This window comes from Oreochromis aureus, linkage group 23 (genome assembly GCF_013358895.1).
Source record: "Oreochromis aureus strain Israel breed Guangdong linkage group 23, ZZ_aureus, whole genome shotgun sequence".
Classification (NCBI taxonomy): Eukaryota; Metazoa; Chordata; class Actinopteri; order Cichliformes; family Cichlidae; genus Oreochromis; species Oreochromis aureus.
In genome coordinates, this window is record NC_052963.1 from 27,274,846 (window position 1) to 27,346,934 (window position 72,089).

The following is a 72,089-nucleotide window of genomic DNA, read 5'->3' on the forward strand; positions in this document are numbered from 1 at the left end:
TGCCTCGCTTTCGCCCACTTTTGTCTCTGCGCTGCGTTACTCTGCCTCGCCTCTCCTTCACTGAACACAACTGCCCCTCCCCCATCGCTTCACCTGCAGGCAACGACAAGATGGACACGGCAGCTATCAAAGAGGAGCTGGTCGGTAAAAAGAAAACATTTGGAGATCACTATTTTAGTGCTGCAGCGTTACTGTCATTAAAATGACGTTAACGCCATAACTGTATTAACGCGGCAAATCTCCGTTAACGAGTTACCGCGGATCACCCCGTGTGTCGGGCTGCACGGCATCAACGCGTTAGCGTTGCGGTTAGTGTTAGCGGTTAGCTCCTTAACGTGTTGACGCCGTGCAGCTAGCACTACTAGTATTTGCACCATTTACAACACCGCCATAAAGTGCAAAATGAAGAGTGTGTGAAACTGCGTGCTGTATCCCAGACCGCATTTTATATTAAGATTTAAAAATCTAGTTGGTATTGGTATGGCGAATAACCTTCAGTAATAGTAATAAATCACACAGCAACAGTACATTCATGTAGTTGTAACAAGTATATATTAAGTAATCCAAAGTATTCAGAATACGTTACACTCATTGAGTAATGTAACAGGATACGTTACAAAATTTTGGCGCATGTATTCTGTAATCTGTAGTGGAATACATTTTAAAAGTAACCTTCCCAACACTGGACACAACCGTCACCTCTGTAATGTCCAGGAAAGCTGTCCCATTAAAAAAACAACAACAAAGAAAAAAAAAACAGCTTGTGTGCATAGTAGCAGTTCCTTTATTTTGGTGGTTTTGGCACCACTGTAACATGCCTGTGTCACAAATGCAACTTGACATTCACCCACTTGCTCAGAGTCTGTTGTTACAGGGAAGTGGAAGTTTACTTACAGTGCATTTACGCAATTATGTTCTGTCCCGACAGCTTTTTAACATGACAGCATGATTAGCACGATCTCAGTTGCTGTGCCCCCTGAACCCACTGCAGCTTCTCATTGGTCACCCCACCCGACAGTTTACCACTTGGACTTTACATGATATATTAGCTAGGTCTGTAATGTATTCATTTCTGAGTGTTATTTCTCTCTATTTGCTCTTTTCATGGTTGAGCTTCATGTTCATGCAGGTCTTGAACACCAAGAACATCCAAGCTCTGCATACTTGTGTCTGTGTTCACAGATTTCTTTCATACTCTGAATCTTTATATAACATTACAAATATAGATAATGGAGTCATCAACAAAGTCTTTCACAGAGTAGAAAACCTTTTTTAAAAAACAAACAAACAAATAAAATATCTAATTTTGGTTAATGTTACTGTGAGAGACTGGTGCTCTGTCCAGGGTGTACACCTCCTATAATCCTATGACAGGTGTTATGGACTCTAGCACACCCTGAGTTGGATAAGTAGAGGAAAACAGATGGATGTGTCATTAATTTTGACAGCTTTTCCAGATTTTTGCTGCCCCTCTCCCAACATTTTTGTCATGTACTGTGTGTGGAAGGCAGGATCGGACCCAGAAAGGATTTAAACATAAAAAAAACCTCAGCTTTATTGCTGGCACACTGGAAAACCACAGAACTATGAACAGAACCCAGCCGGCTATGTTAGGGATCTGGGTCTGAAGGACCCAGGATCCAAGAGCAGTTGGTGATTTATATTATAATATATCATATTATATGTGTTTTTGCTGCACTGTGCTGCTGTTCCTGTTGTCCATGCTTGTGTATATAGGCAGGTGTGTGTGTGGGTGCGGCTGTGACAGGCACCTTCAGGCGTGGTGGGTGTGCCCCTGCCAGGTGACTGGCCACACCTGAAGATCATCAGACACACCTGGAGCTGATCAAGCCTCGTCGGGGAGCTACTTAACAGTGTGGCTGAGCGCTCCTCGACGCTGGATCGTTGCGTGAGACTTCCCGTCAGTTCTCCAGCTAGTCAGTTTGTGAGTGTGAACTTGCTACAGTGAAGTCAGTTGTACTAACGGCTGCCACTGTTATTTCCCAGCAGGAGTACGGAAGCGCAAGGGCATAGGAAGACACAGACACTAAATACAAGAGGGAAACACGGCAAAGAGGAAACACCTGGGAAACACGGCTGGCGCTAATTACACTGACAAAACATGGAAGAGCAAAACAGAACATGACCCACACCGACGAGAGACTATCAAAGTAAAACAGGAAGAACACAGAGGACTAGAGGAACAGACAGATGTACATGAAGACAAGGCTGACCTAAAAAGGGGAGGAATCACAGACTATAAATACAGAATAAATTCAGGAGTATAATCATACTGGGCTAAGAAATAGAAAAAACAGAGAGAACCTGATAAACAAACAAGACTCGAAGAACCAAAAGACAAGAGACTCGTATTACTGGGTCAAAATGACCCAGAACTGAAAATTTTTTAAAATCTGTTACTGTGTCACATTTAACCTCCCAGGACGCGGCGTCCACATATGTGCACATCACATTTTGGATTGTTTAGACCAAAATACTAAATTTTGCTCTACAAGGGCCTGATATCCACTTACGAGGACGTTATATTGTCACTGTTCTATTGAAATTTAAACCGAATGTCCTCATATGTGGATCTCATTTTTCTCAGAAACAAAAATTAGGTTAAAAAGAATCAGGTAATTCTTTGTTTTTACATTCATCAGGTCCCAATCAGCCCAAATAGCAAGGAGAAATTAAAAATGCATCCCATGAAAGAGTTCAGGTCTTAGGAGGTTAAATTAAAGACTTTCAAAAATCAATTTTCTCACAGTCAATATTTGATATGTTGTCTTTTTCGTAGTTTCAGTTCTGTTTGGGATTTAACTGTAAATCACTCCATTCTGCTTCTTTTCAGACTTTAATCATCATGTCAGCTTTTTTCTTTTGGAAATGGGACTGTGTTTAAAATTTGTGTGTTCAGATCTGCATAAACAACTAAATAGCTCAAATATAGTAACTAAAACTGATAAAGAATACAGACAGGGAGGATTCAAATAAATATGAAATGTTGGACTGAGTTTTTTTTTTTTTTACAGGTTTTCACAGAAGCTTTGACTTGAGGCTTATCTACCTTAAATCCTAAACCACCTTAAAGCAGGATAAACCTGGTTTAACCTTAAAGGTCACATTAATTTGAATCTGACTCAAATGATCTTACAGGATTTTCTTGATGTCCTGTCGTCCAAGAAACTAACACTTGACATGAAGAAAGAAATCCTCCCACGAGCAGAGGAGCAGCAAGTCCTCAGTCATCAGACTGACCTCTGTCTACAAAATCTGAATCCAGCAGCTATCATCCACCTGTCCAGGTGTGTCCATCAGCTTTGAGGCAATGTGAAGGGAGGAAGCTGAACTTGAGAGTAAACACTCTCAGCAGCAGCAGATCGATGGGGGAGCTGGATCTCCTCATACTGAAACACAACAGCAGCACTGAGTACAGGACAAAGTAGCACTGAAGGAGAACAATGAGCAGGAGCTGCAGGGTCACCTGTACACTTTGACTTACCTGTGGAGTCTCCAGCCCCTCACTGGTCCCAGCTGGAGGGAGGTTTGCCTGATACTTGCTGATTCTCCTCTTCAGAGACAGCGACACACAACTCAGACCTGCCAACAGACCATCAGGAGAGTCACTTCACCTTCACACTCACATCAGCACTCATCACATACAACACATTTCTCCACTGCAGAGAAACCTTTCAACATCTGACACAACACCTGGACAGCAGAAGCACAGCTGAAATATTTGGCAGAACACAAAGAGAGGAAGTAGAGTTTTTAAACTGTGACTGCTGCAGGTCTGAACTAAACTCTGATCAGAAACAAGTATGAGCTCTAATTAATTCAATTCAATTCAATTCAATTTTATTTATATACCACCAAATCACAACAGAAGTCGCCTCAAGGTGCTTTATATTGTACAGTAGATCGCACAATAATACATACAGAGAAAAACCCAACAATCATATGACCCCCTATGAGCAAGCACTTTGGCGACAGTGGGAAGGAAAAACTCCCTTTTAACAGGAAGAAACCTCCGGCAGAACCAGGCTCAGGGAGGGGCGGCCATCTGCTGCGACCGGTTGGGGTGAGAGAAGCAACACTGAACTCTTTCCACACAAACAACAACAGCTGCAACACAGCTTTGAAGGTGAAACTCTAAAAGGACCTGAGCTTATATCTCACACTCCAAATAAAAGACAAGAACTACATGCAAAAGTGAAACTTGAGATTTGTACAGTTTAAATTTTAAATTTGAATATGAACATCTGATGTTCCGATTGTTTATTTTGGTAAGAATGATTAAACCCCATTTAGTTTTATTTTATTTAATGTCCTGCTTGAATATTCAGAATGAGTTTAGGCAAGTGAATTCTGCTAGCCACGATAAGCTAAAATTTAATAAACAATATTAAAAAATTAAACAATATTTTTCTTCAAATAAGTCATACATTTCTTTATATTTGAAACATCTATTCACTGTCTGTGTTTTAGCTAGCAGTAACATCACTTATTTGGTCTTACACATTTGTTAGTCTTGCTAGCTGCACTGTTTGGGTGCGGTTCAAGTCTCAACATGTTTTAACATAATTATTCTGTCCATGATTAATACTGAAGGTTTATTTTGTGTGTACTTTGAGTTTTACCGTAAAAAACCTTTGAAAAGCCAAAAGCTGGAGGTCGTGTATGTAGTGACAAATGTTGCATTCGGTGTCGAAATTGTGTCGGAAAAATGTTATGATCACGTGAAGGTGAAAATTTTAGTGGGACTTGCTTATACAGCGGCCGACCTGCATGTTCCGATAGGAAGGCGCTAGACTGCATGAACGTGTGCTACAACTAATGTGCTGCTGTGGCGACCAGACTTGACTTTGTAGAAGGAACTGCTGCTATTTGCACGAGTCTGGGTTTTTTTTTAATGGGACAGCTGTCCTGGACATTACAGAGGTGGGTCGTGTGGGTAATCATTTTAGTGGGTAGCACAAAGCTGATTTAATGTGGTGCAACTCCACTGTGCTAATCACTCTGAGCTGCTGCTGCTGCAGCCAGTCTTTGTCATGTTTAGTGCTGTGGCAGGATGAAGGACCCAAATGCAGGACTCGTAAATGGAAAAGTAAGACAGGGAAGTATAGGCCTCTCTGCTTAGGCAAGTGCCCCGCCGGATTAAGTGGTGGAGGATGGATAAATGTCAAATGTGTGTTTGTTTTAACCTCCTTTATCTCATTTGTATGTATAAGTAAAACAATCACCTGCAATAGAAATAATATAAAAATGATTTGAAATATGAAAAATAGTTCTTGTGGTATTTTTTTAAATTACTGAACATAAAACAGCTTTTGACTGGGGTATTAAATACATGATGAAGTGATAAAAATGCATTCTTTAGTTATACATTACCAAGCAGTAAGACAAACATCTTAAATATTGCATGGGGGGGGTTGTTTCATCAGCATATAGGCAACAAAATCCTTCTAGTGTTGCACATCATGTGGAGATGCAGAGACTGCAAAAGAGTCAGAAGCTCTGAAAGCTCAAGCACTACAAACTTAATCACAGGCATTACAGACGAGGCCAGTCATATCCACGCACTGATTTTAACTTGTATATATAGATTCAAGACTTGGAATGCCTTACTGAACCATTTATCAAGAAATCATCCAGTCCAGCAAACAGTTACCAAAGACTTCACATGAGAGTTTACAAGAACTGCATAAATCATAAATATAGAAAACATTCTGACACTTGCAATGCATTTAAGCTCAAGATAACTGAGAAAAATCAATTAGACTGTGTTGACCAGTTGCGTGCTGGTGTTTGATTAGGAGAGTGCAGTAGAGGCTGATCCATATCCTTAATGTAAAAGGAGTGATTCTGAAAACATAGAAAAGGATATCGAACTCAAACTTGCATCAGTTGTTCTTAGGTTGAAAGCAGTTTTCACGTGTCAAATGTAGCTATGAACGAACTATTGCATGAGTTAAACTATTTAATCGGTTCTTTGTCCCTGCCAAATACATTCAGAACTATAACCACAATACTACATGATCAACTTTGCCAGTTTGACCAGTCAGTTGTTGAAAAACCTGCCAGGGAAACAAGAGAAAATGAGCTTTTGTGTAAAGAGCAGAGCATTTCATTAATACTGTATACTGATGATTTTAAAATATGCAAGCTTCTGGGTAAAGGATCTAAGAGGAAACATAACATTTGTGGTTTATACTGGATTATGGGTAATTTGCCACCAGGGTGTAAATCTACCCTGTTTTCCATTTACCTGGCTGCTTTAATCAAAAGCAATGATTTGAAGTGCTATGGTTATGAGAAAGTTTTAGAACCTTTACTTAATTTACTTCTAATTTTGAAACCAGAGGGGTTCTTTGTGTCAAAGTTGGGTAGAGCTGTAAAAGCCACAGTTCAGTGTGTGGTTGCAGACAGCCTTGCTGCCCACAGTATTTGTAGCTTTGTAGAAAACTTCCCAGGGTCATACATATACAGAATTTCAAACTACAGAGGTTAGCAGTGATGTATTTAACCTCAGAACTCAAAGCATCCATGCAGATCATTTAAAAATTCTTGAGGAAAGTAAATTTTTACATTAATTCCATCTTTCCTTACAATTAATGTTGTTTGGCTGTTAATCTTGTTAGTTTGGTCTTGAAGATGTCAAAAATAGTGACTAGTGCTATTACATTATGTCTAAAAACATGTTCTGAGTAAATGTAACGATTTAGAGTGTGGATTTTATTTTTTAAGAGGAGTTGTGTTAAGTACTTGTGAATAGTCAAAATCTGACTCTAATTCAACGTTAGATCTCTGACAGGGAGACGAGCTAATCTAATGGCTACTCAGAAGGCAGCTGTGACAAAATTACATTTCTCATAGTGTAAAACAAGATGGACCCCAAACATCCAGTCTGCATAACAATCTGGGATGCAACTAGGTTTTGCATTCTTTGTGTTTAAGAAAAAGTCGTATGTCATTATGCCATAAGCATGAAAAAAATGTTTTCTTTTTTGTCATATCAGGAATACTTCCTGATTCTACACTCTAGCAGGTTGCTGACAGAAACTAAGTATTTATGAGTACTGTTGTGGAAACTGTTGTGGAAATTTTAACAATATACCTTCAGCCCCATCCTTTAAACCTTCTCCCTCACAGAGAGAATTATGACCTTGTTTTCTGCTTGGCCGTCACCCAAGGACACAAATACAAGAAGATACATCCCTGATAAGGAGTCTCACTATCTATTTAACGTCTCCCATGAACTAACAATGGCCTCACTGTGTGTGCATATATATGTGATAGAGCATAAGGCCCATTTGTAGTGCGCATGCATACAACTAAGTGAGAAAGTGATATTACTATTACTAAAATTATATGGTTAAAATATGCGATTAAAAAGAATAAAGAAAGAAAAAAGAAAAAAAATATGTGATTAATACATCAGAAAAGAAATCTGCCAGGACAATACTCACAACCCCACTCAGGCAGAAATGTCCCCTGTGAAGTGTCAGAAGAATGCCTGATGCATAATTATTTGTGCAAAACTGCTCAAGAATTTATGACATTTTTACAATAAAATTTAAAATGTTTCATTTGTCCAATGGAGATTTCTTTTTTAGCCAACTTGAATTTCTGCTTACCATGAAAGTATTTTACTTGTATTTGAAAAACTAAAATAAAATGCTAAACACACATTTGAGATGATTTACATTCAAATGGGTTATTTTAGTATAGTTAGTAAGTTCATAAAGTTTTTATTTTTTAGTAAGTATAATCTGAGTGATAATGTACATTTGGATAATTCGTTGTTTTGATTTGGAACAACTTAAAAGTTTGACTTTTAAAATTGAGTCAGAGAGATTTGAATTCTTTATTTGAAAGAAGCTGAACGATTTGAGTAAGATTGACTTAAATTTGTCAAGTCAAACAAACTTAATAAATTAACTTGGATAAACCTAATTTAATTATTTGTTACCAACTGAAGCATTAGATAATTAGTTGGATCAATTATTCTCTTCTTTCAGTGTACTAATTTTCAGAGCTGCATTTGTGAAATATTTATATCATCTTTTTTGCTAATTTATTTTTAATATGATACATATTGTAGACACCTGCATGCAGACACCACTGACTGTGAGTGATGAGAAAAATAATCTAGCTTAAAGTTTTGCAGATTTTTGACTTTACCTCAGAAATAGTTTTGTAACTATTCTGAAACCAATCCAATTTTTTTATAGAGCACTTTACAGCATAGAATCAACTAAAAACAACTAAAATAAAACTAAAAACTAAAAATAAAAACCAACATCTCACATGGTGTCAAAGGCCAGGGTAAAGAGGTGGGTTTTCAAGAGTGACTTAAAAACAGGTAAGGAACTGGCCTGTCTAATCTCTAAAGGAAGCTCGTTCCACAGTTTTGGAGCTGCTACAGCAAAAGCACGATCTCCTCTAAGTTTACGCCCAGTCCTGGGTACATTCAGGAGCAGCTGATCAGCTGACCTGAGAGAGCGGGTGGGTGTATAAGGCTGTAGCAGCTCAGAGAGATAAGATGGGGCGAGGCCACGGAGAGCTTTAAAAGCAAATAAAAGAATTTCAAAATGAATCCTAAAAGAAACGGGCAGCTAGTGAAGTGAAGCTAAAATAGGGGAAATGTGCTAAAACTTTTGAGTGCCAGTTAAAAGACGAGCTGCAGCATTTTGCACCCTCTGTAGATGAGATATATATGATGCGCTGACCCCAATGTAAAGTGCATTACAGTAATCCAGCCGAATGCTAACAAAGGCGTGGATCACTGTCACAAAGTGCTGCCGTGAAAGAATTGGCTCTATTTTTGCCAGCTGCCTGACCTGAAAGAAGCCAGATTTTACCACTGCCTTAGTTTGATTATCAAACTTCAGCTCACAGTCCACTTTGACCCCCAGGTTTGTGACAGTTGGCTTAAAATACTGGGCCAAGGAATTTAAATACACATTGGAGGTCTCAGTGGGGCAACCAAAAACCATCACCTGGGTCTTTTTATTATTGAATTTTAAAAAGTTAACAGACATCCAAGCCTTAATGTCATCGAGACACTGAAGTAATGGCTGTGTGAGGTATGTGCCATAGATCTGACAGTCATCAGCATGATAGTGGAATGCAATGCCGTGTTTTCTCAGTACAGAAACGTGATCTGATGGTTACATCTATGCACCTCTAAATGCACCACGATGCTACAAACTGTGGAGGTGTGCTGATATTAATAAAACAGCAAACCACAATGTGAAAAAAGGACAGACTCACAGATTACCACAAAAACAAGTGCAGCATTCAAGCTCAGAGAGATAGAGACGACATGACCACTCTGCTGGTTTTCGCTCTTATGTTCAGCTTTTGGATCTGAAAGAAGAAAATGGACACAGGTTGAGAAATAGGTTAAAGAGTGTTTAAAGAAACATGTCTTACATGTTTGAGGACTTTGGGGCTGATTAGTTGAAGAAGTTTGTGATCTACATTTCAAGAAAAGTTTGAGAATGAAGTTGTGAACTGGCCCAGCCGTCAACACTTTTTAACAAACTGTTTTCTTTGAAGCGTCAAAGTTACTGTAAGAAGCTGCCTTCAGTTTCAGCCTCTCAGACTTTTGAAGTCTGTTTATTTTCAAAGCTTTGGACCCTTGTGAGAGTGAAAATAGTTTTAGTTACAGCTGATTTACATAAATAAGAAATAAAACCATGTTCACTTGATAAAGGTTTTAAGTTTCCTGTGAAACAGCAGAGTTGGACTCAGAAAGCAACACTTAAAACTCAAAACAGCTGGAGACTTACAAAGTAAATATAACAAAGGCTAGGGACTTACTACCATTGCATATGGCAATGTCCTTTAATTACTAGATTTTGGAAAAATATTGCTATAGAGCTTCGGTCAATCTTTCACCAGACGATCCCACTGAACCCTGTGCTGTTCGTTCTGGGTCTATCTATAGCAGGGCTTTCTCTGTCTTTGTACAAATGCTTTTGTTATGTAAACTTTTACATTTATACATTTTTTACATGTGTACGGTTTCAATGGATTCAGAGACAGCCTCCCACTGTTACACAATGGTACAGAGAAACATTCAAGGTGTTGCCAGTGGAGCCATTATAAAGGTCAATTGTAATGCATTCTGTAGGATAAGGCGGCCTTTGCTTGATCACCTACCTCGTGACCTTGCTGTGTTAATACATAAAGGGAGATCACATTTTGTTTTTAAACATAATAATTAATGTCTGTATTCCTTTTTTTCTTTTTTCCTTCCCTTGACTTTAAATGTGGAACACTCTACATATTTTGACCCAGACATGTACATTTGTAACTCATGTACCTGTATGTTTTTTTTCTTTCTCTTCTTCTTGTTTGTATTTGGCTGTGCTGATTTGTTGCTGTTTGTGTTCCAAAAAAATCAATAAATTGTTGCTATAAAAAAATATAACAAAGGCAAGGAACGAATAAAGTGACGCACAGAATCTAACTAGGAACATACAAGGAGGACACTTTTTTAAGAAACTACATGATGTTTTCAGTTTGAGACTCAAGACTTTTATGTTGTAAGCTGTTATTTTTAACTGTATCAAATACAGCATGACCATGACAGGAACACCCTGCCAATAACGGGTCACTGGTGGAAGAAAAGATGTTGCAGATAACTATTCATATCCAGAAACACGACAATGAGGTGGAACCAGTGGCTATATATTGTAATGTGTCCATTCAGAACAGGGAAGTATTTGGTGTAGTCTTTGGTTTCCACCAATGTGCTAAAACTGGAGGCTGCCTTTAACCACGAGGTCACTGCCTGATGTGAACACCTCTAATAGCAGGACTCTGAGACCACATCCTCCACCACAGACATTGAGCTGTTTTTAATACAATGATCCTGATCTGCACCAACATTTAATGACTTCTTGCTTTGACTGAAAACATAACTTTGATGAAGCTGAACTTGTGAGATTTAGCTTTGGACGCATTCATACGTACACGTTAGTACAAGCTTTTTTCCCAGAGTGTGCTTGGGACCTCCAAACAAACAAGACTGAGTGGAAAAATAACATGCAGCACCCCGAGACCTCACTGAGGATTCACAGATAAAATAACTAAGAACATTTTAACCGGTCATTTATTTAAGGTGGTATGCTGGCTGCGAGGGGGTCATGTTTCTGTAGTTTTCAGCATTAAAGTAAAAAACTTTGTACTTACCTGAGACGAGGTGGAAAGTCTCCACAAAATGAATATTGCCATCTCTCCTGATGCCACAGAAGTAAAGCCTGCAGTCCTCTGCTGTAAAGTTCTTAATCACAAGTTTGTTTCCCAGGACTGAAAATTTGGTTTCAAAACCAGGAGAGCAGTAGGTAGAGCCTGCTGAAGAAAAACTGCGGCCGATACATGCTCTGAACTGACTGTAGATCTCCATGTACCAGTGTGTGTCTGATGTCTGATTGGAGCAGGTTAGATTGACATTGGTCCCCAGCTCTCCTCTGACCTCGGTCACATTCTCGGCCTCTGCACAGAGCAGAACCACCAACAGGATCATCCACAGGAGAACCATGATCAGCGTCAGCATCCACAGTCATGAGAAAGCAGCTCAGCTCTGATGGACTCTGACACAGAAGTGCTCTACACTTCCTACTTCAGGTGCTGTTGTATTGTCTGCTCACAAACCGCAAATACCAAGTAACTCTACAGGAAGTGAAACCTATTCACCTTCAGCCAGAAGTCTGCATCAGAAATTAGATACAGTAACCCTAAAAGCAGGAAGGTTGACCTTTACACCTGAGACGACAGTGATGTCTTTAAAGTACAGAGGAGCAGAGAATGTCCTGACTAATGATCATGTAGTACTAGTAGTAAATGTTTCAGTAGAAATAAAAAACAGGATTCAAATAGTTTAAATAAATCAAAAGCATAACCAAAGATCACTGTTACTTTACAGTTTTTCTCAAATGCTAAAACACAAAAGCCAATCCTCTAAACCAAATGACCAGTTGTCTAAACACATTTACTAAATCTAGCCATCATTTACCAATATCATAAACACATGTGACATGAAGACACAATTCACAGAACACAATCCTCCGTCGTCACAAATCTAACCACATCTTTCCTTGCTAAGACACAAGTTGCAAAAGAACTCTGCTCATATTCTCAAATGAACCACCTGTCCTCAGACATCCTGGTGAACTTCTATCGCTGCACCATCGAGAGCATCCTGACCAACTGTATAACAGTCTGGTACGGGAACTGCTCCGCCTCAGACCGGAAGGCGTTGCAGAGGGTCGTGAAAACTGCCCAGCGCATCGCCGGAGCACCACTTCCTGCCATAAAGGACATCTACAGGAAGCGGTGTCTGAAAAGGGCTGGGAAAATCATCAGAGACCCCAGTCACCCATCACATGGACTCTTCACCCTCCTGCCCTCTGGGAGGCGCTACAGGAGCTTCCGGACTAAGACCACCAGGTACCGGAACAGCTTCTTCCCCACAGCTGTCAGACTCCTGAACTCTGCCTCCTGACATCTGACCCACGTTAAACTCATGGACTGAACATACACACACCCACAACCACTAGCACTTTATCACTATCACAATTATCCTAACTGCACTACTGTATAGTTCTGTGTGAATATCATTCTGTACATATGATAATTTTTCAATCCTACAACTGTTTATAACTTGCATAGTTCACATTCTGTATAACTGTATATCTCAGATTTCTGTATAGTTTTTATTTCATATTTATATCCTGTTCATAGCCTGTACATAGCTTGTACTCACTACAGCCTGTACATACTTATAGAATATTCATAACATACTTCACACTGTGTACATTATAACATACCATAATAGACCCATTTCTGTAATATACTTACATGTCTATATTATTGCTAATATATATTGTAATATACCTACATCACGGCTAAAGCACTTCTGGATGGATGCAAACTGCATTTCGTTGCCCTGTACCTGTGACATGTGCAATGACAATAAAGTTGAATTCTATTCTATTCTATTCTATTCTATTCTATTCTATTCTAAATGAAAGCTCATGTGATGCAAAATGCTTGCCACAGTCAGCAATATTTGAACACAATGAACATACCTGGCATCATTCATTACACACAACGACTCAAAATTGAAGACACTTGTTGCTAATGCTGTGAACACATGTATAAAAGCAAGTTCAAAGTGCAGATTCCAAACAAACACAATAGATGAAGGCAGAGTCAGGGGAAGAGGAATTCGATGCAGAGGAGGGAGAAGAGCTGGCCCTGGAAGAAGAGAAGCAGGCCAACGAGGAAGAGGAGTTCAAATCAGTTGTGACTGTATTGTAACACATGTCAATTGACAACACATGTTTCTTTCTTTAGAGTTGAAAGAATGCCACATAGAGGTGGGATGGTTGCCATATTTACAGCTGCACAAGAAACCCTCATTGTGGATATGGTTCGTGGGAACAACCTCATCAGACTCCGGGAGATCAGAGACAAAGTAAATGCCGATAACGTCAACTTTGAGAGCAGTGACGATGTCAGCTTGGCCACAATAGACCGAGTTCTCCGGCGCCAAAAGACGCAGATGAAACAGGTCTATAGGGTTCCCTTTGATCGCAACTCTGCGCGACACAAAGACCTACGTTACGAGTATGTGCAAGTAAGTATACATCCATGTTCACAGTACAGTTAGTGGACATACTGTGTTGCTCAGTGGCCTACATTACTTCTGGACAATACTGTGCTACCTGATTGACTGTTGTTCTGAACACCTGTGCACTTTCACATTTTCACAGAGGATATTACAGTTGGACGCGATGGCCAGACCTCATGAGTACCTCTTCCTGGATGAGGCTTCAACCTGCAGAAACGAAGGCAAAGAGGCCGTAACATCATTGGCCAAAGAGCCATCACTGAGGTCCCTGGCCAACGGGGGGGTAATATTACCCTTTGTGTGGCCATGGGTTCGGAGGGGCTTGTCCACCAGCATGCTGTCCTTGGGTCTTACAACACCCAACGTCTCCTCACCTTCCTAGAGGAGCTAAAAGACATCCTCCTGGACCACCAACAACACCATCCTGGGCCTGCACATCACATTTATGTGATCATTTGGGAATATGTCCGCTTCCACAGAACAAACCAAATCAGAGAGTGGTTCACCACCAGCAGTGACCACTTTTTAAATGTCTGTCTGCCACCCTACTCCCCTTTCCTGAACCCTATAGAGGAGTTCTTCTCATCATGGAGATGGAAGGTTTATGACAGACAACCATACACAAGAGAGAACCTCCTAAGGGCAATGGAGCTGGCCTGTGTTGACATCCCAGCGGAGGCCTTCCAAGGGTGTATTCGCCATTCCGGGGCGTTTTTCCCGCAGTGCCTGGCAAGAGACAATATAGCCTGCGATGTGGATGAGGTGATGTGGCCCGATGCAGCTCAGCGACACGATGCTGCACAGTGATTTGGTGTGTGTGTGGTGTGAATAACGTAAATAAAAAAACTTCACACCCTGATCATGTTTTCAAGAGTACTGTTGTGTGCAATAGATTCTGCTTTTGCATTGAGTTGTGTTACAGTAGTGTACGTACATGCAGGATTTTCTATAGATTTATACTCTTCATATGAAACTCATAAATCTAAATGCCTAATCCTCTGCAGAGATCTACGACGATCCGTTACTGTATAGTTTCTAAAAATATGAATTGGCAGTTATGAAAAAAAGAACCTTCTCACAAATTGAGCATTGTGTTTTCAATTGTTTTGCTGTAGTGTGTAATGATGTGTATAGTGTTTACATTTTTGAAAGCTCCGAGCTGCTCTTTCGGTGTGAAAGTTTGAGTTTTGCAGTGGGAAGGTGTGGTTGTGTTTATGTAGCTTTAGAAAAGGGTGTTGTGTTTAGACATTGGGGAACATGGTGGGAACGTTTGTGAAATGTGTTTTAGCATTTGAGAAAACTGAAATATGTCTGAGCTGAAAAAGTGGCTCCATCTTGTGTCTCTAACCAGTTACTGCAGAGAAAAAAACTTCAACTTGACTAGAATGCGTACTCTTATACTACAAATACTTCTTATTCTCTCTCTAACAGCGGTGAAGCTTCAACTACAGTATGTGGCAGTAGCCTGTGTACTACTACATGACTGCAACATGCACTACTCCCTCTGACAGTACTGCTTTTATTACAACTGTTTCTCCTTCATTTACACTACAACTATCATCTATATTTAGTTTATACTTCTGTTTCCTTTTACGTTATTTTCTACTGTACTTTCTAGTTTTCTATTTTTCTACTGTAAAACCATGGGTAATAACTTTTGTTATGACCAGAAATACTACCCCATTACTGCCCCTATTGTCAGCACTGATACTGCAAACCTAGCCCTGAAACTGGGTCAGACTGTCTGTCCCTGACTTCAGCCTGGAGAGGGTTTCAGTTCTGACACTGTTAGTGAATCTCTCTGTCACCTGATCCGATGGTGTTTAATTGCTGGTTTGTGCTGCGACTCTCACTCTGATCATTATTTCAAATATTTGATAGTTCTCATGTTTTATGCTCAGTAACTTTGCTTTCTGTTCTTCAGTCGCCTGCCCACTGCCTGTGTGAAACACCTGAATCACTTTTACATGTATGATTTTATACCTGCAATTAGAGATGGCACGATACCACTTTTTTATGTCCGATACCGATATCATAAATTTGGATATCTGCTGATACCAATAAAAATCCGATATAGCGTATTTTATAATCAATAAAATGTTTTTTTTTAATTATCTTGCTGCATTTTGTATAAGTTCATACTCAAGTAAAAAAACAAAAAAACATTAAAGCTATTCTGTTATACTTGTATGCAAAAAATACACTGCACACCAAATATTTCATAGTTCAGCAACACTGATCAATCTAATAAACGTAAACCTGCACCATCCTCCCTGTTCTGGTTTTTTTAAAGAGTACTTAGCAGAAATATTAAACAACCTAACTAATAGGGCTGCCAACTCCTACCAAAAAAAAAAAAAGGACCACCCCCCACCCTCCGACTCATGATGCTTAATCGACGTAATCAACTTTAATTTATTGCACGTGCAAAAAAAATGCACAGAAATCAAGTATTTTTCTAAAGTAATTAAGTAGATTCAACATCTTTCTTCAACAGAATTGCAGACTGTGCAGATGATACATCCCCAAAGGAAAAAGTACTGTAGCTTACTATATTATATTACTATATGTATATATTAGACTTTATAGTTACTATATTACAATAATGGACTTTCATACATTTTACATCAGATGAAAACTTTGGGTGTAAGATTCAGATAATTATTTATTAAAAGCTAGACAAGGACAGGAGTAGCAAGACAAACTAGAGAGACAGTGGGCAGAGGGACCAGACATGGACACAAGACAGACTAGGGAGACGAGGAGCAAAACACAGAGATGAACATGTGAACAGAGACAGAGACAGACACGGCATGACCGAGAGACTGAAAAAATAAGAGAAAACACAGAGATAAGGAGACGAGGGGACGAGGACAGAATGGACATGCAGGGACATTAACAACATATATAGAGCTAAAAATGCAAATGATAAAAAGTCAGTAGAAAATACAAAACTAAAGACCAGCAAATACAGAACTAGAATATGAAAATCTCCTAAATCCAAAAGAACGAGTCACAAAACCAAAATCAACTTTAAAACTGGATCCAAAATATTACGAAATATCTCTGATATATAAATATTGTGACATATTACAGAAAAATAAAATATATATAAATAAAGTTGGAATTGAGGTTACAGCTTCAGGACCATGGAAAGTGCATGCAGTTTTCGCCATGATCTGATGAGCTCAAACACATTTTTAGTGTTGGACCTGCACTAATTCAGCTGCCTGCACTTTAACAATGTTTTATTTTTTAAACAAACACAGCAAAGTGTTTCTGTTAACACCATCAGGCATTTTTTGCCTTGCAGCCCACAAAACTAACCACACTTGCAGTCTTATTTGGAGACTGCTTTTTTGTCCTTTTTAGTAAATATAGTCATATTTACATAAAGAAGAAACAAAGGAAAATAAACCTGACAGTTACAGCATTGCTAACATGTGTGAGAGTAGAAAAATTTAACAACCTCTGAATTTCCTAAACCAAAAATGAATGAATCAAACTGAAAATGTGCACAAACATGAATTACATGTACTTTAAAGGGTAGTAGATGAGTGTGGGAATACGAGGTTTTGCTTCACCTGCAGAAAAAATAAAGACTTCCCTGAAACTGACATCTTCTGGAGGACAACGTGTGTTTCTAAACCCGTAGATGTTCAGGATTCCTCTGCAGTGTGCACTAGCATGTCCCACATTATTCAAGACTCTGGCTTTGACCTGTCTGCTGATAGTAACTCAGCATACAAGTGTCTCTGTTCTCCTCTTTGCCCCACATTTCATGCTGGTGTTGTGGGTCTGTCCACTGTGGGGAACCCACACAGGCCCCACGGAGACATGTTTGCTGTGAAGCCAGAGATCCAAGAAGACACAACATTCATGACTTCCAAAGAATCTCACATTGTGATTGGTCGTAGCACTCAGGAATAGCTCAGTAGGTAGAGTGGTCGCCCCATGATCGGAAGGTCGGGGGTTTGAATCCACTGAACAGTTACCCTGAGGTACCCCTGAGCAAGGTACCGTCCCTCCACACTGCTCCCTGGTGTGCCTGCTTAGTGGCTGACCCTTGCTTCACTGAGTGAATGGGTCAAATGCAGAGAGAGTAATTTCCCCACGGGGATCAATGAAGTATACATCATTATTATTATTATTATTATTATTATTATTATTATTATCATTCGACAGGTTTGCACTTCCACTCATCTTAACAAACTCCGGCTGCTTTGTCAGTGTTTCTGTCTCTCTGTTTGTTCTTTGAACTTTCTCATGAAATCATGAACATAGATGATGTAGTTCACTTTTTTATTATTTTTATTTCTTAAATTGTTAAAACTATTTGTTGTTGATGGGCAGTACTGTGCCGAGGCTTCAAAGCTCATAACAAGAAATCCAGAAAGTCTTTTATAAAGTGACGTCATTGATGACACTGAAGCCTCGCTGGTTCAGAAAGTGGTTCGAGTGTCGATGTGATTTATGTCCACATACAAATCACAATGTATGCCCACATAATTTACATGTTTGTGTTGGAGACATCACATGAAAGTTTTTTCTCCAAAGCTAAAGAGCTCATTACTAAAAATCTAACTGACCAAGTCCAAAATATTTTTAGAAAATGTGAATGAAGTCACCATCAGCTGAATATTCATAAGCACAATCATCGTCCCATCACTGGAAAGCAGTGCAACACTTAATGTCTCATGTCCTGTTTATTTAAACACTGACTGAAATAATATTGATGAGGTTTTTTCCACATTGATGGACTTTTATTATCCTTATAAAAAACAGATGAAATGAATTAACTACACAAAGTCATATTAAGGTGTTTTTATTTCTTTGATTATCTCCATGCTGACACTGTTGGAACACAGCCATAAGGCCATAACAAATAGTTGAAATGAGGGAGCTGTGTGCACATGAAACCTCGAGAAAGGAACTTTTTTTTAACCCCTTGGAAGGAAAGTTTCAAGGCTTCACTACTATTTATCCTTGCAGACTTTCACAGAGCATTAAATCCCTCTCTCTCTCGGAGAGAGATGATGTCACCTATTTTCTTGTAATTTCTCACGTGAACATGTTGTTTTTTACTAGTTTCAGTTCTGTTTAAGCTCTGAATGTAAATCAGTGTATTCTGTTTTTTCACACACACATTGTCACACAGTAACAAAACCACAACATGACACATTACACTGTCTCATTATTTATTTAACAAAAGCTAAACCAACTGTTAAGCCCAGCCTTACTGTTTCCATAGGAATAAACAGGATTTGTAGCAGCCAGGTACACATCAGTAACTGATCGTCAGTGAGTATGAGCAGCTCTATAAAAGCAGCGTTGTTGGCAGGTTGCAGGTCTGGAGCGTTCAGGTGTTTGTTAACACAACGCAATGATCTTCTAAATTCACTCCAATGTCAGACGGTCTTGAATTGAAAAAAAAAAAAAGAAAGAAAAACTACATCTCACACTCTACTTGATCTATTTATGACTTTTTAAATTTAATTTTTAGTCTCTGGTAGTTTTAAAATTTATATTGTTTTTATTTTTTTTAAATCTCAAAATTTTCAGACTTTGCCTTTTTTTGTCCAACATGTTTCATTGTAACGTTCACGCTGTGTTCACTATAATGTGATGAATCAAAGTGAAGTGTACACATATTTACAGGTTTTTACAGCAGGTTTTGGTTCTGGTTTAACCATCTGAAGTTCTGAACCACTTTAAAAAAGGTTTGGCAAAAAGTTGTGAAATGTGAATCCAGCAGGTATCATCCACCTGTCCAGGTGTGTTTGTCAGCTTTGAGGCAATGTGAAGCAAGGCAGGTGAAGTTTGTAGTAAATGCCCTCTGAAGGAGGAGCAGCAGATCGAGGCGGGGGCTGGATCTCCTTCTGAAACACAACAGCAGCACTGAGTACAGACAAAGTAGCACTGAAGGAGAACAATGAGCATGAGCTGCAGGGTCACCTGTACACTTTAGGGCCTTTCCCACTACTACCTACTCGGGTTTGCTTCACTAGGCACATCATTTTCCCTTAGGTGGTAGTACCTGATACTAGGTACTAAAAAAAGTAGCTGGTTCCATGTCCTTGTTTTAGAACCTACTCAGCCAGAGTTTCAAGCAATCTGAGGCAAAATGCAACATCAATAGACTCCATGCCACGATTGGCTATTTAGTGGTGTCATTTAATCAGTCATGAGAGTGACTTCTTCAAAAAAAAAACCAGCATTTTTGTGTTACTATCGCATACAAATGATGTCACAGGATTTGCTACTCAATTGTACTTGAAAATGACCCAAACTGGGTCGAGTTGTGTAGATACTAGTAGAAAAGTGTTGTCTGAGTTACCTGTGGAGTCTCCAGCCTCTCACTGGTCCCAGCTGGAGGGAGGTTTGCCTGATACTTGCTGATTCTCCTCTTCAGAGACAGCGATACACAACTCAGACCTGCCAACAGACCATCAGGGGAATCACATCACCTTCACACTTACATCAGCACTCATCAAATACAACACATTTCAGGAAGCCCAGTCAGCTGCTCCTCCCCAACAATGTGACACCTAATGAGTGCATAACGGTTCCTTCCTCCCACTCCTTCCAGCAGAGCTTTGTATCATTCACAGTTCAAACTAATCTTTATCTCATGCTTACGGTGGCCCTGAAGTGCAAATCACAACAACAAATTGCTACGCACTCTGAAAATGTTTATGTTTTTCCTACCAAAATGCTGACTTTAACTAATTTAAGTACATGCAAATTTTCCCTATAATTGTGTTACACAAGTGCAATGTAAAACATTTCATGTAATGGAAACTGGTAAAACTGATATACATTAAGTTTTTACAAAGCTTTTTTCATTAAAGTCAACCATTTGAATAAATAAACCTTTGATTTGACATATGTGACTTAAACTTATTGCTTCATGTTTACTGAAGGTGAAAAATCATTTTTCTGAGTTCAGCTTCTTAGTTCAGGTTTTGTCATGATCCTGGGTGTGACCCAGTGTTTTGTGTTTGATTTCTATTTGGTGATTATTGTTATTGTTTTAGTTCTTTTGAGGTTATATTTTGTTGGTCTGGCTTCTAGTTTCAGTTTCTTTACATCCTCTGTGTTTCACATCTGGTTAGTTGTTGTCTCTGTGCTTCATGTTACTTCTGTTTCCAGGTCTGTTAAGTTTCCACATCTTAGTGTCTAGTCTGCGTCTTTGTGAACTGTCTCATGCTTCCTGTTTTACTTTGGTAGTTCTTGTCTTATGTAAACGTTTTTAGCTTTGCTTCCCTTGGTCTCGTCATGTTTGATTACTCCTAGCTGTGCTCTCCTCCTGTGTCTCATTCCCTCGTTATCCCTCTGCGTATTTGTCACTGCTGCATTGCGCCCTCACTGTGCTGTGTTGGGTTTTTCTCCCCCTCTCTGCCGTGCTCCCTGTTATCTTTGTTTCTAGCTTTACAGTGTTTAGTTGTTAATTTCCAGTTTCCGTGTTCTAGTTTGCGTTTGATTTTTTTTTCCGCTATAGAACAATAAAGCTGCCTCTTTAAGTTTTCATTCTGTGACACACATCTGAACCTTGATAGTTTTAGCTCCGCCCCCTTTAAGAGGACCCTAAAAATTGCACCTGCTGAGGGTCAACACCCATGCTGTCTGTGTTTGGACATGCTGTACTTTCAGTTCACACTGATCATTTTACAAAGGTTTACATCATTAATTTAAATTTTCACCTTTATTGTGAACATCTGGTCTTCATGCAGCAAAAGCAGAATTTAAGCCCCTTTTAATGGACTTATCTCAACAAAAACTAACTAAAGAACAAATTAAAATCCTTGAAGTAATCTTGAGAGCTGCATTTGTACAACACAGATTTTATTCTGTAAAATGTTATAAAATTTAGTTAAGGTGTTTGCATCCAACCATGTTTTACTGAAATGAAAAAATAACAAACATATAAATAAAAACAGCTTCATTAATGAACAGGAGGTTTGATTGCTGTTCTGTAACATGATCTAATGGTTGCACACTGGAGACATGGTGGTATTAGCAGCAGAGCAGAGACACCACAAAGCTTTAGACAAAGTAACAGACTCACAGATCACCACAAGAATGAGTGCCGCGTTCAGGCTCAGAGAGCTCAGGATGACAAGCTCACTCTGCTGGTTGCTGTCAGTGAGTGCAACAGGTTTTTGAGTTACATCTGGAAAGAAAAGGGAGACATTGATGAACAAGTGTGTGAAACATGTCTGAGGACTTTTCAGCTGATTACTTTAAGAAGTTTGTGATCTAAATTTTAAGAAAAGTTTGCGAATGTTGTGAACTGGCCCAGCTGTGAATACTTTTTAACCTTTTTTTAACCTTTTTACCTTTATAACCTACACTTTAACCTTTGAATTTACCACCCCTCTGTGAGAAAAATGCATTGGTGGTCGCTTTAATCACTTGTCTCAATACTGACATCAGACAAAGCTCACAACCCGCCCACTTCACTTCACTAAAGGTTAGCTTATCTGTTGCTGCTACAAGATGGTGTATTTTGCTGACATTCGTTGGCCTCTGGTCACCACATCACTGCTGGTTTCCTACTGTATCATTTTGAGGCATTAGACAGCTACTTGATAGAAATGCACTGCAATCAAATTCTAGGTTCAGATCCATCTAATCAAGCTGGAGAAAATTCAGACGCTGTCATTCAGAAAAGATCGTTTTCATTGGAGTTTTATTGTAACCACTTAGGATTTACTAGCACACCACTGTACTGTTTAGGGTGAGCGTCGTGGTCATGACCACCAAGGTTCAACATATTCAGAAACTCATCATGATTCAGAAGATCTTACAATACCAACACATTGAGGGTTACATATGGGCTGTGTTTTATACAGTTTTCTTTTTTAAACAAGGTGGATGTTCATTGTCCCATTAGCCCACTCCTGACTGTGTTACTTATAGAGTTACTTCAAGTTCAGCTAAGTTCATTAATACCCACGTAGTCTGAGGCTGTTTGGATCTTTATTTTGTTATGATGCTCTTCAGATTAGTCTAGTCTTTTTTTACAACTTAAATAGCAAATGTACTGCATTTCTCTGTCAGAGTCACATCAGAGGTGTAAAAAGAAGAAAACCACAAGGTCACTGCCAGACCTATATACCTTTGACAGATTTAACTGACAGTAGAGCATTTTGACACCACATCCTCTAACAAAGTCAGTGCAAAAATGTTAACTACTCAGTTACCTGAAATGAGATGGAAAGTTTCCACAAACTGATTGCTGCCTCCTCTCTTGATGCCACAGAAGTAAAGCCTGCAGTCCTCTGCTGTGAAGTTTTTAATCACGAGTTTGTTTCCCAGGATTGAAAATTTGGTTTCAAAACCAGGAGAGTAGAGGGTAGAGCCTGCTGAAGAAAAACTGCGGCCGATACATGCTCTGAACTGACTGTGGATCTCCATGTACCAGTATGTGTCTGCTGTCTGATTGGAGCAGGTTAGAGTGACATTGGTCCCCAGCTCTCCTCTGACCTCGGTCACGTTCTCGGCCTCTGCACAGAGCAGAACCACCAACAGGATCATCCACAGGAGAACCATGATCAGCTTCAGCATCCACAACAAGACGGAGCCGTCTGAAAGCAGCTCAGCTCTGATGGACTCTGACACAGAAGTGCTCTACACTTCCTACTTCGGGCACTGATTATGTCGTGTGCAACACCTTCAGACAAACCACAAATACCAAGTAACTCTACAGGAAGTGAAACTCCTTCACCTCTAGCCTAACGTCTTCAGCACAGCGCTGGCATTGCCTTTACTGTAGGATTAATTCAGCAACAACAACACTTTGTACAATCACCATTTCAGGTACTAAATTGATCTGGCCTAAATATACAGTTACAATGTGCATATATATTTGGAGTGTGGTGGGTGGGGTGCAGCTTAGAGAGGTAGCTGTGTGTTATGAAGAGATAAAGAGTCTGATGAATCCGGCTGCCCTGACCTCTAAAGGTAGTACTAGTAATATATGTTTTAGCAGAAGTAACAGCAGAAGCTACATCGATGTAAACTCTGAAACACTGAACAGCAGAGCTGATGGTCATCATTAGTTGAATATGTTGAGGAGCTGATCAAGTGGCTCCATCTTGTGTCGTCAAGCTGTTATAGCAGAAAAACGCAAATATTTAAATATTTAGAACTATCATAGTACTCATATTAAAAATCCAGCTCTATTCTATAATAGTGCAGATACAACAAACTTCTACTACAGTTCAAAAGTCTCCAAAAGTTTGAAAAACTGACATCTTTATGTATAACAAGGCTCAGCTGATTGATTTCTGGGAACTGGAACTTAATGATCATGAGCTTGATTATATGGACACAAATATTCCACGCACATATATTACATGTAGGTGCAAGACCATTTAAGCCTATACTGGATTCTCTAATGCACAGAGAGCCACTGCAAAGCGGTCAGCACTGGCGTAATGCAATCTCTCATTTTTGTACCACTCAGTAATCTGGCTGCATTATTTGACTAACTCCAGTCTACATGTGCAGTGTTTTCGGGGCAGCACAGTGGTTAGCACTTTTACGTCACAGGAAGAAGGTCCTGAGTTCAATTCCACCATCACACCAACATCTTTCTGTTTGGCGTTTGCATGTTTTCCCTGCATCTGCGTGTGTTCTCCCCGGGTACTCCAGCGTCCTCCTGCAGTCCAAAGACATGCAGTTAGTGGGGTTAGGTCAATTAAATCTAAATTGCCCACAGGTGTGAATGTGAGTACAAATGATTGTCTTTCTCTATGTATTAGCCCTGCGACAGACTGGTGCACCCTGCCTATCGACAGCTGGGATAGGCTCCAGCCTCCTGTGACCCTGAAAAGGATAAGTGGAAGAGAATGGATGGATGGTGTAGTCTCTTCCAGATTGGATGTTTAAAGATTGGATCTTGCAGCAGTTCTGAGCTGCAAGATACTCTTGGCCACAGGATTGTTGTGCTTTAACAGAGGGAGTTTAAAAAAAATCAAGTTATATTTCAACCTAAGAATGGAAGGTGAAAAATGTGACGTTTGTTTTGGACTCTTGTAGCTGGAAAAACTGTGGGACACACACATGGTGCACACACTGAGCCTTCTTAAGAAACAGTGATTTCCAAGATTCAAAGCTAAATACAGCTCTTCATTATCTGCATAATAATGAAAAATGATGTTTATAATTAATTTGACTTAGAGGGAGGAAAGAAAACAACAACAACAAACTACCGGCTCCAACATAGACCTCTGTGGGACCCCAAATGTCATCACTGCTGATGCAGAGGAGTGTCTTCCAGTGTTAACTGAGAATGTCTGAATTTAAGAAAATATTTAGACCAGTTAAGAGCCAAACTCTGGACTGTGTTCCAAGTGCTCAATGAGTAAGTCATGATGTCAAAAGCAGCACTCAAGTGCACCACAACTAAGATGGAACCATCAGAATTGGCATGAAGTAGAATATCATTTGTCACTTTCAAATGAGGAGACTCGATACTGTGGCAGGTGCTGAAGTCTGATTAAAAGGCCTCAGATATTGTTCTTGTCCAGAAAGAATGAGAGTTAAATTAAAAACAAACTATTCTAGAACCAGAGCCAAAAATGGCAGTTTGATAATTATTCAGGATATTCACATCCACATTTTGCTTCTTTAAGAATGACTGGACTACTGCATGCTTAAAACACAGAGGAACTATACATAACTACAACCATTTTTAATAGTGAGAACATTCCATCATATTATGTCAAATGTTTCCTTAATAAACCAAGATGGAAGAACATATAGAAGTGGAACATGTCATATGAGAAAGTCATTCTGAGAACTAGAAAAGGAAATAGGTTTGAAATCCTCAAAAGTGGCAATAACTGGATGATGAACAATGGGATTATCTCCCAAAGTTCCAAAATCATACATTAATTATTTTCAACACTAAGAAGTAAATCCTGAAATTCCTCCACAGTTTTCTAAAGATCCTTCATTGAATCAGTTGTTAGTTTACCAATGCATTTATTTTAATTACTACACACACTGCTACCATCCATATTGTTGAGATTACAGTTTTTCTGAATTGCTAAAACACTAAATCCCATTGTAAAAACTAAACTGTCAACTATGAAAACGCTTTCATTAAATCAATCTCACAGTTGCCAAACTCTTAAACACCATTCATCTGGTTAGGACACCATTTGCAAATCTGAATCTCCCATTTACCAAAACTCTAAACACGTTCTCAAACACAAAACACATTTAGCAGTGTGGTGCACTTGTACCCAGACCGGTGCACACAGGCCACAGAAGTTAAACACAACTAACACACTGTTTTCACCATGAACACACTACCACTCAAAATTGAAAACACACGTTTCAACCTCTTCTTCTGCTTTTTGCGAGATTGAATACAGCTTCATCCACAAAGATGTATTCATGCGGCCTAACCACTGAGTCAAGCTCAAAGATTCTCTGTACACAACAAACTAATTTTAGTTCTGTAAACGAAATAGTATGATGTATACATGTGCTATGTATACAAGTATACTTATACAGTTTTTTCTGATGGCTTAAGCACATATTTTGTAACTATTGGCTATTTTTGCAAAACTCTGCACACAAATAAGAAAACCCTTCACCAAATCAGCAAAACATTGTAGTTTTCTTGCAAAAGCTAATAAACCTTGCTTAACTCTCCACACCTTTGTAAAAATGGTATTTTCGTATCAAACAGTTAACACAAGCCATCATATTAATAAGCACACAATGCACCAACTACACACTGATGGTATGAATAAAAAACACATCTGGCTTTTGCTTTCTCTGTGCACAAGGTAGGCTATGTCAGTTTGAGGTCATACTTTTGTCATAGATCCGTAAACATAGAGGGATCCAAACTTCAAGTACTGGTGTTTATTCACACACATCAAAACAAACACAAGTGTTTATTTCCAAGTCAAAACAAAATATTCATTTCACTGAGGAAAAAAAAAAGAAATCAGTCTACATCGTGTCGTCTCTCTGGGTCCGGCCACAAAATTTTGTCTACATCACATGAAATGTCCTCTAGTCCAAGGCACCGGGGAAAATATCTTCTGGAATGGCGTATCCAGGCCTGACATGATGCCTGGTCAAATATCCCCACATGCCTCCTCCATTGCCTGTAAAAGGGCTATGCATGGATGGGGATGACGGTCATAGATCTTCCAGTGCCAGGCAGAGAAGAACTCTTCAATTGGATTCAAGAATGGAGAGTATGGGGGAGGTTGAGTACAGTGAAGAGTGGGTGATCTGTAAACCAGTTGTGGACCAAAGCAGCCCTATGGAAACTACCATTGTCCCATATGACAATGTATCTGGTCTGCTCTGGTCTCTGAATATTAGTGAGCATGTCGTGTAAGGTGTCCAGGAATGTAATAATGTGTGCAGTGTTATATGGGCCCAGGGCTGCATGATGGTGAACAACACCATTTTGACTTATAGCTGCACACATAGTTATGTTACCACCACGTTGTCCTGGGACATTGATTATGGCACGGTGTCCAATAATGTTCCTGCTGCGTCTCCTTGTCTTAGTGAGGTAAAAACCAGCCTCATCCACAAAAAACTGCTCATGACCCATGGCATCTGCCTCTAGCTCCATCACTCTCTAGTCAAGACAAAACAAATTCAGCACAACAGGCACATGCACAGCACTACAGTATGCACTTCCAGATTAAGGTTTTTCTCAAAACATTAAACACAAGTTTAGGCCACTGAGAATTTGGTTTAGAGAAGGGAGTTTAGTGTTTTAGTGTTTCAGAAAAACTGTAATCATGAAACCTTAAACCTGCATTCTTTCTAATATCCAGCAGGGGGAGACTTGTAGATATAAAACAATATCTGAATGGACAAGAGTTTGTGAGAAAATAAGTCTACTGATCACCCGATATCTGATCAATAAACAGTTTCCTAATGAGTTTATGGTCACAGCCATTAATTTTAAACCATACTGAATAAAATATGACGTGGTAAATTATGCTCCAACAATTAGAAACAATTAGAAATCAAGGGAAGATTTAATCCGGGTTAAAACAGTGATTTACAAAAGTCAGGGGGTGATGCAATAAAAGCTACATCCATCTTTTAGCATTAACAATGGTTTAGCTTTAGCATTGTTAGTTATATGAACAGTTGTGGTATGCAGGTATTGGTAGCAGTAGTTGGAACTAATCGGAATACAGTACTAAAAAAACTAGCATTACTTTTAATGGCATTTCACCAAATATAGCAAACATATATCAAATGTGTACTGTAGACAGTTGTAACTTGTGTCAGTAGTTCAAGCTGGATTAGATCAGCATTCACACTAATGTCAGTGTTAGCAGCTACAGCAGTGGTTTGTTTACCTGAACGCTCTGCAGAGTCTCTGCATTCTAGTTTGTTACAGGTTGATGTTCATCCGCCTGGTCTCTCTGAGACTTCCTCTTCAACCACAGAAATGCAACCACCACAACTGCCGAAAGAGCAACTAGGTCAGTTCATCTTCACCAAATTTAATGACTTCTTCCTGTTTTTTGTTCCTGCACTTGTCCAACATGTTTCATAAAATTCAACTTGGTTGATTCTGACTGATCTACTTGCAGAGGAATCAGCTCAATGCTACAAATATGAATCAGTGCTAAATGTGGTTGTTTTGTGCATCATTACCTTTTAACTCTCTTAATGTTAATCCTGTAAATAAAAGACTCTCCCAGTAATGAGGAAGGCTGAGCAGTATATGATGACGAGCTGATGATCTGGTGTGTAGCTGTTCTGCTGCTGATGGTCTGACTCAGTGGAAGGAGAGATAAGTGGAAAAAATGTAATAAGAAACACAAAAAGCAACAAGAAATTTACAAGTGACCTGTTTGTATTCACACTTTTAAAAATGATGCTGCTAGCATCATGATGAAGAATCTGCTGAGTTTTTTGTAACAAGAAAAAGTGATGAAATTAAAAATAAGATAATGACTTTGTGGCGGGGCATGGACGGTGGTGCGGCTGCAGCGAGGTGGTCTCACCTGAGCAGCATCAACGATCATCCTGCACCTGCTTTAAAGGGCTGAACTAGGTCCCGCCTTAGTTGTTGTTGTTGGGGAAGTGTGCAGCTGTGAGCTGGAAAACTGCAGCTGGTTGTGTGTAAGGGACAGGAACTGAGAGTAATAAAAGAACGCTGAAAAGCATAGAAATGTGATCGCCTCTGCCATGTGGTTATTACAAACCAGGTTTTTTTTCCTTTTTAAGGATTCAAGGATTCAAGGAGCTTTATTTGTCATTCGCATCACATGTTAACATGAGGTGGAACGAAATTATGTACACACGGTCCCGGAGTGAAAAGAAACAAAAATAATGAAGAAACAGAATTTTTTTTTAAGTTATAAATAAATAGTTACGTTTTTTTGTTTTTTTAAGAAACAGAAATGACAAGTAATAAGACAATACAATAAATAATACTATAAGTAGAGTGCAACAACCCGAGTACCAGTATGGAGTATGGGTATAGAGTGTGGGTATAAATATAGGTGTAAATAAATACTTTAGCAGGAAAGGACATGATGACCAGCATTCATAAAGTGACGGTGTCAGTAAGTGTCAGTAGTGATTAAGGTGCTACAATAACAGTTCTTGTCCATTTATGCACTGAGAAGTCTCACAGCTTCTGGAATGAAGCTGTTTCTCAGTCTGGTGGTTTTGCGTTTAATGCTTCTCAGCCTCCTGCCTGAGGGGAGCGGGACAAAGAGTGTGTGTGCTGGGTGAGTGGGGTCCTTCATGATACAGGTGGGCTTCTTCCTGCATCTGGAGGTATATATGTCTGTGACGGTTGGGAGGCTGCCTCCGACAACTCTCTGTGCAGCCTTCACTACCCTCTGTAGAGCTTTCCTCTCTATCACAGTGCAGTTTCTGTGCCACATGTTGATGCCAGAGCACAGAACACTCTCCACTGCACATCTGTAGAAGGAGATGAGAACTGAGCTCTCCATTCCCGTTCAACCTTTCAACCTCCTCAGGAAGTAGAGCCTCTGGTGAGCCTTCCTGATCAGGCTGGAAGTGTTGTTTTTCCAGGTGAGGTTGCTATCCAGGTATGTACCCAGGTACTTGTAGCTGGGTACTACTTCGACTGCAGATCCTCCAACATGCAGGTGTGTATGTGTGTGTGTGTCTTCCCCCCCTGAAGTCCACAATCATCTCCTTTCTTCTCATTTAAGCAGAGATTGTTTTGCCTGCACCAGTCCTCCAAGTGTTCCACCTCCTTCCTGTAGCTGGTCTCATCATTGTTTGTGATGCAACCAACCACAGCTGTGCCATCCGCAAACTTTACAATATGACAGCCTGGATGGTTGGGTGAGCATTCATATGTAAGCAGCGTGAACAGGAGGGGACTTAGCACACAGCCCTGAGGGGAGCCAGTGCTGAGGACTATGGAAGATGAGGAGACCTTGTGGATCCTCACAGACTACAGTCTGTTGGTCAGGAAGTCCAGCACCCAGTTACAAAGAGAGGAGCTCAGTCCCAGGGTCAGTAATTTGTCAACAAGTGTCTGCGGGATAATTGTATTGAAAGCGGATGAGAAGTCCACGAAGAGCAGACGGACGTAGGAATTCTTCTGCTCCAGATGGGTGAGGGTGGTGTGAACCACAGAAGAGATGGCATCTTCTGTGGATCGATTCTTCCGGTGGGTGTACTGGTGTGGGTCTGAAGTGACACTGATGGTGGCTTTGATGTGGGCCATAATTAGCCTCTCAAAGCATTTCGTGACGATGGGCGTGAGGGCTACTGGCCGATAGTCATTTAGACCTGTCACCGCAGAGCTCTTGGGGACTGGGATGATGGTGGCAGTCTTCATACAGGTGGGGACAGCTGCCTGGGTGAGGGAGGAGTTAAAGATGTCTGTCAGGACCTCAGAGAGCTGATCAGTTCCTCAGAACACGCCGGATGTTATCTGGGCCGGTCGCTTTGCGGGGGTTAATCCTCTTGTGGGTCCTCTTCACTTCAGCTGCTGTCACACTGAGGGTTTGTTCATCTGGTGGTGGGGAGAGTCTGATGCTGGGGGGGTGGGGTGGGGTGTTAGGGTCCTCAAAGCGGGCGTTCCAGGGACCCTCAGGCAGAGAAGGGTCCCTGGGGCATTGTGCATCCCTGGTTTTGTAGTCGGTGATGCACTTGAAACCTCTCCACATACTGCATGGGTCCTGGGAAGGAAGATGACCCTGAATCTTCCGTGCGTATGTGGCTTTGGCTCTCTTTACACCTGCAGTCAGTTCTCTCCTAGCCCTCCTGAGTCTCTGTGCATCACCAGACCTGAAGCGGCGTCCCTGGCTTTCAGCAGGGCACGGACTCCTGCATTCAGCCAGGGTTTCTGGTTTGGATAGCACATCACAGACTTGGTGGTGGTAACATCCTCCGCACGCTTATTAATGTAGCCGAGGACAGCAGATGTATACTCCTCCAAATCCAGCTCGTCCTTATACACCGCAGCATCCCTGAAGACCTGCCAGTCTGTGCATTCAAAGCAGTCCTGCAGTACAGAGTCTCCGTCGTTGGGCCACACAGTGATGGTTTTCTGTCTGGGTTTGGAGCGTTGTAGTGGGAGATGGTAGGCGGGGACCAGCATAATGCAGATGTGGTCGGAGAGGCCGAGGTGGGGGCGGGGTACTGCTCTGTATGCGTCTCACATGTTGGTGTAAACACTGTCCAGCGTGTTATTTCCCCGTGTCGGTATGGTGACATGCTGGTAAAACCTTGGCAAGATGTCTGTCATGTTTACATGGCTAAAATCCCCAGCCACTATGTGAAAAGCTTCCGGATGCTTATTCTGAAGCGAGCTGAAGACACACCGCTCCTCCTCTGGATGTTGTGCAGCTCATCTTGGAAGCTCACATCTCTGAAATTTTTTTATTCACTGCTCCTGTTGGGTCTGCGCTTCCACAGGCCCCGCTGGTTTAAAGACTTATTCCTGTTAACGAAGCAAGACGAACAGCTTTAACCGGTTTTTAACATGCTAGCACCGGAAGGATCTCAGAGCAGCCCTTCTGCCCTCGGTCTCAGACCACTTCAGAGAAAGAGCTTCCCCTGCAGCCTTTTATTCTCGTGACACACAGTTTACACAAATACCTATTGTAAAAAACCCCTATGGTGTCAGGCACTGTGTGTGTGTGTGTGTGTGTGTTTGTGTTTGGTGGTGCGTTTGTGTGACCTCCTGCTCACCAAAGGGTAATCTCCCCCACCCTGTATATGGCTTAACCCCTCTAACGGTCTCACCATACACAAGCACAGGTGAGGTCATAAATGGCAGGAAGTAAAACATCCTCACTAAACAAGAAAAAAGAACCCTCACATAGGATGTGTCCCTATAATAAAACACTACAGCCTCCCCCCTCCGTTCAACAGGCTGGGGAGGTGGTGAGAAACAAAGGAATGTCTTTGATCATACAGTTTGAACTAAGACTAAGTAACACAATGACAACATTTAACAATTTGACTCCAACAGCTCCCATCTCTGCTGATATGTTTAGAAGTTTTCTTCTGACCGCTCGGACCTGTTTGCTGGATCTCCTTGCTTTGAGTAGAACTAGGTGAGCTGGGCTGGTGGTGCTCAAGATTTCTCATAGCCAAAGTACCTGATAGTAAAATGTGGGGTTGATGATCTGATCCTGGGGATTGAAATGAAGGTTCTTGATCCTGGTCGCTACCTTGAAGTTTGGAAACTGCAGACTTTGACAGTTGCTTACTGGTCTGTGAGTCATAGTCATTATCATAAAGATGCTCCATGTGATACAGAAGTTGATGTTTGTTCTCTGCACAGGTTTGAAAACTGTGGTGAAAACATAGATGCATAAATACAAGTATTCAGAAGACACAGCGCTCCTCCTCTGGAAGTTTTGCACCTCATCTTTGAAGAGGAGCAAAGAGCACTTTAAATTAAGTGTTAAATACATTTTGATCGCCCACTGTGTGGTAATGTATCTCATATTCACATGAGGTATATTAATCTAAATGTATATATGCTCAAGAGATGAGTTAACGTCTTGGTTTTTGGTCAGGCTTTTATTAGAGACCCATAACCCCACCAGGAAAACCAGCAGCTGTTTATGAGGAAGTGATTCAAACCTTTGTGATGTTTTCCAATGTTTATAATAAACTTAGTTTGTGAAAAAAAAATGTAAACATGGAAGAGAATTAGTAGAAAAGTGCAAGTTTTATGAATAATTGTCCATTTTTATAGTTTGGCTCTACGCATTAATGATTGATTTATACATGTTTAGACTGAGTCTCAGTTAAGGAGGGTGTTAAAGGTTAGCGGGTATGAAAAGGAGTCACTGGGGAATAAACATACAGTAAGTCTGCATTTAGTTAGATAACAAGTGAGTCAAGTGACAGTCTGTCCATGTGACATGGCCACAGCTGTTGCAACAAAATAAACACTCCTAATGATGATTCGGCATGAATCAGTTTCAAGTTTACGGTTTTGACCTTTGGGTTTAAAAGGAAACATGAGTTCTCTTGCCTCATGACTATGACAACATCAAAAACCCGCCGACTCACGCATGGAAACACAAAAAGAATATTGCTCTTTAGCTTTAAATTTTAGGCCACTTTGAATGAGTTACACTCAAGACAAACTTGCATTAAGTAAAGAATGACTGAATACACCTTAACAATAGAGATTAGTGCCAACGTTGACGAGTTTATTTAGACTTAGACTTCTTCAGATAACGTCTCTCCTGCAGCCTCCTTCAGAGCTAAGAGGGAAAGAGGATGTGGTTTCAGAGTGTTTTTCATGTCAAGTCACACTCAGTTCTCTGTCAGACATTTTTTTTTTTTTCATGTGAGATTTCCCTGCGGTTACAAAGACTTCCGCAAAGCTGCTGAAGCCTGTTCATGCCTTAGAAATAAAAATAAAATGACCTTCACTCATGCATTTCCCCACAGACCTCTAGCACTAACTAAATATCTGCAAATGCTGCTTCTACTGTGTGGAATTCTTTATTGCCAAATATAATCTTCTATTACTGCACAGTGCAAACACAGACACACACACACACACACACACACACACACACACACACACACACACACACACACACACACACACACACACACACACACACACACACACACACACTGCTTTATTTCATGCCATCAGTAATACAGCTACTTCTAACACCTACTCTAGCTCTAATACAACTGTTATACAGCTGCTCTAATACAACTTCTTCCCTTTTTAATTACTACTGTTACCACTAGCACTATTGCTATCATTACTAATAATATCTAATATTTTACATTATACACAGATGACATCGCTCTTTAACTGGGTGTTGATATTCTTCACAAGTTGGATTTAAAATACGTTTTGTGACAACTTTACGCCAGAAATAAGGTTAAGGGGTAGGGGAACTTTAAGGAACTCAAATAAGGGTCGGTAAAAAGGGAAATCAGTGACCCAGCAAAGTGAAAGGTTCTCAAATCACAGCATTTTTGTGTATTTACAGTAATGTTTCTTTCAAATTATCTTTTTTCCCCAATATTTCTACACTACAACAATAACTTGGTAACAAATCTAAAAAGTAATTATTAACTAATGATGAGTTTTAAGTGACACCCTTACTGGGTGAATCAGGGCACATATGCCAAATGTCACCATAGTAACCGTTTTTAATAAAAAAAAAAATATATTGAAAATGCTGTTTGTTTGCTTCCAAATATTGTCTGTTTTGAAGTATGTTATATAAAAACAATCCCCATCCCTACATAAAAACCATAGTGTAAGAGATACATGTCTTTCCAACAGGACTGTTCCACGTTAGTTGTCTTGTTGAAAGTTTCTTTAGAAGTCTTAAGCAATGCTGCTCTTTTTAAGATGGTGTCAGATATCTGAGTCTAAAATTAATCAGAATTCCAGCTCTGCTTAGCTGGTAATGGTGAGTCATACAGTACCAGTGCTTGAGTTTGTATAGAATTCACAGTAAATATGCAAATACATATAAATATAACTGCTGACCCTTAGACAGAATAGTTTAGCAAACACAAGCTTCCCTCTTATGAAATGCAGAAGTGTCTTCACTGGCATGTTTTCCATAGCTACTGTAGCAGAGTGAATATTACATTTGAAAATTGCATTAATCACATTATATGGTGCTACTATAAATAGTAGCTGCCATCTGAGCATCCCTCACTGGCTCACTTGTTGCTGTATATATGTATATATATGTATGTTACAGTTAGGAGTCGCGTACATGTCGCTGCTGCCTCAGTTTGAATTGGCCACATTTTTGTTGATTGGTGCTACTCGTGCTTTTGTAGAGATCACCTGTGCATTATTTCCTCTGAAGCCATCCATCGATTGCTGGCATGTTTTTATTTTGTGCCGCATGTTTAATTATTTCACTTGGTAGGAAACAGGTGTTTTTATATATTTTACTTGTCTTATCGTTTTTGCCTGCCTTGTATTTAAGTTGTATATGGAATAAATGGAAGCCTGTTAATGTGCATTTATTGTATTAAATTATTTAATCAGAGCAGATGACAGGTGTGTGTGTGTGTGTGTGTGTGTGTGTGTGTGTGTGTGTGTGTGTGTGTGTGTGTGTGTGTGTGTGTGTGTTCCACTGGTTTTTTGCCCTCTTCCTCATTATTCTCACACACACGCTTGTTGCCACACAAAGAAATTATAAGAATTATAAGGTGTTTTTACACCACTTTCTCTTCGTCTTTATGTTCTTTATGTTACTTGCAGGTTCCTTTGTGTATATACTGAAGTTCCTCTTTTGACTGACTTGCCTCTCAGTTCCTAAACATTTTGAGATTGGCTAATTGTTCAAAAGGTTTCTATTCTGAGTTCAACAAGTTCTTAAGGGGAAATTCCTGAACTACCACAATAACTAAGAAAAAAAACCTCTGCACAAATGCAGGCTGTGCTTAATCTGCTTTTTTCTTCAAAGACAAAATTGCGAAAGAACATAAATAAGCCTCAAATTAATCTCTATTAACAACATGTGAATATGATCATGTAGGATTATGCTAGGGAGAAAATATCTGGTATCTTTTGGTAATGTAGATAAATAAATGTGTCACAAATACAAACAAAACAACACAGTGAGTTGTTGAGGGTTATGTTGTATTGTCGTGTTACTTTGAAGTGTTGATTTATGTTTGCTTTTGTTTTTTTCTCTTTAAACCAACTGGTACAAATGCACGATCATTACCGTTATTCTGCTCTGTGTGGTTTAAAGTAGATATACAGTGATGATAAACTTGTGGCTGAAGCTTGCTGCAGAAACAGGAACTAGAGCTCTGAATGCTGCAACAATTCAACCCCACAAACTTATGTAGCACAGGTAACTTTAAACACTCCACAAGACAACAAGGGTTAGAGTTGTGAAGATGCATTAAAACAAGCTACAAGACATCTAAATTAATGCCCTTTGGACAAATAAGACAAAAGCGGCAATGTTCAGCAATAATGCACAGCATCACATCTGGGAAAAACCAAACACAGCATGTCAGCATAAGAACCTCATGTCAACTGTTAGCACGGTGGAGGGTTGATGATTTGGGCTTGTTTTGCAGTCATGAGACCTGGGGACCTTAAAGTCATTGAGTTGACCATGAACTCCTCTGCATACCAAAGTGTTCTAGTGTCAGATATTGATGCTATCTGTCTGACAGCTAAAGCTCAGCCCCAACTGGGGCGTGCAGCAAATCTCCAACAGAATGGCTAAAAAAGAAAAGAATCGAAGTTTAGCAATGGACCAATCAAAGGTCAGACCTCAACCTGATTGAAATACCGTGGTGGGCCCTTCAGAGAGCCGTGTATAAACGAATGCCTCCAAATCCCAATCAAAGGAACTTTGTAAAGTGACCCAGAATTCAATGTGAGAGATCATTGAAGTCACTCAGGTTTTCTACATGCTGTTTTTGAATTTGGGCTTTGTTTGTGCTGTGTCTTCTTGTTCATCTCAGGTTGTAAATGATTAATTTTAGGACCTGATAAAGATTTTTTACCATTGGTGTAAGTAACACAAATCCAATGATTTCTCAATTCAGATTCACACCATAAAATCAAATATCATCATTCTTGATCTGCTGTCTCGAGCTGTTTCGTCTCTCATCAGTTCTCATTTTTCTAACCTTTTTGGGGTTTTTGGTCATTCAGGTTCTGTTATTGTTCAGTACCTTCAGTTTTTTTCATTTGCCCCCATTTTATCTTTCTGCTTAGTTTCTTCTTTGTTCTCCCATTTTGAGTTTGGTATTTTAGCTCATTTGTACTTCAGAATTATTTCTCTTATTCTCACTCCTGGTTCTAAAATTTGCAATCATGTTTTTTCCCCCTGATTTTGTCGGCTTCCTGTCTGCCTGTGTTCTCTGTCAAGTCTGTGTTTCTGTTTACAAGTTTAGTTACTTCCTGCTTTATTTTGTTAGGTGTCTTGTGTTTGTATTTAGTTTTACACCCCTTCTCTCAGTTTCTCAGTTAAGTAAAACTATCCTCCCAGATATCTCCTCTTTGCCCTCATCACCTTGTTTATTTATTCCCTCAGCTTTTTTCAGCTTTTGTTGTGTTCTCCCTCATTACATTTGTGTGTCTCAGCTCTGTAGAATTTTTGAATTCCTCATTTCTGGCCAAGTTTTATTCTGTATTTCATTGGAATTCAGCATTAAGGCTGCCTTTTGAGTTTATTTTCTGTCTCCTGCGTTCTACATTTGGGTTAAAATCCTGCCTGCTACCCAACAAGACATTACAGCTAAGAGGTTTCGTGACCACTTTGTACTGGTTGAAGCTGGATGGGTTGCTTAACATTGTCAGAATACATGAAAACAGGAAGCTGGCATTCTACAGAGGAGCAAAAACTGAAATTGTTTTTACAGGTTATCACTTGCTGTTGTTTTCATAACGTGTGATGAAAGCGCTGAATAGTTTTCCCTGAAATCTGACCAAGAAACACTCACACGGCCTTGAAGAAAGAGGAACATTGTAAAACTCCTTTTTAAAGAATAATATCATATCATAATAATATCATAATAATAGCATATTCTCATCTTGTTGTTGTCAAATGTTTAATGGATTCATATTAAACATTACAAAGAAATACTTCAAACCGCATTTTCTCTTTCAAACAAACAAATCACTGGTGTGAATTCAAGTTCTATTTAATAACTACATGAATGCCTAAACCAAAAATAAATGCTGTAATCAAACTGAAAATGTTCACAGTGTAGTTTCACACACAGATATGTTGAAAGTTCTTTTACATAGTCTAAGACTCACACAAACCTATTATGCAATAATTTGCAAAGACCTTATATCCTAGATTTTAAAATAAACAGCTCACAGAGAACAGATCAAATGTTCAAACTGAGGTTATTAATGTGGATGAATGAGTTATTTGTGAACAAAGTCTTTCTGGAAACCTTTCCCTGTTTACCAGGGATGCTTTTAAAAAAAAAACACATTTAATTTTTTCACATGTTATAGTGACAGACTGGTGATCTGTCCATGTGTACCCCTCCCTTAGCCCTATGACAGCTGGTATAGACTCCAGCGGCCCTAAAATCAACAAGTAGAGGGAAATGGATGGCTCAGTAAATTTGACAACTTTTCCAGACTTTTGTTGCAACTCTCACAACATTTATAAAATTTGATGCTGCAACATTTTTTTTTTTAAAAAGGAAGTCTTTCAAAAATCACATTTCTCACAATCATGTGATATTTTGTCTTTGTCCTAGTTTCAGTTCTATTTGACATTTAATTGTAAAACACAGCATTCTGTTGTCATACTTAATCATCGTGCTGCCTTTTTAGGAAATGTGACCGTGTTTAAAATCAGTGCTTTCAAAACAGCATAAACAACCGAACATCTGACAAACAGCAATAAAAACTGATAAACAGATACAAACAACAGGAGAATAAATAAATATTAAATGTTGAGTCTCAGATTTACAGGTTTTCACAGCAGCATTGAGTTATGGTTTTAAATCCTGAGGCACCTTAAAGCAGGTTTGGCTAAAGGGTTGTCACATTCTTGGGTCCATCTCAGCTCAGAGGCAGAGCAGATTGTGCCTGACTAAAACTAATCTTACAGCAGTTTTGTCAAGTTTGTGGAAAATCTTCATTCAGAACTTAACATTCTTTTGGTCCAACAACTCAAACCAGACAGGAGGAAAAAGAAATCCTCCCACGAGCAGAGGAGCAGCAAGTCTTCAGTTATCAGACTGACCTCTGTCCCCAAAATCTGAATCCAGCAGGTATCATCCACCTGTACAGGTGTGTCCATCAGCTTTGAGGTAGTGTGGAGCGAGGACGCTGAATTCTGTAGTAAATGCACTCTTGAAGCGGAGCAGCAGATGGAGGGGGGAACTGGATCTCCTCGTACTGAAACACAACAGCAGAACTGAGTACAGGACAAAGTAGCACTGAAGGAGAACAATGAGCAGGAGCTGCAGTGTCACCTGTACACTTTAGGGCCTTTCCCACTACTACCTACTCGGCTTTGCTTGACTTGACTTGGGTTTTAGGCACCTAATTTTCCCTTAGGTGGTAGTACCTGATACTAGGTACTAAAAAAAGTAGCTGGTTCCAGGTCCTTGTTTTAGAACCTACTCAGCCAGCCAGAGTGGCGAAATGCTACATCAATAGACTCCATGCCATCGATTGGCTATTTAGTGGCGTCATTTAATGAGTCATGAGAGTGACTTCTTAAAAAATTCTAAACAGCATTTTTGTGTTACTATCGCATACAAATGATGTCACAGGATTTGCTACTCAATTGTACTTGAAAATGACCCAAACTGGGTCAAGTTGTGTAGATACTAGTAGAAAAGTGTTGTCTGAGTTACCTGTGGAGTCTCCAGCCCCTCACTGGTCCCAGCTGGAGGGAGGTTTGCCTGATTCTTGCTGATTCCCCTCTTCAGAGACAGCCATACACAACTCAGACCTGCCAACAGACCATCAGGGGAATCACATCACCTTCACACTCACATGAGCACTCATCACATACAACACATTTCTCCACTGCAGAGAAACCTTTCAACATCTGGCACAACACCTGGACAGCCGAAGCACAGCTGAAGCCTGCTGAGGGGCAGTGAGCAGTACTTTTGTGCTGTACTATCTGTACTTATGTGTTCTGCAAACAGCACAGCACACAGTCAGCTTTCTGCCTCCATGGGTTACATTTACGTACCGTGGTAATATGTGACTAAAATTAAGAATACTGTGGGCCAACTTTAAAAATACTTATTTCCACAAATGTACAACTACAAAACTACCTTACATACTTGTAGCTTATGTCTAAAAGTTACAGTATGAAACCTGTAGTTGTAAACTTTTTATAAGCTGGGTGGATGAATATAAAGTATAGATGCCTGAGTCCACACAGCAAGAAGCACTGCTGGACAGCGAGGGTTACAAGATGAATTGACATCTATTATAAAAATAGAAGTTTGGTTCAAAGCAAGCTTGACTAAAAAACTTACTGTGGCTGAGCTGGTGGCATTAAGTACTGCTGCATGAGTTAGTGGTAGCATTTCTGTATACCTATATGCACCATGTTGCTGTGGAGGGGTGCTGGTATTAATAGAAGGGCAGACAGACCACAGAGGTTTAGACAAAGTGAAAGACTCACAGATTACTAAAATGAGCACAACGTTCAGGCTCAATGAGCTGACGAGGATAGTGTTCCTCTGCAACACTTCACTATCAGGGTCAGGGGTTGTAGGGATATCTGGAAGGAGAAAAGTTACACATATTGACCAAGAAATTAAAGAGTGTTTCATAAAACTAACAGACATTAACAATGTTTTCATGTCTGAGGCTTGAAAATTGGCCCAGCTGACAACACTTTAACAAATAGTTCATCTAGTTGACCCAAGTTATTGTTTTATATTACAGGAACTTAAAAAAGCTGAAAAAAATTGCAGTAATAAAAAATATTTGTATTTCTGTTGCTCAGGCTTTGGGTAACGTGATTTCCGTGTTGTGCCAAAGACATTTTGCACTGGAGTTTCTTTATTATAATATTATAAATAGTTTTGTTTATTATTTTAACCTTTGACCATCTATGAGTTCCGGTACCCTTCTGAGGGTGAGTGCTAATTGATTGGTGAGCGATTAGCATTTCTACCTGTTTATAAAGAAACTTCTCCTATTTGGCAGACCCATGGCAAACATATACCAGAATAGTTACAAGGCTGAATGAAAACATGCTCTAGTTTAGGTTTTGGCTAAAATTAAAACTAACCTGAGACACGTTGGTTTGCTGTCAATCTGTTGTAACTTTAGAGACCAACACAATGGTGGAAAATCAATTTTTCAAAGATTAGGTGAGTTGTCAGGTTGTGTTAGCAGCTGTTAGGAGACCCTCTAAGATGTCTTTTTATGTTCTCAGTCACCCAAGTCATGGTAGTCTAAGTAGCTTTGAAAGAAAGCAACTGGACTTCTAAAGAAGCTTTTTGGATAAGAGACACTTAAAGTAGTCTAGTCACTTTCTTTCAAAGCTCCTTAGAGCCTTTTATATTTTAAATTGGTATCCTGTTAAGGATCATGTCGTATTTGAGCAGTTGCTTTAGAAATGAATGATGTCATCTTTTAGGTAAAGCCTCAGATTTTGTTTCGACTGTTCTTCTATTGTACAGTAAAGAGGTCACACTCCAAAGAAATAAGGTGGATATTACCAGAGATGGGCAGTAACGCATTACTGTAATCCGATTACTTTTTTCAAGTAACAAGTAAAGTAAGGGATTACCTATGCAAAAAAGGTAATTAGATTACTGTTACTTTCCTGTAAGCACGCTGCGTTACTGCGTTACTAAACCGTGATTTCGTTTGCGAGAGTGTCTCATGACAGTGACGTAACCGAGTGCGACGTTCGTGGCAACAGCTGTCTGCAGATCAACAATGGATAATATATCGAGTGCGGGAGAGAGTATGAGCGTGCAGCGTTTAAAGCGTGGAAGTACTGACCTTATTTTGAGATTGATTCCGTAAAAAGTGACAAAAATATTAGTGTCCGCTGTTCACTGTGTGGGAAGAAAACTTCTTTTTACAGCGAAAAAAACCCTTAACTTCCGAGCAAGCGCCCAGTACGCTGCCACGCAATGGGAAATTCGTAGAGAAACTCCCGGATTCTTGACATGACATGACGGCTGCGACACACCTGCACCAGGGCAAACCTCCACCCGCCCCACTCCTGATATACAGGTGAAAATAGAGCAACAGGACCGCTGAGTCTTTGATTTTATTTATTTTCTGCTGTGTTTTACTTGCATCTATTTGAAAGACTGAGTGTAAACACAAAAAACTATTTTATTTTATGTGCTGGAATGTGCAGAAAATAGGTTTAAATGTTAAACAAATTTCTTCCAGTCAGAGAATGTTGCATATAATTAAGTTTTTGCTTGATGCATAAAGTTAAAAGATTAAAACTAATAAAACAAGTTTTAAAAAGAGACTTTTTCATTTGATTACATTTTATATGATTGATTATGCAGAAAAAGTAGAATTGGGCTGAAGGATCTATCGCTTTATCACCTATTCAGGCTGTAAATCATGTTTTTAAAAAGTAACTAAATAAATAAGTAACTAATTACTTTTGAAAATAAGTAATCAGTAAAGTAAAAGGATTACTTTTCGGGGGAAGTAATCAGTATTTACTGATTACTTTTTTCAAGTAACTTGACCAACACTGGATATTACTGAAGATTTACTTTACCTATAAATAGGACACTGTTAACATTACAATAATGACTATTTGCAGAGAACTTTTGAAAATACACAGTCAAAAAGTCCTTTACTGATTGGATAAAACCAAGCAAAATATAAGTGTACATTTCCACACAGACAAACATGCAGTGTTACATTGAATCGTCATGTTGACTACATGAACTATAGTCAAAAATAACTGGCTAAAAATTAGGGAAAAGCAAAATTACAAAAATTAGTTTTCAGCAAATTCAAAGCAATCATTGAACTGACGAAATAAGAAAAACTGCTTTCATGCTACGGTCATCTCTAAAAAAGTTCCACTTCTAATGGTTCCACCGCTCGAGTAAGCCAGTGATGGTTTGATTTTTGCAATGTTTCTAGATGAAAGAAACAAGACTGGGTGAGCTTTGTGTTGTAAAAGTTAAATATCAAGGTTCAAATGCTGATCAAGAACGACACCAAAGTTGTGATGGAGGAAATTTGAGGAAAAAATTACATCAAACTAGTAACAGCTATGAAATAATCACTGTGGTAGGAGGTAATAAATCTTCTATCAGTGATAAATTCAGGAACATTTTTTTTTTATCTCTAGAGACAAGCCTATCACTGCATTAGTCACAGCAGGGAGCTCCACCTATTACAGTCTGGGGTTTCCAACATTATACAAAAAAACAACCATGAATGCATTGCTCCACATAAATACCTCTGGTGCACTAAGCTAACTGCAGGGAAACTGTGACCACAGCCACCAAAACCTGAGAGCTAAAGAACAATGCAATTTTAAACAGCATGATACAGATCTGCATGAAAGCATAATGAGTTTTTGACTAAAAATTAACTTCACTAAAGCATACCAGTGAAACCTGTGTACAAACATAATTATTTTTAAATGTAGTTTTGGTTATGTAATACAACCCTCTTTTTAAAATAGCATTTTTTCTTTTCTTTTTTTTCCATTGTGTACTTTGGCCCTTAGAAAACACAACATGCAAGACACTGAGAGCTCACTGAAGTTACACATTGAAGTTATCTTTATTAATCCTTTATATCCAGGTAAAAATCTCATTGAGGTTAAACATTTAATTTCCAAGAGAGACCTGGCATCATGGCAGGTCTCTCAAGTAAATCAATAATAATATGTACTTCTGTCATTATCAGCATTAAATTTAAAAAAAAACTTTGTACTTACCTGAGACGAGGTGGAAAGTGTCCACAAAATGAATGCTGCCATCTCTCTTGATGCCACAGAAGTAAAGCCTGCAGTCCTCTGCTGTAAAGTTTTTAATCACCAGTTCGTTTCCCAGGATTGAAAATTTGGATTCAAAACCAGGAGAGCAGTAGGTAGAGCCTGCTGAAGAAAAACTGCGGCCGATACCTGCTCTGAACTGACTGTGGATCTCCATGTACCAGTATCTGTCTGATGTCTGATTGGAGCAGGTTAGAGTGACATTGGTCCCCAGCTCTCCTCTGACCTCGGTCACGTTCTCGGCCTCTGCACAGAGTAGAAGCACCAACAGGATCATCCACAGGAGAACCATGATCAGCTTCAACAAGACGGAGCTGCCTGAAAGCAGCTCAGCTGTGAGCGACTCTGACACAGAAGTGCTTCCTACACTTCCTACTTCAGGCGGTGATTATGTTGTGTGCGACGTCTGCTGATAAACCACAAATACCAAGTAACTCTCACAGGAAGTGAAACCTTTTTTACCTCCAGCCTGACGTCTGCAGCAGGAATCTGACACGGAGCTTTCAGACTCAGTTTTTCTGGAACTGAATTTCACATTACGAATGGTACTGTAGGAGTAATAACAACAACACAAGCAAGGGGAAGTTTAAAATCAGCATGAGAATACCTGAGAGGACAGTGTTTGATTTAAAGTACGAAGCACAGGTAGAAAAACTAGCAGTGGTAGTATATGTTTTAGTAGAAAATAAACAGACGTGCAGATACAATGAATGAATCAAAGACTATCCTCATTTTAACATGTCTGAACTGACTCAGTGGCTCAGTCTTGTATCTCTGTAAATAAAAAAAAAAATCTTCATCTAGAACTTCAACTTTTACTCCAGTGAAACACACCTCAAGTCAAATCAGACAGTAAATTAAAGGAAAGTATATTTAACCCCTTCAAACATGGCTTTGCGTCTGTTACACCACAGCGCCTCCAGTTGTATCCAAAAATTACTGCAACACAAACCCACTGAATTCCTATTATAAATACTTCTATAACCTCTACTGCAAAACCAGGTATTAAACTCTTTACACTCAATATTCTCACTGAAACGTTAACTACTGTAATTACAGTGTGTTCCATTCAAAGTGTATTACAATGACTACTTTCACTACTACAGTCTGTACTACAAATATTACTCATTCTGATGAATCTAAATCAGATATGAAACTAATGCCTTTATCATATCAGCAGTGAAGCATGATGTGAGTGGCGTTTGGCTACATGTACATCTGCATAACTGCAACAATAAGCACTACACACTCTGACAGTACATTTTACTAATGCTCATTAAACACCCTTCTGCCCACAGCCCTGGTTTTAGTGCCTGTTATTACAACCTAAAACTATGAGAAAGTTGCTCCTCCATTTGCACTACTATCATCTATGTTCTGTTTATCCGTCTGTGACTGTTTACTGTTACAGTGTCACTGCCAAATGATCAGTTACAACTTCTGTTAATGACAGATGTCAGGCTGTTACTACCTCTGCTGTTAATGCTGATCACTGAACTGCTTCAGACTTCCTTGAATTCAGCCTGAAGATGGTTCCAGTTAAGAAACTGTTAGCTGACATAAAATGCATTTTACTATAAACATGACTGTCTTTAAAGGATATCTAAAACACAACAGCAAACACTTGAAAGATATTTGAACTTACATGCATGTATAGATGGTGCATCAACACTGATGCAGTTTAAAATTAATCAATATATATATATTTAAAAATATTTGACCAGAATTGAACTTTTCATTCATTTGGAAGTTGTAAGTCTGTTGTGAACCTAAGGTTGGAGCACATACCCAATTCTGAAAAAGTTTTGAAGACTATTGTTTTGAGACATTCTTCTTCCATCAAATTTAAAGTACATAAATATTTTCTTTTTCCAAATTGTACTTTTCCTTAGTTTAAACGTGCTATTGTGAATTAAATATGGGTGGATGAGATGATGAGTAAAATTACTAACAACACCTGAGATGACAGTGATACCTTTAAAGTAACACATAGGGACAGCACCAGCAGTACATGTTTAATAGAAGTAACAACAGCCATAATATGGTTTGAATTAATAAAGGAGTCAAGATCATCATTAGTTCAACACATGTGAGCAGATCAGCTGTCTTCATCTTCTGTCTCCAAACTGTTACTGCAAGGAAACTCAAACATGAACACAATCTGAACTCAAATTTCTGTTTCACAGTGAAAAAGGTCAAAGCAGACAAGCTAACACAGGTGGTACATTTTCTAATACTGTAACATTTCTACAACATGACATTAATCATACATGAGTAGAAAAATGCGTCTTCAGCATCACTTTGTCAAGTGTAGGCTGTGTGCAGGCAGGATAGGAGGACCCAAAGTGCAGACTCATGGAGGCAAACGTGAACTCAAACTCAGCTTTTATTGCTGGATGGCAGAACAGAACAGTAAACTAAATAAACTGAGAATAAAGATAACACAGCAAGGGATGATGGAGATCACAACACAGACAAAGAAAAACACAGGGCTTAAATACACAGAGAGAGCAGTCAGGGAATGGGAACCAGGAGGGAAACACGGCTGGGACAAATCAGGGCTAACGAGACAAGGGAAGCCAAACCAGATACATTAACAGGAAACAGGAAACAGGAAACACCGACTGAACTTCCAGACAGACTCACAAGCAGACACTGCAACAGAGGGACGTGAGACCAGGGCAGACAAACACCGACTGAACACAGAACAGAGGGAGTATGGAAACCAAAACTTAAGAACTACAAAATCTCACACCAAGAAGAACTGGGGAAATTAGAAATACAAAACAGAAACCAAAACCTTCACAGGATTAAACCAAGATGAGAACACATAAAGGCACAAAACTGAAAACACTGAGTCAATGACACAAGTACGCTAACACACTTCAGTGACATGGAGGGTTGGAGTGGATCTCATCCTGAAACAGAGAGCACAAATACTCAGTACTCTGTGTTTGTCCCATTGACATTGGTAGTAAAGTTAGCGGCAGATGAAAAATGGCATTAGAGACACTAAATCCACACCTATAGTGGGTTAAAACAGTCGTGAGTCATGGTTTAAGACTAGTAGCTGACTGTGAAGTGGCTGCATCCATCTTAGCTTTAGCATTTTAGTAACATTAGCAGCAGTAGTTAAAACTAGTAGCAGAAGTAGCGCCTTGAGGTGTTAATGTCCTTTTGACAAATACAGCTAACATGTATATATGTACATGTGTACTGTATAACTGGTGTCAGTAGTTCCAGCTGAAACTGTTTACCTGGGCACTCTGCACAGTCTCTGCAATCCAACTGGTCACAGGTCGAGGGCTGCGCACCTGGAGAGATTTTCTCTTCACCCACAGAGACGTAAAAACCACAACTGCCAGCAGAGCAATAACCAGTTAACGGTCAAACCAACATCCTCACTGAGAGACTCATGAACATGTGAGCATGACCCCAACACGATTATTCTGTTCATCTGGACGAAGTGTTTTAGGTCAGAGAAATGTTTTGTCACTCATCTAAGTGACCTCTTCAGATTCTGAGACTGAATTTCTTTACCTGCGTGATTAAGCATGCCTCAAAACATGTGACTTTTTTCCTAAAAATAAATAATAATAACAATGATAGTAAATTATACAAAAAACACAGCTTTGGTACTTTATTAATCAGATCTAAGCAGAATGTAATCCAGATTAAAAACTAAAATTAATGCCTTCTTCCTGTTTTTCTTCCTGCAGTAATCTAACATGTTTTATTAAATTCAGCTTGGTTGATTCTGAGTGATCTTCCAGCGCAGGAAATAGCTCAGTGCTACGAATATTATGAATATTGGCTCTACCAATGTTAATCTAATAAATACGACTCACCCAGTATGACAAGGGTGATGGCAGTAATGAGGAAGGCTGAGCGGTATATGATGAGGAGGTGATGCTGTGATATGGAGCTGCTCTGCTGCTGAGGGTCTGACTCAGAGGTTGGAAAGATATCTGGAGAAAGAAAAACTGGAAAAAAGGGTGAAGATGAACTGAGAATCTGAAACAGAAAAAACAAAAATAAAAATGAAATTCCTAAACTTTGACACAGCCAGGAGGAGATGAGCGTGGCAGGCTTTTCAAGTCCCTTTCTTGAATCACTTCCTTTGTTTCCTAGTGTCTCTTTGAACTTATCGTAAGATTATCTTTGTACTTACCTGAGACGAGACGGAAAGTCTCCACAAAATGAATGCTGTCATTTCTGTTGATGCCACAGAAGTAAAGCCTGCAGTCTCCTGCACTGAAGTTTTTAATCATGAGTTTGTTTCCCAGGAGTGAAAATTTGGTTTCAAAATCAGGAGAGTTGTAGGTAAAATGTGTTGAAGAAATCTGGCAGCTGACACATGCTCTGAACTGGCTGTAGATCTCCATGTACCAGTGTGTGCCTGATGTCTGATTGGAGCAGGTTAGAGTGACATTGGTCCCCAGCTCTCCTCTGACCTCGGTCACGTTCTCGGCCTCTGCACAGAGCAGAACCACCAACAGGATCATCCACAGGAGAACCATGATCAGCTTCAGCATTCACAACAAGACGGAGTCGTCTGAAAGCAGCTCAGCTCTGATGGACTCTGACGTCCTCTACACTTCCTGTCCCAAATGCTGACTTCAGCCGATATGACAGACTGATAAAATCCCACAAGCACCAAGTACCTCACAGGAAGTCCAACTTGCGGACCTTCACTGTGAACGCTGCTGGATGGGTTAATATGAGAGACTTTCTGTTTTAATTATGACACTGCAGTATTTAAAGTACAGGACAAAGTGTTGAATTTAACACTAACAAAGTCAAAGTATGTGTTAACAATTTTGAGTTTTAATGCAACACTTTTCAAGGTTTTGCATTAACACAACTGGACAGTGGCAGCTTGTCCACTGAGAGACAGAAAGAGGAACAAGTGGGAGGGACAAACATTTAAATTAAAACAGCAAATCAATGAAATTAATCTTCACCAAATCTCAAAGCCATTAATAAAATAAAACTCCTTTTGGAAAGATTAATTTTATTGGAATTCTATTACATATCTCAACATTGAGCTGTACAGGATGGAGGAGGCTGTGTGTGTGGCCTGTGTTTAGTGTATTCAGTTTTGCTTCCTCCCCGTCTAATTATGGCTGATTACTTCCAGCTGTGTGTCCCATCCCCTTATCCTCTCTGTATTTAGCCACTTAAGCCCCACGCCCCCGGTACCGGGGGCAAAAAGGAGGAGATCACGTTAATCGGTTATCACACGGAGTGAGAAATAGAAGTCCCGACATGTGTGGTATCCACAGAAACCTCTGAATCTCAGCTAAAATCTCATATAAACCATTTCTACAACCACATAACACAACAAAAACAAGCCATGATTAAACGAGCAGTTACATAAATGCGCACAAGTCCGCTAAACAAACAAAACCGAACCAGAAATTCTTCAGACTTCATGTAACCGGCTAAAGAAAGGCTACTTATCTTCCAGAGCTATTACTGATTCCAAACACCAAGTTTCACCACCAAAATTGACCAAAATTCACTGAAAGAGCAGCAAAAGAAGACCACAAAAACAAATGCGCTAAGACAGAAATTGGCTTACCGTCCCGATTTCCTCCGTTATTTTCGCCGGTAGCCGGTAGCCATGTGATTATCAGCAGTTACCACAGCTAACTAGCCGCATCAGAGCCATTTCCGTCAACAACCTGCATTTTAGACCCACCTTCAGACATGTGACTGGACAGACGCCACATGCAGTAAATTTGGGCCCATGTGGGTTTTGGCCTTGCAACTTCTGATTGGTTGAAGTGTGTACTTGGCATGATTACTATGATCCTATTGGCTCAAACAATTAAAAAGAGGTGTCAATCATGCAAATTGACCAAAATAAACCAAAATTACAGCCTCTCAGATTCTAAAGGGCCAGAGGCCAATTAAACCCTCCATGCGCACGGCAGAGAAGGGCCATTGCCATGTAAATGTGTGGTTAATTCTTCAAAAATATAATAAAAAACAAGCATTTTTAGGCCTGTTAATAAAATTAAATCATTTATGCTCTTTAATACCTAAAAAAATTAACTGACATGGTGTCCATTGTGTGCCAAAATTTGACATTTTTGTACAACATCTGGATATTCATGTATTGACAGTGCTGTAATTTTTCACTGTTTCACTTTAGAAACACAAATCTTTGCACAGATGATGTTTATATGTTGGTTACTGAATTTCTGGAATGAAATGTGAACTAAGCATATTTTTAAAAGGGTTATATGCCAAAAAATAAATAAAAAAAATTAGGCGAGAATAAAATCTACTTACTTTTTCTGTGTTCCAGTCTCAGTAACTTGGACACAGAAAAATCTGCTTCAATATTTACACCTCTGATGAAATTTCACAAGTGTTAGCTTTATTTTGATACCAAGATTGTATACACAGCATTTGTAATTGCAGAGAAATAATCAATTAATTTTAATTTGATTTTCGAGCAGGAAACTCAGAAACCCTTTTGGGGCTTAAGAGTTTAGTCCTCTGTCTTCCTCTGCCTGTTGTTGTGTTGTCCCATGTGGCTGTGCGGTTTTCCGTATTCCTGGTTTGCCTAGCTCCAAAGCGCCTTGGGTGGTCTCTGGCCCATTACTGCATCCTGCCACATCAGCTGGAGGCTCAGGAGAGCCCATCCAGCTGCCTGCTGCAGCACCTGCCAAACCATGTGGACGCAGATGCCAGCCATCCACCAACCCATCCACTAAGCCACTCTGACGCCGGCCACCATCCAAGTTACCTGAAGTTCACTTCTGTATTCTCCCCAGTTTGGGTCCTGAAGGGTGCCTTCTTCGCTGCCGTTGTCGTTCTCCAGATCTATTGGCCGAGGATCTTCGCTGTTGCTGTCACTTCCCACACGGACAGCCTCTGGAAGGGTTTTCTTTTCTTTATTGTGGACTTTTTTGCCCCTTGTTCAGTTTTGCTTCCTCCAGTTTAGCATCCGTTGTGTTGGAGTCCAGCATTTGGGTCCAGCCTCATCATGTCTGCCACAGCACCGTGCATGACACATAATATAACACGGTAATAAAGGAAAGAACTGTTTTTGTGATACAGATATACCAGACTTTTTTTTTCTTTTTGGTAGGATTTCATTTTTCAAGTGTTGTGATTTGTATAGCTTGTTTAAAAGACGATCTGTTTTTACATTTTGATTGTGTGATATTAATTCCAGAACCATGAATGCATGAAAACCTTTCCAATCATACCACGGTCAAAAGCTCCCAGTTAAACATACCTGAAAAGTTACACTCACGTCTCAACTGACGATTATTTATGTATTTATTTCGGTGTGATTTCAGTCTCGCTTTTGTGCCTCTTCACATTAATGATATGTTCCCATTCAATGTGATTTGTTCAGCAGCTAACAGCTGTTTGCTTGCTGATGTTCCTAGGTCATGTAACTGTCTAATGCAGAGATGTCAAAGATAAGGCCCAGGTAACAGAATCAACCTGGTAAAGACTCCAGTTTGGCCCACTGGGTGTCTTTAAAACTGTGAAGCAGGGCATAGATTTTGGACATTTAACTGTAATTTCATAAGGTTTACAGTCGATAAAGACCTCCATTGCCATTCAAAATACACGTAAGTAATAGATAAATAATAGATGAAAATTTAAATGACAGGAAAGCTTTTTCACTATTGACTTTAATAAAGTGTATTACTTTACAGTGTGTCTATCTTTACAAACAACAACAAAAGAACATTTTTTTGGGAGTTAATAAAAATAAGAGTCTGGGCCATTAAATACTGTAATTTACACATTTATTCTACTATTACTGTTGAAATTGCAAATCCTTTTCATATATCAAAATAAATTAAGATGGGCTTTTGCTAATCCAACCCACTTGTGATCAAAGTGGGGCTGTATATAGCCCACGATTTAAAATGCGTTTAACACCCCAGCTGTAATGTCATATGTCAGTCAGTGGTATTCTTCATTGCAATAGTCCATTTGATTTCTTTCACTCATCAAATTAAAAAAATCCTGACTGTAATAGCAGAGAACATAGGACAGCACTACATGTTTTATTAGAGGTAACCACCGCAGTAATATAGTTTGATTTAATATACAGAGTCAAACATCATCATGAGTTTAACATGTGTGAGCAGATCAGCTGTCTTCAGCTTCATTTTCTCATACTATAACATTTTTAATACATTATGAAATAACAATCATAAATCACTAGAAAACATGTTTCTTTAACATCACTTCAATGATATGGAGGGTTGGAATGGGTCTCATCCTGAAACAGAGAACAAATACTCAGTACTCTGTGGTTGTCCCATTGATATTGGTAGTAAGGTTAGCAGCAGCAGTAAAATGGCATAGAGCGGGTTAAAGCAGTGGTGAGTCATGGTTTAAGACTAGTAGCTGACTTCAAAGTGGCTGCATCCATCTTAGCTTTAGCATTGTAGTAACATTAGCAGCAGTAGTTAAAACTAGTAGCAGAAGTAGCGCCTTGAGGTGAATGTCATGGTGATTTGGCGCTCTGTAAATGAAATGAAAAGTAGTAATAATTACAACTGATATTACCATTAATGTCATTTTAAAAAATACAGCTAACATGTATATATGTACATGTGTACTGTATAACTGGTGTCACTAGTTCCAGCTGGATCAGATCAGCACTCACACTAATGTCAGTGTTAGCAGCTCCAGCAGTGGTTTGTTTACCTGGGCGCTCTGTAGAGTCTCTGTATTCTAGCTGGTCACAGGCTGAAGGCTGCGCACCTGGAGAGATTTTGTCTTCACCCACAGAGACGTAAAAAGCACAACTGCCAGCAGAGCAATAACCAGAGAGAGTTAATATTAAAGCTGCAGAGAGACTCATAAACATGTGAACATCACTTTTTGTTAAAAGTAAATAATAGTAATAATGACATGAATATGAATATTAATAAGTTATATTAAAAAATAGGTTTAGTGCTTTATTTTTCAATTTGAAGTAGAACGTAATCCTGATAAACACCAGAGTTCGTTATAGTGGCCCTGAGAGGTCAAACGAGATTCAGTTTAAGATAACACCAGCAAAGAAAAACACTGCAAAAGCATACGAAACAAAATGGAAACAAAAAAAGACAACAAAAGTTGAATAAAACATAGGAAATCAGGAAAGACAATAAACATGTTTCTCGGGACACAAACTTGACTGACAAGCTGCAGAACTGACAGAAATCAAAACATGCAAACAACCTCACTGAAGCTACGTCCACACTGATGCGTTTTTGTTTGAAAAAGCATCGTTTTCTCTCCGTTTTGGCCTCCCGTCCACACTGAGAGGGCGTTTTCGCTCATGGAAAATGCAGTGTTTTGAAAACGCTCTCAAAAACGCATACATTTGAAAACGGTGCTTTCGCGTCACAGTGTGGACATCGAAAACGCAGACTTTCTAAAATGATGATGCATGTTAGTCATATGATGCAGTCATTAGTGGTGGGCGGATCGATCCAAATATCGATAGTATCGATCCCAAGTCGGGATCTGTATCGGATCGATACTAGCCTGGTTAGATCGATTCTTTACTTTGAGTTCTGCTTGTTTGCTATGCTGTGCTTTCGGCAAAACGAAACAGCCAGGTCGCTGGACTCGCCGCTCCTGTGTCAGCAGAGAGCAGGCACACTTTTGCTCCCCGCCCCCCTCTCTTATGTTTCGGTGTTGCGCTGACACGTCACGTGACTTAGACACTTTGGGGGTTATTAAGTTGTTTACATATTAATTATATTTTTAACAATTGTTTTTGTTGTTGAGAATTTTAATTGTAATTTTCGTATTATAGTTTATCAACACTATTTGTTTTAATTTGTTTACTGGTTTGCGTGCACTTAAGATTAAAAAAAAAGAAAAAAGAAAAAAAGATCGCCACCACGGCAGACCCGATGGCATTTTCATGCTTCGCCGCATCATTTATTCTTACAATAATCACATGGTTGCTGTAACAGTACATTCAACGGCTGCAGCTCTCCCGCTGCAACCGTACACATCACCACCACCAAACCTGCAGCGGCATCGCAGAACACGCCCTGCCACATACCCCCATCGCCCACTTCACCCCACCCCGCGAGCAGGCGAGGGAATCGGCCTGGACCATCGGGCGCCCATGCCCGGCCCAGCGACGGGAAGTGTCCACTCTGGCGGTCGCCCGTGCCTCCAGCAGAGGCCTGATGGTCACCCATATGGCAAGCAGAGGCGGTGGAGCAGGAGTAGAAGTGAGCCGGGCTCAGAGGGCAGCTGTCCGCCCGCACGCAGGACCATGCAGCCTGTGTGCCGAGGCGGACAGCATGCTGCCCTCAGGCAGGACCCCCGCGCACCTCGCGCACCTCAACCTCCATCTCCAGCTTGGCAGGTCCCGCTGGCGCGCCAGCCTCCGGCTCACCCCGAGCCGCGCACTGTCCACCCTTACAGTGATCACTCGGTTGCTGTAACAGTAGCCTACATTCAATGGCTGCAGCCCTCCTGCTGCCAGCTGTACACATCAACACCAAAAACAACAACAGCACAAGCAGCGCACAGGTTTTAAGCCGGTGAGGCATGATTGTAGATGCAGTGAAGGTGAGTCCACCTCATCTGCAGCAGCATCGCAGACCACGGCCGCCACAATAATAAAGCATTTTTTATTTAATTATAAATAAATTATTTCTCCTAATTATGTCCTGGGTTTTAAGTAATTAATAATACAAAAGGAAAAATCACAAATAACACTTAAGGTCATGAAAATTAATTGCGATTTAGCAATTCAATGAGGCATCCACCTGATTTATTGAAAAGTATCGGTATCGGTATTGGTATCGGCGATATTGGCCCGTATTTACTTGGTATCGGATCGATACCAAAATATGCAGTATCGCACACCACTAGCAGTCATGTGACCAATTAAACTAAGATAGCGGAGGGCATTATACAGCAGTTGTTTTGTTTGCTCTCAGTTTCAGACGTTTCAATGTGGACGCACAACTCTGTGAAAACGTCTGAAAACGCTAGTGTGGACGCGGAGCGTTTTCAGACGTTTTCAAATCTATCCGGGCTACTTCAAAAGAAGCCGAGGGTTCATCAGTGTTGTGAGTGAGAAAAGATACAAGGCAATGTGTGTTTGAATCACATGATTAATATAATACTGTACACACATGTTTGCTATTAGCTGATTACAGTTAGCTTGCCTCTTCTCCTGCTGTTCCATATTTTTTTTCCCCCAGAAAATCTTCAGTTTTCTTTCGTGATTTATTTCTTCAGGTTTTTTTTTTTTGTTTGTTTCGCTTGAGCCTTTTTGGGGGGTATTTTTGCTGGATTTTTTAAGGATTCAAGGATTCAAGGAGATTTATTGTCATTCGCATCACATGTTTACATGAGGTGGAACGAAACTGTGTGCACATGGTCCCGTAAGGAAAAGAAACAGAATAACAAAGAAACAGATTTCTTTTTTTTAAAATAATAAATAAATAGTTTTAAAAAAACAAAAACAAAACAGAATAACAAGTAATAAAATAACACGATAAATAATACAATAAATAGAGTGCAACAACCTGACCAGTAGGGAGTATGATAACTGTTTTCTAGTCCTTTCGACCTCTCAGGCTCACCGTACTTAGAGGGGGTTTTTTTGTTGTTGTTTTTGCTGCAATATGTTTTATTACATTTAGCTCGCCTACATTGGTGACACAAATATTGATCTGTGCTAAAGTAGCAGCTGTCAAATAAAAGCCTCACCCAGTATGAGAAGCATGAGGGCGGTAAGGACGAAGGCTGAGCGGTAAATGATGATCAGCTGATACTCTGATATGGAGCTGTTCTGTTGCTGATGACCTGAAACAAAGGATGGAGGGAAATGTGGAAAAAAAGGAGATGAGCTGAGAATCTAAAACATACAAAAAACACACAGAGAAGTTAAATTCAGAAACTTTGATGAAGTCAGGAAGAGATGATAGTAGCAGGCTGTTCCAGTCACTTTCTTAAATAATTATGTGAATATCCAACATGAATCACTTCGGAATTTCATCAAATTATTTTTGCAAGTCTTTCTTAGAAAAGCAAACTTTACAATTTTTTTAATAAGAAAAAACTTCTGCTTACATGACACAACATGGAACGTGCCGGTAAAATTAATGTTCTTTTTTTTGTTGATGCCACAGAAGTAAAGCCTGCAGTCCTCTGCTGTCAAGTTTTTAATCACGACTTTGTTTCCAACGATTGAAAATTTGGTTTCAAAACCAGGAGAGCAAAAAGAAGTTGAAGAATGACTGCGTCCGATATATCCTTTGAATTGGGTGTAGATCTCCATGTACCAGTATGTGTCTGGGGACTGATTGGAGCAGGTTAGAGTGACATTGGTCCCCAGCTCTCCTCTGACCTCGGTCACCTTCTCGGCCTCTGCACAGAGCAGAAGCACCAACAGGATCATCCACAGGAGAACCATGATCAGCTTCAGCATCCACAACAAGACGGAGTCGTCTGAAAGCAGCTCAGCTCTGATGGACTCTGACGTCCTCTACACTTCCTGTCCCAAATGCTGACTTCAGCCGATATGACAGACTGATAAAATCCCACAAGCACCAAGTACCTCACAGGAAGTCCAACTTGTGCACCTTCACTCTGAACGCTGCTGGATGGGTTAATGTGAGAGACTTTCTGCTGCTTTCTGATGAATTTTAATTTTTAATTAATACAGAACAGGGTGTTAAATTTAACACAAACAAAGTGAAAATATGTGTCTAGAAATGTGAACGTCAATGCAACATTAAACTGCGCAGGTAGCCAGCAGCCACCTGCACAGGAGGAGGAGAGTGAGGAGGCTCTTAAGGACTGTTTTGAGTCTACTATGTGGGAGGTGATCTGTGACGACCATGGGCCCACTCCTGAAGACCTTCTATGACTCTGGTGGCCTCAGCCATCTTTTACAGTGTGGTCTGCTGGGGTGGCAGCATCTCTGCTGGGGACAAGAAGAGACTGAACAGGCTGATCCGGAGGGCCAGCTCTGCTCTAGGATGCCCTCTGGACCCAGTGGAGGTGGTGAGTGACAGGAGAATGGTGGCTAAGCTGTCATCTCTGTTGGACAACATCTCCCACCCCATGCAGGAGACTCTGACAGCACTGAGCAGCTCCTTCAGTGGCAGGCTGTGGCACCCACGGTGTGGGACGGAGAGATTTCACAGGTCTTTCCTCCCCACTGCTGTCAGACTCCACAACAAAGACTTCACAACTGACCAAACGCACACATCCACACATGTGCAATAGCAATAACACTAAGTGCAATCCTCTTTTTCTGACAACGTTGTACTTTACTCAATTGTATATAGTATTTTATTCTATTCTATTGTGTACAGTATCTTATTCTTATTCTTATCATCTTATCCTATTCCATTGTTTTTCTAATTTTTGCTATGTAACTTTGCAATGTCCACTTTCTGCTGTAACAGAACAAATTTCGCATGTGTGGGACGAATAAGGGTTATCTTATCTTATCTTAACTCAAGCAGACAGTGTAAACTGAGACACAGAAATAAAGAGAAAGAGGAACAAGTGGGAAAATTTAAAAGTTAGTCAATGAAATTAATTTTTACCAAATCTCAGAGCCATGTTTAAAATAAATCTGTTTTTGCAAAGAATGAATTTTTATTGGAATTGTATTAAATGTCTCAGCAGTGACCCCTACAGGCAGGAGAAGGCAGTGTGTGAGTGTATGGATAGAGCATATAGTTTTCAAATATATAGACTGTGGTAGTAGATTATAGTATTTATTTATATTTAGTACAAAAATTTCAAGTTTTTCAGGAGTGTTGTGATTTCTACAGCTTGTTTGAAAGACAATCTGTTTTTGTTTTTACATCATTTTGATTGTGTGATATTAATTTCAGAAGCATGAATCCATGATACCTCCCAGTTCAACACACCTAAAAAGTTACACACACACTAAATTCACCATTAATTAATTTATTTAATGTATTTATTTTGGTGTGATTTCATAGTCTCACTTTCTTGCATCTTCACAGTAAAGATGTGTTCACATTCACCGTAACTCGTTCAGCAGCTGACAGCCGATCTCTTGCTGATGTTTCTCTATCTGGTTAGCTAGGTAACTGTCTAATAGGGTAGAGTTGTCAAAGATAAGGCCCACGGCCAGTCTGGTCCAGTGGGTAGCTTTAGAAAATGTCAAGCAGTTGGCAGGTTTTGGACTATTAACATTATTCTCATAACATTCACAGCTTTTGCTGCTCATAAAAACCATCATTGCCATTCAAAATACACCAAGGTAAGTAACTAATAGATAAATTATAATCAATGGATATTTAAATGACAGAAAAGTTTTTTCACTAGTGCCTTTAGTAAAGTATGGTACTTTAAAGTCCGTCTACCCCAAAAACAACAAAAAGTCTGTAGATTAATGAAAAATGTCAGTCTTGTAATTGTAAGTCTGGGTAAAGATATACTGTAATTTTACACATTACCACTTAAGAAAAAAATGTTTTTTAATTACAAACGTACTGTGCACAGAACAAATTCAAACGTGGTGCAGATGTGGGTCACAAGTTAATCTGGATGTAGGCTATGGCACTTAGCCACAGGTGGCGCTAGTTGACTCAACTCCATTTGAGTGCACACAAAGTAAACTGCACGCTTTAGTTATGAGGCGTGTCACTACCCGATCTGTACCGGAAACCCGATCGGTACAACGCATGCGCTAAAGGCCACTAATTTTAGGCCGCTCGAAGCATTTTACGATAGTTAAGGGTTAGAGCAGGGGTGGGCAATCTCAGTGCACGAGGGCCGGTGTCCCTGTAGGTTTTAGTTCTCACCTTGGGTCAACACACCTGAATCACATGATTAGTTCGTTACCAGGCCTCTGGAGAACTTCAGGACATGTTGAGGAGCTAATTTAGCCATTTGAATCAGCTGTGTTGGTTCGAGGACACATCTAAAACCTGCAGGGACACCGGCCCTCGTGCACTGAGATTGCCCACCCCTGGGTTAGAGTATCTGTTAAGATGTTAAGAACAAAAATGTTCGCAATAATGTGACATTTCAATATAATGTAGACAAAAATGAAAAATAAAAAGATAGGTACGGATCAGGACTCCCCGACTGACCTTTATAAACTTGACGTTATAAAGGTCATTCAGCTTTGATGTATTGGTGGGACTTACACCCTGAAGTTTGAATTCCTGGACTTTGAAAGGTTATTTTGCATTCTGTTTGGGTTTTAGTTTTATTGGTAACTTGTTTTCTCGTGTCCTTCCTTATTACCTTGTTTATTTAGTTCCTAAGTTTAGTGCCTGTTAATTTCCATCAGTATTTTGTTCAGGGTTTATTAAGGGTTCTTGCTTATATTGTTTTCCTTCCCTTCTGTGCGTCACGATCAGTTGCAGGGACTCAAGCGCAGAGCGGGTTGTCAGTTCCAAACACAGAGTTTATTTACAACACCAAGTGCAGAATATATACAGTGGGGGGAAAATCGGGGGTTCCAAGGGTCCAAGGGAAGGTCCAGGGAAAAGCTCTCTCGCACTTGTTCTCTTCTCCTAACTCCAACACACACACGTTGGGAAGGTCATGGGTCCGGGGAGGAAAACTATCACACAGGAAAGGCAAGTTACACAAAGTCACAAGTCTCACACAAGCTAACGTTCACAAGATCTGAGAGGATCACTAACGTGTCTCGCACAATCATCCAGCGACGAGAAGGTCTGTGTCCCGGCCTCAAATGGTAGACACATAATGGCACATAATAGCGAACAGGTGTGTGGGCCAAGAGCGAGAGCCCGCAGTAAGCTCCGCCCAGGTAGAGCGGCGAAGGAGAGAGAGAGAGAGAGCAACACAAAACACATGTAGCCTTGTGGGGCCGGCTGGGCAGACAGGGGGACCATGACAGTGTGTTTGTTTTTCTGTGTGAAATTTGAGCGTCTTAGCATTTGTCTCTTTGATTAGTAACTTCCTGCTTTATTTTGGGAGTGAGTTTTCTCCTGTGTGTGCATGTTTGTTTTTTAGAAACTGTAACCTAATTATGACTTGAAGGTAATATTAATCACAGATTAAGACTAGAAAAATGCATCTTCAACATCACTTCAGTGATATGGGGTAAAACAGTCCCCCCCACAACCTAAAACCTAATGTCACAGTGGCAACATCATCTCAGCTTTAGCATATAGCTGATAGGTTTGTAGCTTAAACCTATTCGCTGGAACGTTAAAGGCAATGTAATTACACAGCAAGCAAGACACGAAGTAGGCAAAGTTCTTTGTGATACTCATGCATGAGGGAGGCCTGCCTGGAGCCAAGTGTCGTTCCACCCACTTGACCTCCGTCAGACTCTCAGCCAGGTTCCCCATAGCACTCCTTTTATTGAGGTTACTTGAATATGCATAGGGTCATTAACATATGATGTATACATACAAAACCACAGGCAAGGTACTCTTTGTGTGTAAGTGCGTGTGTGTGTGTGTGTGTGTGTGTGTGTGTGTGTGTGTGTGTGTTACCTCCTGCTGACCAAAGGAAGCTTACATCAAAAGAAGCAGATCTTCCAGATAGGATGTATCTGCAATAAAACACTATAGCCCCTCACCCAGAACCTCGAGAATCTGGGGAGGGGGACTGTGAAATTCCTTTCATCCCACAGTTAAACAATATAGAAATGGATGGTAAGCATAAAAATGACAAACATTTAACAATTCACTCTGACATTTCCCTCCTGTTTTGTGATTTTTATGCTCCAAATTATTCCTATGTAGTATATTCTCAGCCATGCACCTCTTGCTTAACATTTCAGCGCAAGCGTCATTCATACACTGGCTTCTGTCATGTCATTCATTCCAGTCAATTCATATTGTTGTAAAAGTACATAATTAACAGATGTATTAGAAATCATCTTAGTTCGCATTGATCTTATACACGGTAAAATGCATCCTATACATAAGCAAATCAAATGTCAACAGCCCAAAAACAGGAGTTAATATTTTCAAAAGAAGATGCCACCAAGGACCAGACAGTAACCAAGCTATCCAGCCTCGTGGTGCATCTACTCCTGTCGTGCGATTCATTATGTATTCCTGCAAGTAAACAACTGAATGTAACAGTCAAACAAGAATAATCGACATACTCAAAAATCATATGTCACTACAATACAACTGTATACAGACATAGGCATTCAAACACATCAGTTGACTTTATTTTTTGTCCATGTGGCTTTCAGCTAACTTCAAAGCTGTAGCCTGGTCAACACTCCTCTTTATGACTCCTATCAACCCCCCAAATCTTCTCACTGTAGGCATCCTGTGGGGGTTAGAGTCAACTGGTGAATTATCTGCGTTTACAACTCTTCTCCTGTCCTGTTGTCACCACAGGAAAAGCTTTGTAAAGGAAATTGGATCAAGGTGTTTTGATCTTCTTGGCTCACAACCTCAACCAGCTTAGAGAAGTGTTCATGATGTAAATGTAGACAAAAGGCTTCTCTGTTTGCATCCTTCTTGCAGAGGAGACAAAGAATAGGCGACGTTGCACAAATTTCATGGTAAATCTCCAACTTGGACTAATCCATTGCCCTTCATACACATAGGCAACTGGCCTGTTTCCAGTTTATTTAGCTGTTCAATGTCCTGCAGCAAGTCAGATACTTGGAGTCGGACTAGCAGGTCTGTCGTACCAGAGCAGTTCACCGTCCCAGCTACTGGTGAACCAACCGTCCATTCAGGTTCAGAAGTTGAAAAGTTGGCAGTGTTCCAAGTACCTTTACTCCTGGATGTGTTGCCATGGCAACCAAACAACTGTCTCGCTCTCAGTGATGCTATATGGCCACAGTCCAGAAGAATGTGTAGACAGTGGCATCACAAGCATAACCATTGGTCTCGTTCTTTATGTGACCAGTTGTGTTCACAAACTGCCACCAGTAGTTGTTGACAACCCCATGCGGGTACTGGGTGTGATTTGCTCTGTCCCAGTGCGCTCCTGTCATCCCACTCTGGGTCCACAGGCACAAGAAGGCGCACAGCACATTCCCAGCCATTCTGATGAGTACCTGTGGCTCAGTTGGTTTCTTCACCGGATTGAGACGAGGGGCCCTGGAGGCTTTCCCCCTCTTTGTACCCGGTCTTCCTGCCACTTACCCCGAGCTGGCCTGGATGTTTGTCACCTTCTTGCAGTGCGCTTGATGTATCCAAGTGTTTCTTCCAGCAACGTCACCGCTGTGGTCGTCATCAGCAGCATCCGATATGGACCTTCCCACCGTGGACTGGACCAGTACTTCCTCTCCATGGCCTTGTCAACATCCAATCTCCAGACTTCAGACTCTGCTCCTGTAGAGAACAGAATCATCTGGCAGATCATTTGTTCTCATGACTTCTTTATTTTTAAACATTTTAAGCATCTCATCTGCTAATATGCTCTCTCTTCTGCTCTTCTATCATCACTACAGAAGACTAGAACTCTAAATGCTCTAACATATATAATCTCAACGAGTCAGACCATTCTCTGTTGGAGTAATCCTCTCAGTCACTCCTTCTCGTCATGGCACCTCACGACATCTGCAAATTAAAATGACACTCCTCTCCCCACATGGCTTCCGCCGTGTGTCGACTCCCCAATGAGACATGTACAAGAATGTTGCACAGTCTCCCTAAAACAATCTCCAGGGTTTGTCCCTTGGAGCAGCTTCACTCCAAGCTGTAACCCTGTGTAAAAACATCAGTCAGCAATTAAATGTTTAGCTTGTCTAACTCTCAGCTCCACATGGAGCCTGTATCCTGGAAGACAAAGTCTTTAAATCAAACTTCACATTCTCAACCGACTATAGATCATAAGATTAATAAAGTATTCAGCATAAAAGACAAATATCATGTGCAGGTTTTCTCCAGTCATTAAATCACTATTATTATCATAATTTGTCCCAAATCATGAACCATCCCAATTTATTCCACAATTTAATCGGTGACTTTCCTTAAGCAATGTCACTCCACTCATTTTTATCACTGTGAGCTCAATAGTGGCCAGCTAATGAGCCCCATATTCAACTATTCTGTAACCACTGCACATTTGTTCAATTGTCACTTGTCTGTCTGTGCTGAATCCTTTACAAGCACTCTTAAAGAAAAACAAACATTAGCCAAACACACGGTTCATCCTGGTGGTCAGGCGTCGGCCATCCAGATTCCAGAGACGCTGTAAAAAGAAGTAACACTGGTTTCAAACAGTGTCACACTGTATTCACTTCTCCCTTGTAACATTCATATTTTCTCCACAACACAGTGTAATTTCATCATCAACACACAGCCTGTAACCACAGTTTTCTTCACACAAAATCTCAGTAATCCTGTGGTAGAAAAACATCATTAAGTTGTGTCCTGCTATAAATCACATGATCAAATCACATGATTAACCATCTGCTGTGAAAAGAAATGTTAATGTTAGCACTGCGCATTTGTATACACTCTCTCTCACAGTAATCTCTGTGAGCAACACAAAGTAGTTAATAACAAACCCATGGTGAATTCACAGACACAGAGAATTTTAAACTAAAAGGTTAAATCTGCAGAGTTCACATAGTCATGTGACCCAAGTTTCCTCCTGTGGTCTCCTTCTGTTCCTGCAACAGACACACACAGAGATACAGCCACACCTTTGTCAGGTGGGGGTTAACTTCACACAATGGTGTTAAGTCAGTCAGTCTTGTCAGCTTTTGTCAGTCAGTTTTTCCACTCATTCTTATTTGCTGACAGCAGAAGCTCTCGTGACACAATAAGTTTCTACTGCCAGTAATGACGTCAATTCAAAAAAGAAAAATAATTTAGACTGGATTACCTCGCTGAATCCTTTTTGGCAGGGACTTGTTTTCTGATTGTCCCAAATAAGTGGCTTCCTCCCAAGCCCATTTTAATTTTTGGAGAAACTCACTTTTGCAACAGTTTTCCCGATGACGAGTCGTATAGCGCTTCTATTCTAATCGTGCATCTCTGCTCAAACAGAGATCATCAAACGAAACTTTCAGTGCACCATGAAAGTAACAAAATAAAAAGAAAGGAAATAAAATAAAGGAAAGCAAAGGAAAGAAAGGCCTTGTTTAAGTCATGACACGTGTTCTTCATGCCAGGGGGATAAATTGTAACAACCCATTTGGCAGGCTCAACTTAGTAACAAAAGACAAATCAACAGCTAGATCAATCTCAAACATTCATCCAATCAGCCACACACAACATACAGCATAACTCTGTTGTCTCATCACATAATAAGTTTCTTCTCATGTATCCAAATGTGTGCCATGGTAAAACTTCTTCACACACCAGAAACTCACAATCAGCTCACTCAGCCCACTCATTTAAGACCCCTCATCAGCATTCTGTTTTCCTCTATGATGCGGTCATCTGTCCTACTAATAATATTCAGTCCACTAGTCTATGTATCACTTTCATCTTACTAGTGACTTGGACAAGATGACAAACAGAATCTCATGCTTAAGATGCTGTCTGGTCTTCATGAGTATCATTGTATGTGTATATGCATGTAGGGTTAGTATGGTTGATGCATTTTCTGCATGTTTTTGTGTTCCTCTCTCATCGCATTTTCATTATTCTCATCACTGCTTAAAACAACACACATCTCTCTCTCTCTCTCTCTCTCTCTCTCTCTCTCATAAACAGAAAGTAGCATTACAGCTGTTTCAGGCTGAGAAACACCAAACACTCTTCGTGTTATCATTCACGACACAACTATTGTATTTCTTTGTCCGCTGGGCAGGTGACCTGCAGAATCACGTCTGCCCCAGCTGGATACCTTTTCACACACACCGTGACATCAGACACACTCACACTCACTTCTGCTTAGAGCAAAATTTCACTTCATTCTTCAACGATCCACACACCACGTGCTGCCCAATAAAAACTTTGCAGTGTATTTCATCCTCTTTCAAGGCAGACTTACTTAGTTTATTCTCCATTACAAGACAACAATCAGCCACACTCACGCAGACCACGTCTGGCCTGCACACGCACAACATAGGCCTATCGCTTGCGTCTGCACGCACAGCTCTCATGGACCTGCGCCCTAAACGCACAGCCCAACGCACTCCCGTGCTCGCGAGAAACCGCGCAGCTACGGAGCCGTTGCTCTCTTTTTAAATACTTTACGCTGCCAGGAGTGAAGTCCAGCATAAACGTCTGTCACGCTCGGACGCACTCTTGGTTGCTTAGGAACCCATGATAACAACAACCGCGTCACAGACCGCACCTGCTCCGCAGTCACTCACACCAACACACACAAACACAACAACAATAACAACAAGGACAATAACAAAGAACAGGCCTATTGTCCACTACAAATGGACTCCGCGGAACTTCTCAACACCCGAGTGAACGGCGGAGAATTTGTTACAGGACCCCACAAAGCGGTCCCTATTTCGCCCCACTAAGACGGCGAACCAAAAAAGTTCGAACTGCGCAACTCTGCGACTTAATGCTTCTGTACAAAAAACCCCACTGAGCGGCTTTGTACATCGCCCCACTAAGACGGCGAATTTTAGCCCCACTAAGCGGCCACGGACAACGCCCCACTGAGTGGCGAAGACGTACAGTTATAGAGATGTACTCCAAACTTACTCGGTGTTGCTTAGCGTGTAATATCAGCCTCGAATCCCGCCGATCGTCATTCATCGAGGAAGAAAGACAGACAGCTAATCCACAGGAACTTCCTGGCTGACGTCGGTCTTTCAGCGTGCCTCCTCTCCCCTCGGTGAATGTCGACTCCAGGGATCCGGCTCGAAGGACCAATTAATGATCGGGGGTTCCAAGGGTCCAAGGGAAGGTCCAGGGAAAAGCTCTCTCGCACTTGTTCTCTTCTCCTAACTCCAAAACACACACGTCGGGAAGGTCATGGGTCCAGGGAGGAAAACTATCACACAGGAAAGGCAGGTTACACTAAGTCACAAGTCTCACACAAGCTAACGTTCACAAGATCTGAGAGGATCACTAACGTGTCTCGCACAATCATCCAGTGACGAGAAGGTCTGCGTCCCGGCCTCAAATGGTAGACACATAATGGCACATAATAGCGAACAGGTGTGTGGGCCAAGAGCGAGAGCCCGCAGTAAGCTCCGTCCAGGCAGAGCGGCGAAGGAGAGAGAGTGAGAGAGAGAGAGAGAGCAACACAAAACACATGTAGCCTTGTGGGGCCGGCTGGGCAGACAGGGGGACCATGACAGTGTGTTTGTTTTTCTGTGTGAAATTTGAGCGTCTTAGCATTTGTCTCTTTGATTAGTAACTTCCTGCTTTATTTTGGGAGTGAGTTTTCTCCTGTGTGTGCATGTTTGTTTTTTAGAAACTGTAACCTAATTATGACTTGAAGGTAATATTAATCACAGATTAAGACTAGAAAAATGCATCTTCAACATCACTTCAGTGATATGGGGTAAAACAGTCCCCCCCACAACCTAAAACCTAATGTCACAGTGGCAACATCATCTCAGCTTTAGCATATAGCTGATAGGTTTGTAGCTTAAACCTATTCGCTGGAACGTTAAATGCAATGTAATTACACAGCAAGCAAGACACGAAGTAGGCAAAGTTCTTTGTGATACTCATGCATGAGGGAGGCCTGCCTGGAGCCAAGTGTCGTTCCACCCACTTGACCTCCGTCAGACTCTCAGCCAGGTTCCCCATAGCACTCCTTTTATTGAGGTTACTTGAATATGCATAGGGTCATTAACATATGATGTATACATACACACAAAGAGTACCTTGCCTGTGGTTTTGTAAGTGCGTGTGTGTGTGTGTGTGTGTTACCTCCTGCTGACCAAAGGGTCGTAAACGCAGGAAGCTTACATCAAAAGAAGCAGATCTTCCAGATAGGATGTATCTGCAATAAAACACTATAGCCCCTCACCCAGAACCTCGAGAATCTGGGGAGGGGGACTGTGAAATTCCTTTCATCCCACAGTTAAACAATATAGAAATGGATGGTAAGCATAAAAATGACAAACATTTAACAATTCACTCTGACAATAGCATTAGGATTAGTAGTTGAAACAAGTAGCACCTTGAGGTGACTGCTGTCGTGATGTGGTGCTCTATAAGTAAAATTGAATTGAAAGTAGTTATAATTATGACTCACATTAACATCAATGTATTTTACCAAATACAGCTAACATGTATACATGTGTACTAACTGGTGTCAGTAGTTCCAGTTGGATCAGATCAGCACTCAGTAAATAGATTACTGTTACGTTCCCGTAAGCATGCTGCGTTACTGTGTTACTAAACCGTCGTGATTTTGTTTGTGAGAGTGTCTCATGACAATGACGAAAACGCGTGCGACATCTGAGGCAGCAACAGATGTGTGCAGATCAACAATGGGTAATTTGGAGTGCTGGAGAGAGTGCGACCATGCAGCATTTAAAGCGTGGAAGTACTGATGCTACTTTGAGTTTAATTCTGTAAAAAGTGACAAAAACATTAGTGTTTGCTGGACACTCTGCGTGGGAGGAAAACTTCTTTCTGAAAAATTAAACTTCAAATGTGCCAACCACGTAGCAAGCCATCACGGGAATTTGAAATTCACAGAGAAATCCCCGTAACCCCCCTGCTGACATGACCCCTGCGCCACCGGGCAAACCTGCGCCTGCTCCACTCCTGCTAAACAGGTGAAAATAGATTAAGAGCGACAGGACTCAGTGCTGCCGAGTCTTGGATTTGATTTATTTTCTGCTGTTTTACTTGCATCTATTTGAAAGAGTGAGTGTAAACTCAAAACATTATTTTATTTTATATGCTGGGATGTGCAGAAAATAGGTTTAAATGTTAAACAAATTTCTTCAAGTCAAAGACTGTTGCATATAATTACATTTTTGCTTATTGCAGTGTGCATAAAGTTAAAAGATTAAAACTAATAAAACAAGTTTAAAAAAGAGACTTTCCATTTGATTTAATTTTATATGATGGATTGTGCATAAAAATAGAGTTGGGCTGAAAGGTCTGTTGCTTTATTACCTATTCAGGTTGTGTGTCATGTTTTTAAAAAGTAACTAAGCAATTAGGTAATTAATTACTTTTGAAAAAAGTAATCATTAAATTAGCAGGATTACTTTTTTGGAGAAGTAAACAGTAATTAGTAAGTAATTATTTTTTTCTTGACCAACACTGCTCTTTGTGGAGATTCAGAAATTCTTTTATTGCTGCCATATAACCTGCATTATTATAATTGCATTAATAACATGTTTTACAGCATTATTTGATTAGTAATATTTCTTACAGGGTTCATATTGCATTGAATATGTTTGTCATCACATTCATTCTATTCACAGGTAGAGTTCATTTTATACACATTGCATATCTGTGCTTGTTTAGAGTTGATGTTCTATCCAAGAGGGTTTTAAGCTTCACTGGTGAGAGTGTCCAGGTGATACGTGTTGAGGGAAGATGAGAACATAGCAGGTTAATTGCATGCATGCTTACAATACACATAAATCTAGGGACAGGTCTGAGCGAAGGCCCAAGTGTCTTCTGCTCCTTCTTGAGACTTGCTGCAATTTAGTCTACTTAGTGATTAATGACGAGTGTCCATTATTAGCTCTTAGAGACCCTGTAGCTTGAAGCTGGTTACCTTAAAAGGCAAGTGTCTTTGACCTTATTGTAACCGGCTGCCCTTTTAGCGACCTGGTAACAGATGACCGGAGGAGATAACCAGCCCTCAGATACTCTGAAGGCTTAAGACTATGATTGTGCATGGAAGGTGTTATGGAAAAGAGAAGTTATATGTCTTTGTCTAGCCATTAAAAATGTACAAGATGTACCATTGTCTGTAAACAATGACTGTACATAATGTATTTTTGACCTGTATTTGACGCCATGGGGGGGGCGGATACCCCATTGTTTTAAAAGTGTTTTTCACATGTATTTTTAGCAGAGAGAGAGAGAAGACTCATGCTGTAATTTTTGTTCTGTATTACAGTTTTTTCTGATTGCTTAAGCACATTTTTTGTAACTATTGGCTATTTTTGCAAAACTCTACACACAAATAAGAAAATCTGTCACCCAATTATCAAAACATTGTAGTTCTCTTGCAAAAGCGAACACAGCTAGATTAACTCTTCACACCTTCGTAAAAATGGTGTTTTCATATCAAACAGTACACACAAGCCATCATCTACTAAGCACACAATGCGCCAACTGCACACTGATCGTATGAATACAAAACACATGTGGCTTTTGCATTCTCTGTGTACAGATGTCAATTTGAGGTCACACTTTTGTCATAGTGTCATGTAAACATACAAGGATCCAAACTTCAAGTATTGGTGTTTATTCACACTCATCAAAACCAAGACAAAGTCAGAACACAAAATAGGAATTTCACAAAAAAAGAAAAAAAAGACAATCAGCCTACATCATGTTGTCTTTCTGGGTCCGCCACAAAATTTTCGTCCACATCGCATGCGATATCCTCCAGTCCAAGGCACCGGGGAAAATATCTCCTTGAATGCCGTATCCAGGCCTGACATGATGCCTGGTCAATATCTCCACATGCCTCCTCCATTGCCTGTAAAAGGGCTACCTGTTGATGAGGATGACGGTCGTACACTTTCCAGCGCCAGGCAGAGAAGAACTCCTCGATGGGATTTAAGAATGGAGAGTATGGAGGGAGGTTGAGTGCCATGAAGGATGGGTGGTCTGTAAACCAGTTGCGGACCAAAGCAGCCCTATGGAAACTAACATTGTCCCATATGATGACATATCGGGTCTGCTCTGGTCTCTGAACAGTGAGCATGTCATGCAAGGTGTCCAGGAATGCAATAATGTGTGCAGTGTTGTATGGGCCTGTGGTTGCATGATGGTGAACAACACCATTTTGGCTTATAGCTGCACACATGGTTATGTTACCACCACGTTGTCCTGGGACATTGATGATGGCACGGTGTCCAATAATCAGTGTTGGGGAGTAACGGAATACATGTACCGCCGTTACGTATTCAGAATACAAAATATGAGTAACTGTATTCCGTTACAGTTACCGTTTAAAAAGGTGGTATTCAGAATACAGTTACTTTGTTGAAATAAATGGAATACACGGCGGTACTTCCTTGTTTCATATTGTCGCGGGTCAGGACTGTTTGGGTTTTGTTTGACAGCTATGTTCTGTTGTTCCAGGCGGCAGCGTTACGGTTGCCATGGTTACAGGGTGACGCTCTCTCTCTCTGCGTGTTTCCTGGGTGAGAGAGCGCCTTTTTGTTGTTGTTGTTGTGCTAAGCTAATAGGCAGAATGCTACAGGCATAGCTCTAAAGAATGTAGCCTGATGGGCAGTGTAGTCCGTGCTGCAGGGAGAATGGACTACCATACCCGTTATGTGTCTGTGAGCGAGGGAGGGAGAGAAAGGAAAAGTCCGAGCTGTCACGGAGCAAAAACGGGAGCTGGAAGCATGTAAATATAATAATAACCACTGCAGCCAAGAAGAGTGCCTGACGAGCCCATTTGTAAGTAAGCTATTAAGACTCGACTGTACACTGTGTTCGTGTTTTCCTCCGGAAAAAATAAGTTCCGTTGGAGCAGCCTTTCAACGCCTCTCTCTGTCTCTGGCAAGCAAAGTTGACCCAGACAACAAAGCAAAGCTATTTTTCGGCTACCAGCCCGACACGGAACCCACCGTATTAGCCAGAGGTCCATTTACTACGTTTCGGAGCCGCGGACCTTCAGTAACAGTAATAAATCACAGCAATAGTACATTCACGTAGTTGTAAACAGCATGATAATATATTGAGTAATCCAAAGTATTCAGAATACGTTACTCTCATTGAGTAACGTAACGGAATACGTTACAGAATACATTTTGGGGCATGTATTCAGTATTCTGTAGTGGAATACATTTTAAAAGTAACCTTCCCAACACTGCCAATAATGAATAATAAATAATAAGTTTAGGCTGAACCTGTTGGCCAGCTTCCCTCAGGGTCATCCCATGGTTGATGACATGGTCCACTATTGTAGCTCTGATGTCATCAGTTATTCTGTTTCTTACTCTTCTTACCCTTCCTCTTTCCCCTCCTCGTCCTCTTCTTGCTCCTCCACGTCCTCTTCCTCCAACTTCTTCACCTCCACGTAGTCTCCCTCAGCCTCCTCTGATTCTCACTCTTCTCACTCTTGCTGCTCCTTCCATTGTACTCCACATAGCTTACCTGTGGCCTGTTTATAGTGCTTAGGCTGACTGCAAAGTGGACTAATTATCTAAAACAGTTTTCACATGTGAAAGTGTGCCAGACAGTTGGCAAAATAGTGTTAATGATAGCCATACATGTGTATAATTTTGCTAGGAGTGTGTTGGAAATTTGGTAATTGAGTGTAAGCAGTGAGTTGTGTTTACAGTTCTGCAAAAAGAGTGCTGTGCAGTGAATTTTGCAAAGTGTGTGTTACAAAATGGCAAACTGAGTGCAAAGCAGTGTTTGTGCTTTTAGTTTTGCAAACTCAGTGAGTGGTTTTGCTGTAAGTATTAATAGTTTTAGAAATTGTGCTATAAGAATCACAGTTAGGGTTTAAGCATTCAGAAAAAACTGTAATAAACTCACCATTTGATTGCACTTTTCTGGGGCCTTGTTTCACTGCTCTACATTGATCGATTTCGCGACATCTTCACCCACAGAGACGTAAAACGCACATCTGCCAGCAGAGCAATAACCAGTTAACTGTCAAACCAACATCCTCACTAAGAGACTCTTAAACATGTGAACAACACTTTTTCTTAAAAATAAATAATAGTAATAATGACATGAATATGAACATCAATAATAGTTATATAGTCTCCCTGACTGAGATTTTCTCCTCACCCAGGGAGAAGAAAAAACCCCTCACCTTCAACCTTACTGAGAGAGTCATAAACATTCTGGATGATTTACTTGCACAGGAATGAGCTCAGTGCTACAAATACTGATCAGTGCTTAATGTGTTTGAGTTGTGTAGCAGCAGCTGTTGGCTCTACTAATGTTAAATGAATAAATAACCACATATGACGAGGATGATGGCAGTAATGATGAAGGCTGAGCGGTACATGATGATGAGCTGATGCTCTGATGTGGAGCTGCTCTGCTGCTGATCTGACTCAGCGGACGAGAGCGATCTGTGAAAAAAGAACAACAAAATGATCTGACAGATAGATGGTGTATATATAGATATGTGTGTATACTTCCCACATGAAATAACTTCCTTTATTTATTGCTTTATTTATATAGTCTTCATCAGCAGTTGTTAGTTACCATAAACATATGTCAGTGTTTTTCTTCTTTTTCTTTGCTTCTGTAGTTTTCAGCATTAAAGTTAAAAACCTTGCCTTTGCCTGAGACAAGGCGCAAGGTGTCCACAAAATGAATGGGGTCGATTCTCCACCTGCTACAGAAGTAAAGCCTGCAGTCCTCTGCTCTGAAGTTTTTAATCACGAGTTTGTTTCCCAGGACAGAGAATTTGGTTTCAAAACCAGGAGAGCAGTAGGTAAAATGACTCAGAATGACTGTGGCTGATACATGTTCTGATCTGACTGTAGA

The 72,089-nt window shown here is 40.3% G+C and overlaps 2 protein-coding genes across 2 annotated transcripts; both read right to left on the reverse strand.

Moving 5' to 3' along the window:
- Window positions 1–2,016: 2,016 nt before the first annotated feature.
- Window positions 2,017–11,557, reverse strand: LOC120436287. Its single transcript, XM_039607051.1, has 3 exons — window positions 11,209–11,557; window positions 9,280–9,375; window positions 2,017–3,603 (listed from the first exon to the last, which is right to left on the reverse strand). The coding sequence occupies exons 1-3, from the start codon at window positions 11,555–11,557 to the stop codon at window positions 3,293–3,295; spliced, it is 756 nt and encodes a 251-aa protein (XP_039462985.1). The 3' UTR covers window positions 2,017–3,292.
- Window positions 11,558–18,640: 7,083 nt separating this feature from the next.
- LOC120436391 lies at window positions 18,641–23,282 on the reverse strand. The gene is made up of 4 exons (XM_039607355.1): window positions 22,858–23,282; window positions 21,720–21,824; window positions 19,989–20,086; window positions 18,641–19,530 (listed from the first exon to the last, which is right to left on the reverse strand). Exons 1-4 carry the CDS (start codon window positions 23,219–23,221, stop codon window positions 19,435–19,437), a joined length of 663 nt encoding a protein of 220 aa, XP_039463289.1. The 5' UTR covers window positions 23,222–23,282; the 3' UTR covers window positions 18,641–19,434.
- Window positions 23,283–72,089: the final 48,807 nt, after the last annotated feature.

What these genes read in the sequence shown, in the direction of transcription:
- LOC120436287 (XM_039607051.1), bottom strand. Translation starts at nt 11,557, where the DNA reads ATGGTTCTCCTGTGGATGATCCTGTTGGTGGTTCTGCTCTGTGCAGAG. An exon ending in GACTTTCCACCTCGTCTCAG is followed by an intron (nt 9,376 to 11,208) that starts GTAAGTACAAAG and finishes TTCTTCTTTCAG; the next exon opens with ATCCAAAAGCTGAACATAAG. An exon ending in ACTTGTTTTTGTGGTAATCT is followed by an intron (nt 3,604 to 9,279) that starts GTGAGTCTGTCC and finishes GTCTGTTGGCAG; the next exon opens with GTCTGAGTTGTGTGTCGCTG.
- LOC120436391 (XM_039607355.1), bottom strand. Translation starts at nt 23,221, where the DNA reads ATGCTGAAGCTGATCATGGTTCTCCTGTGGATGATCCTGTTGGTGGTT. An exon ending in ACTCATTCTTGTGGTGATCT is followed by an intron (nt 20,087 to 21,719) that starts GTGAGTCTGTTA and finishes GTCTGTTGGCAG; the next exon opens with GTCTGAGTTGTGTATCGCTG. An exon ending in AGAGGCTGGAGACTCCACAG is followed by an intron (nt 19,531 to 19,988) that starts GTAACTCAGACA and finishes GTTGTGTTTCAG; the next exon opens with AAGGAGATCCAGCCCCCGCC.